Here is a 70335-nt window from a genome sequence, read left to right as displayed (position 1 = left end):
GGACTGTCAATAGTAAGCAAAATTCAGTCATCCAGGATAATTTAGACAGTTTGATAACACTTCCCAAGGCATTGGGCTGAACATCAAGCCTCAAGCAATTTTAGTAAGTTCATTTTGGCTATTGTGGTACACCATAATTGACATCTTAGAACTATGGTGTCAGTTAGCAGCAAATGGACAGCACAGATCCTTTGGTTCCCAGTTTTCCCTATTCTGCATATAACTCAAACTGCTGCAGGTATTAAATGCAAGAGGCAGTGCTGCGCAAATGCCTGCATCTTTGCTACACCCAGCCTCTTACTAGGACAACTAAAGTGGAAATAAAATTAATTCCCAAAATAGGCCAAATGCCCCCACTAACCAGGCTGTAGGGGCATTCAGATCTAATGTAACCCAGAAACAGTTACCTTTGCTTTTATTCTTCTCTGGTCCATTTCCTTTTGCAATTGCCTGCGCATTTTCCCCATCTGGCCTCTGGCATCTCTCTGAAGTGCATCTTCAAACTCAGAGTGAAGTAGATACCTGGATGAGGGTGGAGATGGAGAAAGGGACCGTGGTCTGCTAAGAAGTCTTTTTGGATGTGGGGTAGCTGTGAAATAAAGATGTGAATGCTGTTATAACTAGTATCAGAAACTAGCAACAACAACTATAACGATGAATAGACTTAAATCCAGAAGGGTGCCAAATGTTCCCAATAGTTAAACAGGGGAGCAAAGGAAGTAATTTTTAAAAACAAATACCCTTATTTTAAAGTCCTCCTTGTCCCAAGCCTCCAGTTCTTCCTGGCTTGTACCATAATTATGTATTTAGTAAATCAGAAGCGCCAGAAGATCTCACAATGGGGCGAAGAAAGAGGAAGCAAAAATGTATTTTAAGAAGGTTCAAAGTTAGGGCCTGCTATACATGTTTACAATGGCAGAGCCATGTTATAACATGCTTTGGTCTTGCACAGGGGCGGCTCTAGGAATTTGGCCGCCCCAAGCACGGCGGCACGCCGGGGGGGGCGAGCTGCTGGTCGCCGGTCCCGCGGCTCCGGGGGACCTCTTGCAGACGTGCCTGCGGAGGGTCCGCTGGTCCCACGGCTCCGGTGGACCTCCCGCAGGCATGACTGCGGAAGGTCCGCCGGAGCTGCCTGCCGCCCTCCTGGCAAAATGCCGCCCCAAGCGCGAGCTTGGCGCGCTGGGATCTGGAGCCGGCCCTGGTCTTGCAGCTGTAGACTGTACCAAGCCATATAACAGTGTTACAACCCTTGTCAGTGTACGTTGTTACATAACATGATTATCACTGTTATATATTAGGACTGGACATCTATAGTGTGTTATAACAAGGTAACAGGCCCATTTTTCAGTATTCCTCTCCCTCACAGTATGGTCAATGTAGCATTCGAAGCTTTGCTCATTTGTCACTCTGTGTGCTCCACTTTTCATTTCTAGTGAAGCTTTCATAGCTGTTTAGGTGTTATGTTTAGTTAACACTTTACTAACAGGATTTTATATCTTTGGGCATGTCACCCAATGATATAATTTTAGGGCTGAAGGTAGGCTTCTGAATCTCTATAAAACTATAGAAAAGTTGTGTTCTACTTTCAACTTTAGGTGAGAAGGAAAGCTTTACTTTTAACAAGGTTGTACTTCACCCAGCGCTTAAACAGTCACACTCTGGATTGTTACCTGGGTGAGGTTTCCTTCCCCGATAATCCATGACACTGTCACTGTGCTGAGACAGCTTATCTTCATCTGTCAACATCTCTTCCCTGGGATGCTCCCCCAAAGCTCTCTTTAACATCTGTTGATTAGAGATTATTCTAGTCAGTTTCATTAGTTCATCCCAATAAAGTCTAGAACTGTTTAACAAAATTAGAGATACCAGTTGTAGATTTCCGTTTAGTCCTATTATATATTGAACTCACCTTCTGCATTTCACTGGGAATTTAATAGAAACAAGTTGAAGAAATATCAAGCTAAGCAAAAGACATACTACTATTGATTAAACCGCGGTACAAGAATTCCAGAATGTCAACATAAACTAAATTACTAATGGTTGGATAATTACACAATGTAATCCTAGTATTTCTCCTAAACCAAGTAGTAGTATTTTATAAGGTGACTATTAAAGCAGATTTTGCACTATGTCACCAACATTTCTCTCATCCCAGATGAAATAACTCTTTTCTTTAAGATGATTTCTGCAGCATCATCTATTCTTTTACATAAAAGCACCTAAACTGTATTTAAAGTCCCTTTAGAAATTAATGCATCTGTTAATCCTATCAAGATTGACCTGATTTCCTAGATTTTAGTTAGGCTTCACACACTTGTTACAAATGCTGGATAAATTCCAAAATACTATCAAGAATAGATTCCCACTTACTAAATCTAGTTCATTTAACCTGTGAGAGAGTTTTTCTGACATTTCATGCAGCTCTTGCTCAGATAATTTATCCTTTGCCTTTCTGCAGGAAAAGGGCTCCTCTCCAAATGAATCTGTGATAAAATTTTCATATCTGCTAAAAAAGAAAGGTTTTGTTTAAAAAAAAAAAACCCGCACACATACCACTACGTTTTCATTTTTGTCCCAACAAAGATTTATGGTCAAAGGTTACCATTACTTAACAGATCCAGAACGCAGTTCACTTTCTTGTTTTAAATGGGATTAGGAAACTATATAGAAACAGATCTGGTGAGACAGAATTCACCTAAGCATTTATACCAGTATTTCCCCTAGTTGTACAGTGAGTGTTTATAAGAGACAGATGTCACAGCCTACTGTGGCTGCTCAAGCATTTTTAGGAGTATTTGGAACTTTTTCCCCTAACAAGATACCAAGAACAGATTCTTACAAAATATTTTATATTTATCTGGTTCTTAGAAATGGGTTTCTCTGTATGAAGAAAGATCTGAGTTAAAAGGCTATTGTTAAAAGGACTAAAGATATTCTAGATCTTCACCTAAGTCTGCACATCTCACTCTGCCACTAGCACCAACCAGCTTTGGTTGTTACCTAGGCTGGATTCTGAGCAGCAGCCAAAAAGTGAAAGCCCCTGTATAAGGAAGTGAGCACTGAAAACCTGTTTTACTCATTCAGTATAAAAAACCTGACTTACCTTTTCCCACTAGGCGGACTTCTTGTTTCAGGTTTTGTGATTCGTGCTACTGATATTACCTCGTCAGTGCCTGGTGAGATGTCTTGGTGTAAGCAGGTAGTTGATGTATGTGAGGCAGCCACATCAAGAGCCTGTTAGAGAAGGGAGGGGACAAGATCAAATTCATTATGAACTTTCAGTAAAGGCTCAAAGATTCCATAGACTACGCAGCAAATTTCTGGCCTGGAGAGGACCATCTACGAGAGTCTGTATGAATACACATCTCAACTCATAAGATTAGATATTAGTAGAGTTAAACTACCAGCCTCCTACTCAGGAAAAGGGTGTTGAGTGTCAGTGTTAAGTCAAAATGGCAGTTTAGTCTAATAAAACTGAAATAATGGGAGACTTCAAGTACCCACATAATCTGGTCAAGTGTCACCATGGGACAAGAGCTAGAGAAGTGATTTCTTGACATCTGAAATATTTATTTCTTGGAACAGCTAATTCCAAAGCACATAAAGAGGCTATTCACTTAATCCTGAATAACACAAAAGTTTGTTCAACAATTAACCATTGAAATCACAACAGGGCTCAGACTGAGTAGGTATATAGATTCAGAGACATACCATTATGCCATACTGCTACCTTATCATCAAGAACTTTTTAAACAGGGGCTGAAGTAAGGCCTGACCTACAACATCGTACTGGTTTAACCACCAGTGTCATTTATACCAATCTTGGTAAACAGGTGAAAGTGTCACTCATGTGTTTAAACCAGGTTTACAGCGGTTTAGCTTGTGGATAAATTTACAGGTGCAATCTAAACCAACATAACCAGTTTTAAACAGATAGAAATTTAGGACTTGTCTATACATAGTAGTTGCACCAAATTAAGTTAATCAGTTTAGTTAGATGTCCCCACGCAAGTTGGACTCATTTATCTCTTAGGATTGCAAATAATCTCAAATGTGAACATAAGACATCTAATGGAGAGATTTCTATTCAGCCTCAAACATTAGCTGAGAGCTGTAAACTTCCCTCTTCATCTCTGCAACTTCTAAAAGATCACTGGATCTCTGAGTTAAGTGTCAACATAATTACCTAGTTCTTTCCTAACAAACAGAAGAAAGGGATCTCACAGCTGCAGCGAGGTCTTTTTTTGATGCCCCAAGTGAATGGTATTTGGGAGAGGACCACCATTTATTGCCTCTCCTGCCACAATTAAGGAGGCTTGCAGAGCCCACAAGCATATTCCAGCTCAAAATATTCAGCAAGCCTCTGAGCTGCAATCATATTTTGAGCATATTTAAGAAATATCCTTCCCTGTGGCCCCCCCCCCCCTAAAACCTGTAAACCGAACCACATTCCAAAACTCCTTTCTGTAAACCACCCTTCCACTAACTAGGAGACAATGCAGGCAGAAGCCCAGCAGCAGAGTGGGGGCTATCCAGTTTATTGCACTGAGTGTTGCATGTATGATTACCTGCCCTGTGGGCGGGTGGCATATGTGTGCAGTCGGTGCAAGGAGCTCCTGGCCCTCAGAGACCATGTACGGACTTTGGAGGCCAGGGTGGCGGAACTGGAGGAGCTAAGAGAGGCACGTTGATGAGGCTTTCCGGGACACTGTAGAATTGTCCCACCTCCGCTCAGACAGCTCCTGTGCTGTTGAGGAGAAAGAATGGCCCAGGGAAGTAGAGCAGTCGATGGGAGCAGAGGGAAACCTTCCCGTAGTTGGGACCCTCCTTCCAGATGGTGCTGGGGTTGCCTCTCGCACTGAGGTTGCCTCTCCGGGGGAGGGAACTCCAGTTTCTAGGAAAAGGCAGGTGTTAGTAATGGGAGATTCGATTATTAGAAATGTAGATAGCTGGGTCTGTGATGACCGGGAGAACCGTATGGTGACTTGCCTGCCTGGTGCGAAGGTTGCGGATCTCTCGAGGCATCTAGATAGACTTATGTGTAGTGCTGGGGAGGAGCCGGTGGTCGTGGTACATGTAGGTACCAATGACTTAGGGAAGGGTAGGAGAGGTGTCCTGGAAGCCAAATTTAGGCTGCTAGGGAAGAGACTGAAATCCAGGACCTCTATGGTGGCATTCTCAGAAATGCTCCCACTTCCACGCACAGGGCCAGGTAGGCAGGCAGAGCTTCAGAGTCTCAATGCGTGGATGAGACGATGGTGTAGAAAGGAGGGGTTCACGTTCATTAGAAACTGGGGAAACTTCTGGGATGGGAGGAGCCTATACAGGAGAGATGGGCTCCACCTAAACCAAAGTGGAACCAGACTGCTGGCACTAAACATTAAAAAGGTTGTAGAGCAGTTTTTAAACTAGGAGATGGGGGAAAGCCGACTGCTGCAGAGGAGCCTGTGGATCAGACACAAACTTCTCTTAGGGGAGAGTCTGATGATAGAGAATCTCCAGGTTATAGTCAGGAGCAGAGGACTGAAAAGTATAATGTAAGGGCCGGATCAGATGATAAACAGTCACATAAAAAAGAATCTGGCACATCAGAAAAAGGCAGGCTAATAAACGGGGACAAGTTTTTAAAGTGCTTGTACACAAATGCCAGAAGTCTAAATAATAAGATGGGTGAACTAGAGTGCCTTGTGATAAAGGAGGATATAGATATAATAGGCATCACAGAAACCTGGTGGACTGAGAGCAATCAATGGGACACAATCATTCCGGGGTACAAAATATATCGGAAGGACAGAACAGGTCGTGCAGGGGGAGGAGTGGCACTCTATGTGAAAGAAAGTGTAGATTCAAATGAAGTAAAAATCTTAAGCGAATCCACATGTTCCATAGAGTCTCTATGGATAAAAATTTCATGCTCTAGTAAAAATATAACATTAGGGATCTATTATCGACCACCTGACCAGGACAGTAATAGTGATGATGAAATGCTAAGGGAAATTAGAGAGGCTATCAAAATTAAGAACACAATAATAGTGGGGGGATTTCAATTATCCCCATATTGACTGGGAACATTTCACTTCAGGACGAAATGCAGAGATAAAATTTCTCGATACTTTAAATGACTGCTTCATGGAGCAGCTGGTACGGGAACCCACAAGGGGAGAGAGAACTCTAGATTTAATCCTGAGTGGAGCACAGGAGCTGGTCCAAGAGGTAACTATAGCAGTGACCATAATACAATAGCATTCAACATCCCTGTGGTGAGAACACCACCTAAACTGCCCAACACTGTGGCATTTAATTTCAAAAGGGGGAACTATACAAAAATGAGGGGGTTAGTTAGACAAAGGTTAAAAGGTACAGTGACTAAAGTAAAATCCCTGCAAGTTGCATGGGCCCTTTTTAAAGACACCATAATAGAGGCCCAACTTCAATGTATACCCCAAATTAAGAAAAACATTAAAAGAACTATAAAAGAGCCACTGTGGCTTAACAATGATGTAAAAGAAGCAGTGAGGGATAAAAAGACTTCCTTTAAAAAGTGGAAGTCAAATCCTAGTGAGGCAAATAGAAAGGAGCACCAGCACTGCCAACTTAAGTGCAAGAGTGTAATAAGAAAAGCCAAAGAGGAGTTTGAAGAACAGCTAGCCCAAAACTCCAAAGGTAATAACAAAATGTTTTTTAAGTACATCAGAAGCAGGAAGCCTGCTAAACAACCAGTGGGGCCCCTTGATGATCAAAATACAAAAGGAGCGCTTAAAGATGATAAAGTCATTGCGGAGAAACTAAATGGATTCTTTGCTTCAGTCTTCACGGCTGAGGATGTTAGAGAGATTCCCAAACCTGAGCTGGCTTTTGTAGGTGACAAATCTGAGGAACTGTCACAGATTGAAGTGTCACTAGATGAGGTTTTGGAATTAATTGATAAACTCAACATTAACAAGTCACGGGGACCAGATGGCATTCACCCAAGAGTTCTGAAAGAACTCAAATGTGAAGTTGCGGAACTATTAACTAAGGTTTTTAACCTGTCCTTTAAATCGGCTTCGGTACCCAGTGACTGGAAGTTAGCTAATGTAACGCCAATATTTAAAAAGGGCTCTAGGGGTGATCCCGGCAATTACAGACCGGTAAGTCTAACGTCGGTACCGGGCAAATTAGTTGAAACAATAGTAAAGAATAAAATTGTCAGACACATAGAAAAGCAAACTCTTGAGCAATAGTCAACATGGTTTCTGTAAAGGGAAATCGTGTCTTACTAATCTATTAGAGTTCTTTGAAGGGGTCAACAAACATGTGGACAAGGGGGATCCGGTGGACATAGTGTACTTAGATTTCCAGAAAGCCTTTGACAAGGTCCCTCACCAAAGGCTCTTACGTAAATTAAGCTGTCATGGGATAAAAGGGAAGGTCCTTTCATGGACTGAGAACTGGTTAAAGGACAGGGAACAAAGGGTAGGAATTAATGGTAAATTCTCAGAATGGAGAGGGGTAACTAGTGGTGTTCCCCAAGGGTCAGTCCTCGGACCAATCCTATTCAATTTATTCATAAATGATCTGGAGAAAGGGGTAAACAGCGAGGTGGCAAAGTTTGCAGATGATACTAAACTACTCAAGATAGTTAAGACCAAAGCAGATTGTGAAGAACTTCAAAAAGATCTCACAAAACTAAGTGATTGGGCAACAAAATGGGAAATGAAATTTAATGTGGATAAATGTAAAGTAATGCACATTGGAAAAAATAACCCCAACTATACATACAACATGATGGGGGCTAATTTAGCTACAACGAGTCAGGAAAAAGATCTTGGCATCATCGTGGATAGTTCTCTGAAGATGTCCACGCAGTGTGCAGAGGCGGTCAAAAAAGCAAACAGGATGTTAGGAATCATTAAAAAGGGGATAGAGAATAAGACTGAGAATATATTATTGCCCTTATATAAATCCATGGTACGCCCACATCTCGAATACTGTGTACAGATGTGGTCTCCTCACCTCAAAAAAGATATTCTAGCACTAGAAAAGGTTCAGAAAAGGGCAACTAAAATGATTAGGGGTTTAGAGAGGGTCCCATACGAGGAAAGACTAAAGAGGCTAGAACTCTTCAGCTTGGAAAAGAGAAGACTAAGGGGGGACATGATAGAGGTATATAAAATCATGAGTGATGTTGAGAAAGTGGATAAGGAAAAGTTATTTACTTATTCCCATAATACAAGAACTAGGGGTCACCAAATGAAATTAATAGGCAGCAGGTTTAAAACAAATAAAAGGAAGTTCTTCTTCACGCAGTGCACAGTCAACTTGTGGAACTCCTTACCTGAGGAGGTTGTGAAGGCTAGGACTATAACGATGTTTAAAAGGGGACTGGATAAATTCATGGTGGCTAAGTCCATAAATGGCTATTAGCCAGGATGGGTAAGAATGGTGTCCCTAGCCTCTGTTCGTCAGAGGATGGAGATGGATGGCAGGAGAGAGATCACTTGATCATTGCCTGTTAGGTTCACTCCCTCTGGGGCACCTGGCATTGGCCACTGTCGGTAGACAGATACTGGGCTAGATGGACCTTTGGTCTGACCCGGTCCGGCCTTTCTTATGTTCTTATTAGAAAGTTTGAGATGTGAAAAATGACCATGATGGGTCTCATCTTTAATCAGTGATAGATAACATGTCCATATTACTACTACATCTAGCTCTTGTCTATATCCTCTAGGTGGCAAGTAGTTGCATCATTTACCACTAACCAGACTAGTCCAGGACATACATCATCTTACAGCAAACTGTCTGTAGACTGACAGCCTGGCACAAGATCTTTTCCACTTATAAAAGGGGAAAAAAATCTGATTGGCTGTCAATGTTAAGTGCACTGTTCAGCATGTATCTTTAAGTTCATTAACATCTGCTTTTGCTCAGCCACAGCAACGTGAAGGGAAGAGTTACAGACTGCTTTGGGAAGAGTCCAGAGACTAAGTTTATGTCTGTGACAGATAACTTGTGCTCACAGGGCTTGGGCTACGAGGCAGTTTAATTGTGGTGTAGATGTCCAACCTCTGGGACCCTCCTACCTCTATATCACAATTAAACAGCCCCTTAACCTGCACCCCATAAGTCCAAGTCAATGGGCATGGGCCAGCTACGGGTTTTTATTTCCACTGTAAAACATACCCTCAGTCATGCAAGTAACCTTTGTCGTAGCAGAGGGTAAAAGACTAGAACTGCAATGTTAAGTTGGCTGATTTGGTTATAGTAAGACTTAAAACGAAGGGTTCTTGGTTAAGTTACAAGTGAAATCCACTATATTTTGAAAGTCCTACTCGCTGCCCATCAGAGCTTATCTTCTCATGTTGCCAAGTAGCAGGTCAGCCCCACAGTGGCTTCAATCAGCCAAGAAGTGCTTTGTGGAGCAAGTATTCTTCTCCTGCTCTGGTAGTTTCCTATGAGGACCTGTTCCCCTGCAGGCCCTTTGAGTGGAATGAAATCTGCTAACCAGTTTGTGGGTTCTGAATTATCTAGTTGTTCCAAAGGGAAAATGCAAGGACAAAAAGGAGGGGGAAGTAATCTGGCCAGGTCACTGACTGAGCTTAAGACTGAGGCAAATCCTCTGTTGAAATCTAGGCAAGTCTCAGGTTTTCTGGAGGTACCTGATTCTGGGGTGTCACCAATATCGTAAGATACTAGGTAAGGAGGAGGTTAAAATATTCTTCCTAAACATCCTTAGATAAATCCAACTGATGTGTAATAACTGGGTGCTTTTGCTGAACTGGTCAGCAATGTAAATGCAAATGTTTACATCATCAGTTAGTGCTAACATCCCATTGAGATATGACTAATATAGTTTACAATCTGCTTGTAGACACACCAAGTCAATACTGTATCAGGTCACATTCACAAGGTTTTGAAAAGAAAAGCAGCAACAAGTTTAAGAGAAAAGCTTCATTTCTGCAAGGTGGTAGGAATACCAAAAATCCCCTGCACAATTTTGGGGAAATTCCCTGTATGCAGGTTTACAGCAACCCTGTCTAAAACATGTATGGATTTTACAAATAGTAGAAAGTCATAGTTACCTTGGCCACATCATTTGTGCCATTTAGCTCATCTTTTGACACCACTTTATCTCCGACTGGAAAAACTGGCAATAGAAACAGCAGTGTTTATTGATTATTTATTCTCTACACATCACCCAAGTGTGTTTAGTGATTTACAGAACAAATACAAAAGGCAGGGACCCTGGCTCAAAGAGCTTACAAACGATTTGTCAAAAGAAGTGTAAAACAATAGGGGAAAGAAGACAGTAATTAGATGTGTAGCTATTCAGTTATGGCATGCACACACTTTTTTTTTTTAATTTTAGGAGAATTTCTTGACACTTAAATTCAAAGCCTACATCTAAGAGGGTGATGCAATGGAAACTGGAGAAGTAGCCAGCGTCTCCAAGGCAACAGAGAAGTTAGAAAATAAGCACTTGTCTATACTAGGAGGGTTTAACCATGCTTTCTGGAATGGATTAACATAGTTTGTCTTAGTCTACATTCATAGCTAGTTTATTCTGCACCAGTTCAGCTGCACCCTTTGTCAATGAGTTTCTGTAAAACAGACAAAGCTTAGATGGATTAACTGGAGGAAAAAAAAACAAAAACACCACAGTTGAGCAATGGACACACTTTACTTCTCAGCACAATAAATCCCCTTTGACTATGACCTATTTTCACTCCCCTTGTAGACATTGTGACAATGGGAGGAGGGATAGCTCAGTGGTTTGAGCATTGGCCTGCTAAACGCAGGGTTGTGAGTTCAATCCTTCAGGGGGCCACTTAGGGATCTGGGGCAAAAATCAGTACTTGGTCCTGCTAGTGAAGGCAGGGGACTGGACTTTGATGACCTTTCAAGGTCCCTTCCAGTTCTAGGAGATTGGTATATCTCCTATTTAAAAAAAAAAAGTGATTTGCTCACATCTGTTAAGAAATTTGAATTTAGTAAGGTTTGAACAGCAAACCATAGATGAAGGTTTTCAAAACCATGTTTCCCTCAATGCCAATGCAATGAATTCAAAGTAACAAGCACAAATATTTAACACTGCATTAGAACAGAGTTTAATATGAAGCACAACTTGTTCTCACCAGGGGTGAGTCTTGACAGAGGAACACTATCAGAAGTAGCTGACTCCTGTCTAAGTGGTTCTGCAAACTGCAAAGAGAAGAAAATATGCATATTAAATTAACAATTCAGTATTCTTCCTGCTGAACAGGAATGTTTTGACAAGGCCATAGAGTAATAATCCATTCAGAGATACAGTTCAGATAGATATCTCATTAATTCCATTCTACAAATGCAATAGAGAAAAGCTGAAAATATTTACTAATAAAACCAAGTAAGAGGTTTTCACTTACAACAGAAGCTTCAAGTCCATGACTATTAGCGAAACCTAGGGACTGTCTGGCTGAGCTTTGGTATTCCCTTCCCATTGAATAATGAGGCCTGGGTTCAGGAGGCTGATATGGTGGTTGCAAAGGAATAGCTGGGCGTATGGGCTCCCCAAGCTTCTTAGCACTGGAACTCAAATTCTCTTTGAGAAATTCAGTGGAATTAACAGAATCCATTGATCCTTAAAGACAAATATGAAAAATATATAGGCACAGTTAATCCACTGAACAAAAATGCCAGCTGGACCACTTTCATTCAGCTTCATCTTTGAATAAGCATGTTACTCCTCAATCATTCTAGAGTTTAGTACACATAAGAGACATTGACAGTAGTTTTTATCTTTGCTGCAAAATTTGGATTTTGGATGTGAGGAACTAATTAGAACTGATTTGATAATTTAGCATTAAGTTAGTTAAACAGTCATATGAACATCTTAGTTTTCTGATTTATCAGGTGTCAGACCATTCAGATTTCCTCCAAAACTGAAATAAGGAAAAAAGGCGAAGAACTACTTATATAAGTAACTCTAGATAAAGAAATAAGAAGCCTTCTTTTGTCAGCTACTGTATTCCTAGTCTCAAATCCATGGCTGTGAGGATTACTGCCAACAGAACTAGGAAGGCTAAAGAATTTCTAAGGTATTTCTCAGGAAGTCAGAATTTTACTCACCTTCCCTCTCTTTTACAAGTGCTCTTCTGAAGCTGGAAAGCTGACTAGATGATGTCACAAGTTGACAAGATGCCACAGTAGCCTCAGCGTCTTCAGGTTCCTTGATCTCCTTAGACCTCTCTCTCTCTGCTGGCAACAATTCAGGGAGCTGGAACTCTGCAAGTGGTGTTTGAAAGCAGGTTAAACTTGTTTAAATAATTAAATGCATTTTTACTATCAGCTCTGTGTTTAGACAGTATTCATATTGGACTGAATTAGTAACTATCAGTTAATGCTCTTCACTGCTGTGGGGACAGCAGAATGTTGCAGGTGGAAGTTGAAACACTTCAAGAAATTGTATTTATCCATCACAGTATGCGACAAAAGTATTATTCACAGATTTGCTCAGCTACCATTGTAGGGGCAAGATAAGTCAGCCTAAGTACCCATTCAGTCCTTCGCTTTGCAAAGGAAATTGTCAACAACAATGCTATTGGTGTTCAGAATGAGCCCAATTTAAGTGGCTCCTATTACCAATTCCATGAGCCATCTGGTTCCCTTAAAGAATGTTTCTGAATTGCCCAGACTCCTACCAACTGTTTGCTGTAAGTAAGCTTAAAGAATAATTCATTGCTAGGGTTTACATATTGTGTCTTGAAGCAACATTGTTACAATAATTTTACATTTCATACTGTGATTGTCTGAGGTCATCCAGTTATGCTTTCATGTCCTTCTGAACTGGGTCTAATTCACACTGTTTTACTATGTAGTCCTTTTTTAGACAAAAAACAAAACCCTTCAACCAGAAGGGATAGATAATGGTCAACTCTAAATCAGGTTTGAAACCCTTAAACTCTAGGGAACTAGATGTTTCCATCGCGGCAGGATCACCTTATCTTGACATAAGTACACTGGGTACCATGCAGTTCTGTCTATGAAATAAGAATTATATTATAAGAGTGTCCATCTGCTATTGGCAGTTATTCAAAGTCCACTGGTGTTACTTGTAAGAGTAGAGTAAAGATTTGTCCTGTTCTCTTGACCTAAGTTTTCTCTGACCTACAGTTATGCAGCATACTTTATGCCAGTTGACTTTCCCTATCTGCCCCAGAGGTGGCTTCATCTCAGTTGTGCTAACCATATATAAGCTGAAGCATTTAGGGAACCTTCAAAACAAAAGGAGCTATAAGCTTTTTGCTTTACAAGCATGCTCCCAGACCTTTCATATATTTAAAAATACTAAGCACTTTTGACAGTGTATGTTTGATTGCTAGAAGAGTACATGTCCATATAGAACAGTCTTAAAGGTATATTTTAAACTCACCTTCCTTTCTTAGAGAAAATGAATGAGCAGTGTCCCCAAGCCTGATTAATTCACTAGTAGATTCTGATCCTTCTACCTCCCAAGATGGGACAAAAATATCTGACTGGGAAGACCTAAGAGGAACACAACACAGAAGATCTATTAGCAATAACAGTCTTTGCTTGCCTAGGCCACAAGATGGAGCTGCAGAAGAATCCTAACTCTATATCTTCAGTTAGCTGGCCTTTACGTTTTAAAAGAGTATGATCAGTTTCCACAGAGTAAGCTAATTTAAAAATACATTTATTTTCATGATATAATACAATTGATTAACTAAGCTTCAGTGATTTAAATAAAAAAGCATGCACTGAGACCACAATGGAAGTTTGGAACATAACTCATTACTGTGCAGATTCACCACTAAATGTGGATTAAAAATTTTTAAAACTGCAAATTGTCTTAGGCTTTGCAATGCAAACACATACTTGATCCAAATTTTAGATCTCTTGCTGCCCAAAGAAGACCAAGCATTCCATTTGATGCTTGTACTCAATATGTTTTTTTTATTTGCATAGTATGAACATGCTAGACACTTTATAGATATGTAAAAACACAGTCATTGTGCCAATGTAACTTTAAAACATTCAGAACCAGTCTTACTCCGCAACTGATGGGAGTTTCAGAGGTGGCACAGGTTCCTCAAGGTCACCTTCCAGCTGCTCTTGAAGCGCACTTTGAATTTCATTGTTAGCTAGCTGGTCAGGTTCATCTGTTTATAATCAAAATTGGTTTGTTAATTTCAAGGAAAACCACACACACAGAGGATGGGTACTACTGCCAATATCACAAGAAATAATTTGACATCAATGGCAATTTTAGACTTAACATGCTGTTTAAAACTGTCACACTGAACAGGTTTGTACATTTTGGTTTAACAGTACAGTTTATATTAAATATAACAACTTCCACATGCACCTTATTCAATAGACGCTTCAGTGGTAAGTTAGGAGGAAATTTTAATACCACTTTCACACTTGTAATTCATAAAGTTGTTAGGAGATGGTTTCTGCCAGAAAAGAGAACCATGTTAAAAGGAGCACTATGGGTTTTTTTGTTGTTTGTTTGTTTTAAAGGCTTCACCTTTTATTACCATATATTACTGAAACTAAAAGATTTTAAATCCAACTTTCTGTTCACCATGACTACTGAACGAAATGGAGCAGTAAGTACACAACTTGGGAAATGAAAATAGATTAAGTTCGACTTCTGTTTGTGATCAGTTTCAATCCCCTTTTTTCCTGCAATGTTTGGATTACAAACATTGCAAGCAAAGTTTTAAATCTGAGCAAAAACCTATTTAAATGCAAACACTCCTGTTCATCTTAGGTGTTGTAAAAAACAAGATTTTACAAAGTCTGTTTTCCATATATGATACTAAATGGCTATGGGCTTCCTCAAAAATATAGTTGCTAATCAGGGGGAACGCAAAGGCATAAACTTCATCTAACACTAGGAGCCTATTCCATCCTTAAACATACAAAGAATGGTGTACATATGAAGGCAGAATTTACGCCTCAGTATGGTAGCTTAATAGTAGCACTGAAGGTATGCAGGCAAGATAAGAAATAGTCCATCATAATAATAAGCAGCAGCACATAATATCTTGAACTGAGATAGTCTCTTTACTCACCCCCATTCTGAGAAGAAGTTTCACTGATTTGTTCTGTAAGATATTCGAGCAGGCCATCAAATATTTCTAACAGATTTCGGATAGATTCTCTCTCTCCTTTCACAATGTTCTCTCCTTAACAGAGGTTACTATGAATTAGTAATTAGAGCTTAGAGAAAAAAAAATCACCTTTAAAAATTTGTCAAAAGCTTGGAAAGGCTGTTCAGAAAAATGCATATACAAATATCAACTCAGAAGAAATTTAGCTGGAGCTAGATGTTTGGGTCACTGTTGGATTTTTATTTCTGTAACATATTTTAAGGTAGGTGGCAAACATCCTGAAATTGTACATTTTCTGTTCCAACAATTGAAAGCCTAATCTCACTGACACATTTTTCATCAGCTCTCATGGAGCATACCAGACATCAAGATTACACACTGCATACTTGTCTAGTGCAGTGGTTTTCAAACTTTTGTACTGGTGACCCCTTTCACATAGCAAGCCCCTGAGTGTAACCCCCCCCCATACATTAAAAACACTTTTTATACATTTAATGCCATTATAAATGCTGGAGGCAAAGTGGGGTTTGGGGTGGAGGCTGACAGCTCACAACCACCCATGTAAGAGCCTTGTGACCCCATGAGGGGTCCCGACCCCCAATTTGAGAAACCTTGGTCTAGTGAAAGTCACATTAGCAGTTCATCCTGTTTCTACAGGGTAAAATTCTGCTAGAGCAAGCTGTTGAGATCTTTGCCTATACTTTGTAGCTGGTTCAGCAGGTAGTATTATAGTCAATATGAAACTAATTAAGGATTCCTGCCTTCAGTTTGTTGGGGAACTTGGTAGGATTCTCATACATGCCTGCTACTGCACAAACGAACTATTAGCTGGGAAGGCAGGATGTAGGAGTCTTTCAAATATGTCAGCAATACTCTGTAGACATACCTACCAGTCAGCAAGAGATGCTGTTAGGAGGAAAAAGGTTCCATCCTCCCTTTTTAGTGAGTCAGTTATTTATATGATATTACTGGTCTTCACTAGCCAGAGTGGAAGCCCCTGAAAACCGAAGTCTTCAACATATACATACATGCCCAAGCTAGCACAAAACTGATAATCACCGTGTAGGCTCAGATTTCAGAGGACTTAGATACACTCCAGTTATTTACAAAAAGTCACAAGCAATACTGCAATCTTCAGAACAAGCCAAATATACATTAACACCCAGCTGGATGACTGGAACCAGAATTTGAACTATTCCCTCAGTATTTCACTGCAAATGTTTGTTAGCACTGTTACAGTTAAGAGATTGACCTGTTTTTTATTTCAAGATACATTGTTCAATAAAAAATACATAAATTAGGACTCATTTCAAATAAGATTAAATGACAGGCTTAAAAATGGAAGGTCTCAAAAAAAAACCCTGGTATTTCAGTTTAGACAATTAAAATATCTAAATGACTATTTCTGTTATAAAAATTCACAATGTAACATGAATGTCATAGCAAATTTATTAACTACTTTGACAATATCCAATTAAAATAAATTTTAAATTAAATAAAATTGAGACCACATTGGCTATTTCTCACTTGAATTACTACAAATATTCATATTTTGAACAGATTTAAACACACACATCTACCCGTTAACTATCTGTTCAAGTCCAAGTGTTTACCACCACAATGTGTTTTCCCTCTGTTGCCAAGTATGGCAATTATATCCCCAAGGACACATTCAAGGCTTCTTCTACTGTTTCCAAGGTGAGAAGGGCAAAGACTCTTCCCATACAGCCTGACACCACCAACCACAACATCGTTCCAGCTGAGTGGAAGAGTGTGACTTGATGAAGAAAACAAGATAAAAACTGCTATATATTCCACTAGGAATAATTAGATGTCTGCAGTGTCTTAATCCAACTGGTAGCTTCAAGGTAAAAAACTAATAACTTCAACACTGATTTACTACTTTCCATACTCCAATACAGTACACATGAAATGTAATTAGGTGCTTTAGTCTAAATTTTTAATTATTTGCTTGTTCTCTAAATTGATGGCCCAGTTTTCAGACCAAGACTATTTTCTGGGCATAACTTAATGCACATGCACAATTTTGCATGCAGATATGGAAACATACTCTGAAAGATCAGATCCTTGCTTATAAATAGTAAGTTGAATGTAAAGCCTTGGGTATTTTTCAATCACGCATGTATACCCCTCACTTCTGTTGACCAGGACTGTAAGTACTCACCAGTGATGTGAGACAAGCTGACCTGCAAGTAGTCCAATGCCAGAGAATCTATTACTGCTTGCACATTATGTGCATCATCCTCTTGGCTTCTGGGAGAGGCTATGAAATCTACAAAGAAGAAACATTACATCATACTATGGCAGAGGCGGGCAAACTACAACCTGCAGGCCACATCCGGCCCACAGGACTTTCCTGCCCACTGCCTGACCTCCTGCCCTGGGGAGGCTAGCCCCTGGCCCCGCCCCTGCTGTTCCCCCTCCCCTGCAGTCTCAGCTCACTCGGCTGCCGGCACAATGCTCTAACACTAATACTAAGCTGCTCAAGTTTTCAACCAGATTAGCAAGGGTTAGAGGCAGTGTGCCTTGTCCATACTAGACTTTAAAACACAGATCGCACGTGCTAACATCATACCTTTAAATCCTACTGCAGACAAGGCCTCACTTGAGTAGTTTAGCAACATTTAAAGAGTACACCAATCTTGTATGCACTAGGTTTTTCAAACCTTTTTGTTTGAATGTTAAACTACACAGTATGTTTACCAGCTGTACACAAGATGTAGTCTACTGGCCTCAGTTTACTTTGTGATTTTACTTTTGAAAATGTGTTATTGGAACTTGAGAAATTAATAATTCTTCTCCTAATACAATTGTGTTTATTTATGTTTATATTTATAGAAAGATAAAGAAAGCCAACATAAGTAATGATACAGGATCTCTATTCCTACCTGGTACTTTTTCTCCCAAGATCGACTCATAAAGACCAACAAATACATTAGCACAACATTCTGTGAGCTTCGTCACATGCAGATTTATATGACATTTCATAAGAAGATCATTGGCGACATCAACCCATTCTATTAAAAAAATATTAAAACATGTAAATGACTTAGCTAGAAAACGTAAGTACAAAACCCTGTCTGTGTACATTATGATGAAGGGAGACTCCCAGCTAAAGGCTCATGTAACAAGTTTGGCAACTAGAAAGTGTCTTTATATGCCTATTAAACAATAAAGAATTTATGATTTATGTACTGATGGGAGCAAAAGACAGGAGTGAAAAACAGCCCTTAGTCCCCCAAATTGCTTTTCATTATGGAAAACTGTGTATTCTGATATTTGGGCAGAACAATAAAAAGAGGACAATTAAGTGTAATATGACTCTTGATCTGAGAATTCAAAAAATTCTATTGTTACAGATTAACTAAACAATACTAGAATTTGTTTTGTTCTATTAGAGATCTGCAGTTTATGGCAATGATCCTGCAAGCCATCCACATACAGAATTCCCATTAATTTTAAGGATAGATGTGTCCAGAGTGCTTAATGAATCAGGCCAATTTTTGGTATCATCCCTTCAGAAGCCATAGAGCAAAAGCTGTCAATAATGCTCATTTCCCCCAATCCCAACATAATTCATACATTGCAAACATCACATCAAAGAGTGTAGGACAATCTTCATGTCTACTGGCCTAGTACATCAAGTAATTTTATGTAGATAATTTTTTTCATGTTGTGCCAACATATAAAATGAATAATTGTTTATATAAATATTAAAGGATATTTTTAGCATACAGGTGGAGGTGGGATATTAGAACATGGATAGAACTTGGGCTGCAGCAGTTATTGTACAGTCTGATTTCCATCCAAGTTTCAGGAAGGAGCAGACTAACAGGTCCCAACCACCAGACCCTGCTGTGAAATGCAGCAAGTGTGCTGCCTTCCAGTCACACCATGAAAGAGGAGAAAGGGAGAGTGGAGGGGAAGTGCACAAATGAGCAGGGAAGAAGCAAGACTAGCTTCAACTTAAGGGCAGTCACTTGGGACAGCAAGATATTCAGCATGAGAAGCGGGGCAGAAGTTTGCTGGTATGCCTATCAATGGTCCAGAGAAACAGGTTAACTCCCTCTCCTTGCCAGCAGTGCTAACACACACATTTATTTTTTCTGCCCCAACACACAAAAGGTTTTCTGCATCACCTAATAGTTTTTAACATCTTTAATTAAGAGGACATAGTGGATGAAACAAAAAAGTTCAGCAAATGGAAGTAAGCAGAGCAAATTGTTGCAAGAGTCTGCTAGTGTCCTGAAGTGATTTTCTCCTCCACAGGCTGAAGTGTGTCCATGTTTGCTCCCCAAAATACTTGCCCTCATGTTTCATTTTCACATGCATTCAACATCAGGAAATTAAAGGATACTTCTTGGTTGTTTAATAGTCTTTAGACTATGGGCCAATAACTTGTTTCATTTTCAATATTAACATGTTAACTGAGGTCATCTGGGGATTGCTCACCAAAGAGAAAGCCTCAGAGGCTGTAATTAAGTCATAAAACAAGAAAAGGCGTCACTTAGTTTCGGGACATAGGGCAAGTAAGATGTAGGTACTGCCCTCAGACAGGAGAAAAGACACCCCCCAGCTAGACCAGCATGGGGCCAGGACAAGAGGCTGCTGGTGGATATTTACTAATCTACTTAATTTTTTAAGTAAACATAACATTGAAGACTAGTTGAGAGGCCTCCCTGTTAATAAATCATTCCTTCCCCTCCCTTGCCCCACACAGATTTCCAGACTAAATGGTAGCTCCTCACCCCAGCTCTAAGACCTACCACAGATGAGGCAGTGGCTCCTACACACACCACCCACATTCAGGGACAAGGAAGGATGGGTGATAATATAGGGCCCCAGTCTGGGACTCCCGAATCTGGGGTTCAATTCCCCCCTCAGCCTCACTCTGTAACCCTGGGCAAGTCACTTAATCTGACGGGAGACGGTACCTCACAGGGCGGGAAGCAACAGTGAGGAGCCAGTTACTATGGTGAAAAGGGACAGGGCACAGCCCAGGCGACTCCCACATCCCTGCCAGCCCACACACCATCCCCTCCCGCCCCGCTCATGGGGTTCCCTTTTACGCCCCCCACCTCTCTCCTCAGGGCTGCCCATGGTGTGTTGTTCAGTGGGGCACGACGCCGAAGCTCCCAACTGGCGAATACAGCTCCCCTCCCCCTTCCAGGAGATTTAAATACAGCGACAGCGCTCCTTCCGCACCGATTGGCCAAACCGGAGCCGGAAGGGGCGGGATTTCCTGCTGGGATTTCTCCGTTTTTCATGCTTTTAGCGCGTTTTTTTTTCTCATTTTCTACCCGACCTCGATGGTGCTTTCACCATTTCGGTTTTTTTTTTAAACATTGATTACGTTTATAGCTATTTATACTTAGCCGCCGCGTCGGCTCCGGTCGCTATAGAAACTGCGATAGGGGAGGATCCTACTGCACTGCTAAGTAACGCGCGCGCTGTGGCGCTTTATGTTGGGTCACGTGACGCTGGTCAACCGCCCCTCCCCCCGAGGGTTGCAAATTGGGACTGTTAATTGCATGATCGGATTCTGCGCGAGGAAACCCGTAGAGCAAGCGAGCGTGGGAACCCTACCCCAAGAGAGTGATGGCGGGGTGTCTCACGTGTGGCCCTTCTCCCTGGGGAGAGCTACAAGGGGACTCTGAGCAGCTACAGGAGAGGAGAGGCCTGCAGAAGCCAGGCTGGTCAGGCAATGTGATAACTATAGGATCGCCCCCCCCCACCCCAACACACACACACACACTGGAGAGTAATAGGGGAAGTCCTGGCATGCACAAGCAAACCTGATGAGAAGAGCAATAATGGTGTCCCAGGGAACCTTTCTTCCTCCCTTTCTCCCTCCTGCCCCGGGAGAGTGATGTGGGTGTCCCAGCACCCACGGAAAACACACGCTCCAGAAAGAGTAACAGTATCCTCGGCAAGGTTACCACCTCTGAGATACAAAAGAATGGGAAATCCAGGATGATCCTGAGCCCATAAAACTAGACAGCTGTCAGGGTGTACTGAGCACCTGTACAGATTTCCCAGGACAGATAGCTCAAAAAAAAAAGGGGGGGGGATGTGCCTGTGAAAACATGGACAAGTGGCAACCTGACTCCTACTGCCCACAGGGAACACCCTGGGGAGAGCAATGTGGGTATCCCAGCACTCACAAGAAGACTCCCAGAGAAAGTAACAGGGTCATATCAGAGGGATGGGCACCAACACCTCCCTCAAGAGAACAGTGATGCAGGGTATGCTAGTGCTCACAGGGAGAGCAACACAGGTGTTCCAGGACCTAAGGGGACATCCCCTGGAGAGGAACATGGGTCTTCTCCACCCCATGGGTCTGAGTAGAACTGTTAGTCCCATCCTCAGAAATGTTAACAAACAGGTGGAACAAAAATTCTTATTCCTTCCAATTGCTCTACTCCAAAAAAAAAAAAAAAACCACTAAACCCCTGTAATAAACATCACTGCTCCATCTCAACGTTTTTGTTCCTTCTTCTTTCCTATGTCCATTGTTTAGCTTCGCTCTAAACTCTTTGAAACAGCAGCAGCTATGTCTTATGTGTAAAGCACCAATCATAATTTTACAGGTCAATAATGCATAATGATAGTGTGATATGAAAAGTCCTATATGTTGACTCAGAATAACATAACAAAATCATAAGAAAAACAGTTCTACAGACTCTGCTAAAGACATCACTCTGAAGTAGAGTATTATGCAAGATTAATGGGTTCAGACTTTCAAGGCCAAATTCAGGTGTGGAGAAGGCTTGTCCTGACAGGTATGAGGTATTGGAGAAGGAGGGGGGGAAATGGGAGAGTGCTGGTAATTGATTTAGTCAGGTTTGTCCTAGGGAATGCTGGGAGGAGTTTGCCAATAAAGGATTTAGTTTAAGAGGCTTTTCTTGAGAGTAGAGGATTGGGATTAAAGGGGGTAGAGGCTTCAGGAGTGCTTGGGAAGAGAAGGAAGTCCAGGAACATTTTTGATCTTGGAAGGAAGATTTGTTCTAGAATGTAGGAATGTTGGGGACTATTATCACTGCAGGAAAAAGCTTGAGAGGTTTTGCCTGCTGGCACTTACTTCTCTTGACTGCTGTCCCTGAGGTTTCCAGATTTGTCCATGCAGAGAGATCCAGTGGCCTGAACGCATTTGTTTATCAATTAACCAGTGGCTAAAGGTTTTCAAAATCCTATATTGCATCAAACCATGCCACACCAGAATTTGGAGTGCCCCATTAATTAAAATCCCAAATACATATAATGTGTGGTGCCCAAAACAGGCTAAAGACAAAGGCATTTGGGATTTTAATTACTGCTGTGAGAGCAATGAATGGCAGGGAGATGCAAACCAGAAAGCCAATTATATTGAAACTGGTACAAAATCTGGGTTTCAGTATAAGCAGGTAGGAGATTGAGAGACCTCCATAAAACCATGACTTAATTGGTAAATGAACACATCAGACCGCTTAGCATAAAGCAGGAAGGAACAAAGGAAAAATCAAATATCAAATATCTTTGCTTCTTCGAATATTGCATCTAATATGGCTTCTTTGTAAACTCCTTGGTGAAGGAACCATCTTTTTGTTCTTTGTACAGTGTCTAGCACAATGCGGTCCTGATTCATAGATGGGGCTCCTAGATGCTATGGTAATCCAGACAAAAAAGCTAAAAGAATATGAGGAGGAACCATTAGGAAAGGGATAGGTAATAAGACAAAGTACTTCTTCACACAATGCACAGTCAACCTGTGGAACTCATTGCCAGGTACGTTGTGGGGGGTTCAACACCATGCTCTATGTGTTCCTAGCTTCTTTTGACATGAGCTGGGAGTGGAGTGGGAGTGGACAGGGAATGGATCACTCAATGACTGCCTGTTCTGTTCACTCCCTCTGAAGCACCTGGCATTGGCCACTGTTGGCAGACAGGATACTGGGCTAGATGGATCATTGGTCTGACCCAGTATGGTTGTTCTTATTTTCTTATTTTATAGTGCTGATCATGCTGTTATCCTAGCAATGTCACATACATTAATTTATCCTAAAAACATGCCTAGGAAGTAGGAAAGTATTATTAGCTAAATTTTAGAGATAAGGAAACTGAGGCACAGAAAGACTAAGAGATTAATGAAATATGGAAAAGGAAGTCTACCATAGAACCGGGAAGCAAACCCACATCTCATGTATTCCAACCCAACACATTCATCATAAAACCATCCTTTTCCTAAGCCAGCTTTCCTCCATTTTAAAAAGTCCTTTTAAATTATATGATTGGAACATACAGTATATGTAAATTGAACAAGTATATAGACTGGGTACCATGATCAGCAGTGAAATAATTAACATTACAATTTAAACTATATCATAACAGGCTTGAGTGTTAACACCCATTTGAAATTAAGGGCTTTTGAGCTCAATGGAGCAATTCACACTTCTCAGTGTTATTGTTTCAATCAGTCTGCAAGTAAGGGTTACAGTCTCAAAGTTATCTTCACAAGCAAAGTTAAATTTGTTTTCAAATAGTAATAATGGTTGAAAATGTCTAGCGTGTACAGGACCTTAGAAAAGGGGGTGGGGGGAATTTGAAACATGCAGGGCTGCAGTGGCCAGAGAAAGAGGCCGCTTTCCCCAGCTCCAGGGCTGCAGCTTCCCAGCGTCCACTCTGTGGCTGCTGTGGCAGAGAAGAGACCCCCCTCCTTCCCAGCCCCAGCTTGGGGGCTGCTGTAATGGGGGAGAGAGGACACGTCCACCACATTAGAAAGGTAAGACTACTGATATTAAAATATGAGTTGTCTGCTTTTATTTGTAGAATAAAAAAACATTATTTTTTTTTATATAGCACTTTTATCCAAAGTGCTTTACGACAGTTAGCTAATGGTACAAACATTTGGAAAGATCATTAATTGGTCCGCTGAGACCTGCAGCAATTTTCAAGTGGTCCATGAAGAAAAAAGTTTGAGAACCGCTGGGTTAGATCACAGGAAAAATGTTCCAACTACAAGTAGTTAAGCACTGGAATAGGCTTCCAAGGGAGGTTGTGAAACCATCATTGTTAAAGGCTTTTAAGAACAGGCTAGACAAACACCTGCCAGGGATGATCTAGGTTTATCTGATGATCTGCCTCAGTGCAAGGGTCTGGACCTGATGATCTCTCAAGATCCCTTTCAGACCCACATTTCTATTCTTCTAAATAAAACAAAACTCCTGACTCCCTACTATGGTGAACCGCCTGCCCAGTCACAACATTAGGGGTATGAATTTAATAGGATTTCGTGCGGGTGAATAATACACTGGAACAGCCATGTCAGAAGCTGGGGCTGTTTAGCTGGAAGCGATTTAGGTCCAATGTCCTTTTGAGGCGAGTGGGTTTGTTCCCCTCAATAGTCTCGGCGAAGGTGTTCAGTACAGTTGGTCAGTGCCCCCCTCGCGTTCCCCGTCCATCACCTCAGCGGAAGGGGGCTAACTACAAAGGCCTTTATTACATCAAAAGAGCGTGTGGGGGTTGGGTGGCACCACAGAGGCTGCGCAGGCGCGGGCGGCTCGTGCTGCTCTCAGAGGCGTGGGCGCGAAGGGCTGAAGTCAGCGGAGGGAGGGAAAGACGCCGCTCGAGGGCTCTGGGTACGCGCCTGGGGAACGGAACGGTGCGGGAAGGCCGGGCAGTGACGGGAGCGCGAGCCACGCCCGAAGTGGAAGGGGAACTTCCGCCTGCGAGCACACACCAGCCGGCCGGCCAGGAAAAAGAGAAGTCGAGGACAGAACTCTTGTGGTCACGCCCCCACGGGGGGGAGGGGAATCCGGGGGACTCGAGCTGTGACGCATGACAAAGGGGCGGGTTCTGTGCGCGCGTCACGAACCGGTTCCCAGCATTCCCTACGGCACCGGCTATATAACCGGCGTCCGGGCGGCTGGGCGGTCCCCATTCATTAGAATCGCCCGTGCCTGCTGACTTTGCTGTACCGTCTGCCGCCGGCTCTAGTGCTCGGGCTCGTCTCGCGTCCACCGTCATCACCATGCCTGGGTACGACATGGACAGAGGGTGAGCCTGGGGCCCTAGCCGGCGCTTGCCGCCGTTTTCGTCCGTACTCCTGCATCGACGGTTTAGCCGCGTAAAATGGCGGCGGGGGTGGGAGCCTTCTCCTTCAGCGATCCGCGGGCGGCGGGAGGGGCCGCTGGCTGTAGGGGGCCCGATCCCAGCAGGGGAGGTGGGGTGGAGGTTAGTGACCCTTGTGGGGTTGGTGACTTAGTACCCGGCTAGGTACAATCTCTGCCCTGGAATCTGCCCTCGACGGTTGGGGTTATTCGGCACTGGGGTGGGGGATCCGGGAGCTCGATTCCCCTGCGGGTTGGCGCGCCCCCCCCCACTCCCCACCGCCGATTGTCCCGCTCTCCCGGCTGGGCGGCTCGGGGAGCGCCGGGTTGGTGGAATCACGATTGGCGGGTCAACGGGTTGTACAGGCGCCTCTGCGGCGCGGGAGACCTTCGCGGGGCGGCTCCCCCCCCCCCCCCCGGACTGATGGCGTCCGGGGCTGAAGCCGGCCGGCTCTTGCTTTGTGTTGTGTAAGCGGATGTTAATGGCCGGCCCCGCCATGCGGTGACTGAGGGGAAATCAAAATGCCGGCGGCTGCTGCTGCTGCCTTTGTTCCTCCCCCTCCCCGCCCAGACTCTAAAATGGCAGCGGCTGGAAAATGTGGCGTAGACAGAAATGAGAAACAAAGGAAACGGCAGCGGCCGCTCCGCCATGTTTCCCTCCGGGGGCGGAGGGCGCTCACCCGCCTAGCCGGGATGGATGGGGACGGAGCCTGGCGTGGCAAATAAAGATCGGTAGTGCCCGCTGTTCCGGGGGCGAGATGGGGGGTACGCGCCTGGCGGCTTAACGTGATTTGGGGGCAGCGGTGATTATTTTACCGTCCCTTTTTGTCAAAAGGGCCCCGGATGAGTATGAGCATCTCAGCGGGGGTTTTATTTCGTTACCGAAATCGACGCCTTTGTTTAATACCAAAATAAAAAAATACCACAGCAACCCACTTACGGGAATGTTGTCTCTAGATTTCATAACGCCCCACCCACGCGCGCACACCGGCTTTTTTTCAGTCTCTGACGCACGCTGGGAGTGTCCCTTCTATTACGAAGGCATTTGGTCTGTCCTTTTTTTTTTTTTTTTAATTCGTTTCTAACGATTCGTTTGAGCACTTTTAGGAAAATTATGAGCTCCTTTCAGTTTGGGATGTTGGGTATCTGATAACTAGAGCACACCTGCTGCTGGGGCCTTTGTGGTATTTCAAAGATCCCATGAGGTTAAATCCTTGAAAACATTGCCTCCTCAAATAGTTACGGACACAGACTAGGAATTTGATTATATTGACAATCCTGGCGTTGATCTGATGTTATGGAAATGAGTTAATTGCCACATTGGAACAAGTTAGAATTTTTGAAAATCTTCAAGGATAATTACTATTATTTTTTCAGGTTTGGTGGTCCTCGTTTTGGAGGAAGCAGAGGTGGACCTCTGTCTGGAAAGAAATTTGGAAACCCTGGAGAAAAACTTACAAAAAAGAAATGGAACCTAGATGAACTGCCCAAATTTGAGAAGAACTTTTATCAAGAGCATCCTGATGTAGTTAGACGCACTGTGGTATGTACCAGGGCTGTTCTTTGCCTTATTAAACTTGTTCATCTTTGCAGTAATTGTCACTTAGTGTGCTTTTTACTTGGTAATTTATTGATTGTGGGACATGGCTCAATGAGTGAATTGCAGGTTTGCTGTAGATATTTAAAAAAAAATGTAAATAAAGCTAATGTAATTATTTGTCTTTGCAGCAAGAGGTTGAACAGTACAGAGCAAGCAAAGAAGTTACAGTGAAGGGCCATACCTGTCCAAAACCACTTATAAATTTCTATGAAGCTAACTTTCCTGGTAAGTACAAATATCAGTATAGCAAGGGGTCACTCAGACTTCATGAACACCAACAATAGCTAATTCATTCTTTCTCTTTTGCAGCAAATGTTATGGAAGTAATTCAGGCACAGAATTTCACTGAACCAACTGCTATTCAGGCACAAGGATGGCCTGTTGCTTTGAGCGGACTGGATATGGTTGGAGTAGCACAGACTGGATCAGGAAAAACCCTGTCTGTAAGTTGTGACTTTAAACCTGGGAATGTAGTTACATAACCTCAACTTCGTAAAGTATTGCTAATACACTTATCTGTAAATCCAGTTCCCTATCTGAAACACTGGGAAATGCATATATTAACAGAAGATTTTCTTTGTTTTCAAACAGTACTTGTTGCCTGCCATAGTGCATATAAATCATCAGCCCTTCCTAGAGCGAGGAGATGGACCTATTGTGAGTATGAGTGTGGTTTTTTTCCCCCTTTTTCATTTCAAGAGGAATATTACATTAAAAGCACAGATGGTTTGGGGGAGGGGGGAAATGTTGTGGAATGAGTAGAAAAATTAGGCATTTGCTGGTCATCCATTTCATATTTTAGCTAGTCCACCAGGTTTTGGTGCATTGCATAGACCCTGTCCTCCATTAAGATTCTCAAAGAATTCAATCTCTAGAACTTCCAGTATTTCTATTGGAATTATGCTTCTCAAAATGGGAATATTGGCTTGAGGGCACCTATATCTCAATGTCTGGCATTGGGGATATTTTGCTGAAGGCAAAGTCCACAGGGGTAACTGGCAGCAAAACCCAAAAGGACCTAGTATTAAGCTTTTTAAAGTGCTGCAGGAACAGTCATAGCACTAGGCTTCTAAAAGATTTCGAGTAACAAGTAAAACTACTTTGGTTACCTTTGCCTCCATAGGCAACATAGAACTTTGAATCTTGTAACTTTTCTCTCAAAGTTAAACTAGATTTGACAAAAATTGAAAAACTGCACATGCTTGCTTACCCTGAGAGTGCTAACTTGATATTGACCATGTTTACAGTGTCTGGTGCTGGCACCAACTCGAGAACTGGCTCAACAAGTGCAGCAAGTGGCTGCTGAATATAGCAGAGCATGTCGTTTGAAGTCTACTTGTATTTATGGAGGCGCTCCAAAGGGACCACAAATTCGTGATTTAGAAAGAGGTACGAATAAAGTTGTTACCATATAGACATGGGCAATGTGGAAAACGTTCTCAGATGTACTAACCTCAGTGTGCTTGGTTTAAGGTGTGGAAATCTGCATTGCAACACCTGGAAGACTCATAGACTTTTTAGAAGCTGGAAAGACCAATCTCAGGAGATGTACTTACCTTGTACTTGATGAAGCTGACAGAATGCTTGACATGGGGTTTGAACCTCAGATCAGAAAAATAGTAGATCAGATAAGGGTAAGTAGAAGTCATTTTCCAATCTTTAGTTAACAAAAATTTATGTAGTTTAAAATTAGACAAAAATGAAGTATCGGGGGGTAGCTGTGTTAGTCTGTATCCACAAAAACAACAAGGAGTCCAGTGGCACCTTAAAGACTAACAGATTTATTTGGGCATAAGCTTCCGTGGGTAAAAAAACCTTACTACTTCAAACACAAATGAAGGTGCCTACATATATCAATAATTCTTGCAACCATCATATTTCTCCTATCTTTTGAATTACATCCAGTTCAATTACATTAACATTCATTGGACTGGATCTATCCTGATAACTGTAGCTGGGTGCAGCATTTTGCTATGTGGTTCAACTAATACTGTTCTGCTTGTGTGGTTCAGGTTTAATAAACAGTTTTATCTTCAGCCTGACAGGCAAACTCTAATGTGGAGTGCAACCTGGCCCAAAGAAGTTAGACAACTTGCTGAAGATTTCTTGAAAGAATATGTACACATCAACATTGGGGCATTGGAACTAAGTGCGAACCACAACATTCTTCAAATTGTGGATGTCTGTCATGATGTAGAGAAGGATGACAAGTACGTAGTCACTTGAGAACTTGTTTGTGCTCCCAAAGTATGGGGGTGTGTGTGTGAAAACATTAGTTATGTAAGATCTCTTCGTGGGGGTCTACTAAATGAATAGAACTAACAAATGTTCAGTGGGGTTTTCCTTTGATTCTATTTAGCTTTATTGTGTGACTTGTTTAATGCAAAGCATCTTAAGGTTAAGAACTGGGTCTTAATTATTTGAAGTCAAATTGTGACTCAATAGCACTACTAAAGAAACTCTGCTAGTTTCAGGTATCATCTTGAGTTGCTGTTTTGATTAACTAATTTTTCTTGCAAAAGACTTATTCGGTTGATGGAAGAAATTATGAGTGAGAAAGAGAACAAAACCATTGTGTTCGTGGAAACCAAAAGACGATGTGATGATCTTACCAGAAAAATGAGAAGAGATGGGTATGTTCCTTCTCCAATTTTTTTTCCTTTTTAGATTTCACTATGTAGCTTAGCTACTCTAGCTTCCATCAGTCCACAATTCACTGAGTCTCAGCCAGTGTACGTAACACACTCTTCATACTGATGAACTAAAAAAAAATCTAGTAAATGTCAAGTGCATCTAGCAAGATAATCTTTCATAATTGGTGCAGTATAGATTCATTAAACATCTTTAATGTCCATTTTAGGGATTTGCAGTTGGTCTACTTAAAAGCATAAGTATATAATATAACTGGTGGAAGCTTACTAAAATGTTTGTCAGTGTCCTGATTTATATATGTACAACATCTTGAGTTCAGTCATTCAATTTAAATATGCTTTCAGGTGGCCAGCAATGGGTATCCACGGTGACAAAAGCCAGCAGGAGCGAGACTGGGTTCTAAATGGTAAGTGTGACTCAAATTGTTCTTGGCACTTTTTAAGATTAATCTATATTCTAGTTTATATTTTTAAACTGACCAGACTGTGTTCTGTTACAGAATTCAAACATGGAAAAGCTCCTATCCTGATTGCTACAGATGTTGCATCCAGAGGTCTAGGTTAGTACAACTCCTCTAATGCCAGTTGCCAAACATTTTTAAAGAAAGTTCATTGCTTTCTTTAACCTCTGCATTTTTCTAAGTTTTTTTCACATAAAGGTGCAGTCTTTGTGGCAAGGCCTAGGCATGACAATCGGAGGACTCGAGGGGGATGGAGGACTAGTGGAAATGATCGGCTGGCTGCTTCCAGTCGAATAGAGAGGTGACAGCTGAGAGCATTGTGTGCCAGTAATCTTCAAAAGGCAAAGACCATCTTTTAAACTACTACCCCATAAACTGTTCTCTCATGAAACAGCAGTTTTTATTCACAGTTCACTTTGCCCTGGTATTTCTTTTCTGTCCCATGCTTTGCATGATTGCCATGGTACAGTGCTGTTAGCTTTGTGCATACTGTTCGCTGTGATCTGTGGGTCTTTGAATTTCAGTGACTTTGCTGAAATGTCGAAGAAAATTATGAACTTCATTGTTCAATGAAATTCATTTCAACCTTGAAATGGAGAGAGCAGCTTTAAAATGTACTAAGCCTTGTACAAATTGGTGAGTACTGGCACATGAGATCTGAGAAAAAGTCCACCTCTCACTTTACTAAGTGGGGTGGGAAAGCAATGGCTTCTCCTTTTGAAAGTCAAAGTTCCTCCTTCACCTATACACCAGTCGTCATGTCGAGACCTGCCAGAGAGAGACACATTCTCAAGTGAACCCTGGCTTCTTGGAAGCGCTTGCCTAGACGAGACACAGTGCATAAAAACAACTTGGTGACTTTGGGGGACAGGTATGTTTTTCTTGCAGCTGCGGTTGAAAGGTCTTGGCAAGACAAGCAGTGTGGCCCATTTTTTTTGAGCTTCTGATGAGTGTGTATGTGAAGGACCTTGTGTGTTTTTACTCTAAGGTCCTCAAATGAGCACATGAAGAGGCTGCTGTGAGCTTTAGTGGCCCTACTGCAAGAAGCATTCAGAAGTCACTTGATGATTTGTAGGGAACTCTTGAGTTGGGAATGACAAGCAAATGCATTCTCCTTTATGGTAAGGTTTTTAGATCACTGGGTGGGTGATAAGATGGGTACAGATGGAGGGTGCATACTTTTCTCTTCCACAATACTCAAGCAAAAAGGATAATTCTAACGTTCTTTGCAGCCATTAGCATCTTAAAAATATAGTTGTCTAACGTTTATTTTTGATTTGGCTGTTGTGGTGTGCAAAACTTTGTACATTGCTTTTTGCCACACTGCAACACTTTACAGATGTGGAAGATGTGAAATTTGTCATCAATTATGACTACCCTAACTCCTCAGAGGACTATATCCACCGAATTGGACGAACTGCCCGCAGTACCAAAACAGGCACAGCCTACACATTCTTTACTCCTAACAATATAAAGCAAGTAAGCGACCTCATCTCTGTGCTTCGGGAGGCTAATCAAGCTATCAACCCCAAATTGCTTCAGTTGATTGAAGACAGAGGTTCAGGTAAATATTCCATTTACTACACTCTTTTCTTGTCAATTTTTTTTGTTTGTAGCATGGTATGTAGCTTTAGACGAATGTTTTCAATTTCACACTGCCTCCAGAGACCCTGAACTTGGGGCAGAATAGTACCCTTTACTTCAGGAATGCATTAACGTATATGTCCTGATCTTGCCAGTTAAAAGAAATGGGTTTCAAAATCTCTTTATACACAAATTGTACTGAATCAGGAGCAGTATTGTGTCAATTGTATGGGAAAAGTAAAACTTTAATTGTGGCCTGTAGTCATATTGTACTAAAGTAATCCCCAGCAGACCAGTCACTGAAAGCACCGTCAAAGATCAATGATGGAATATAGCCTTTTTAGAGTTTATCTGCCACTATTAGCATTGGTGGAGAAAAATATACTTGTCTGTACTACATAATAGGCCATTTATTCCCATCCTTCATTCTCTTCCCTGTTTCTTTCTGTACCTCTAAACATCCTTTGTGCAACCTCCCATTTTTCCCTCTGGACTTCATTATTGCTTTTCTATTCAAACCACTTAATTTGATCATTTTAAGTGCTTATATTGTATAGTGTTAGAGCTAACACCCTGGGATCAGTGTCAGTCTGCAGACTGGGAAGCCATTGGTGATTGCACTTAGTTCATGTTTTTGAAAAAGTCAAAGTGGCAATGATGAGCTTAAACGCTTCAAGGCATCCAGATTTCTATACACAACTTTCATTTGAAGTACAGATCTATTAAGTGGGAAAGGTACTTGACTTCCCTATATTACATGGATATTGATGCTTGATTGGCAAATGACTCTTGAAGTCAGTATCTCATCTAGATTTTTTTTTTTCCTTCACAGGTCGTTCTCGAGGTGATCGACGTGACAGATACTCTGCGGGCAAAAGGGGTGGATTTGGTGGTTTTAGAGAGAGAGAGAATTTTGAGAGAACTTACGGTGCAGTAGGGAAGAGAGACTTTGGAGCAAAAGCCCAAAACGGTGGCTACAGTGCTCAAACCTACAGTAATGGAACTCCATTTGGAAATGGCTTTGCAGCTGCTGGCATGCAGGCTAGCTTCAGAGCTGCTGGTAATCCTGCAGGAGCTTACCAGAATGGTTATGATCAACAGTATGCAGCTAACATTGCGACTATGCACAATGGTATGAACCAACAGCAGTATGCATATCCTGCCACTGGTGCTGCTCCTATGATAGGTTACCCAATGCCAGCAGGCTATACTCAATAACTTTAGAAGTATATTTAAATGTCTGTTTTTTTCATAATTGCTCTTTATATTGTGTGTTATCAAGACAGGATAGTTATTTAAGAAACTTACGGAAAATGCAGAAACGACTACAGTGCAGCAGTAATTATGGTGCACTTTTTCGCTATTTAAGTTGAATATTTCTCTACATTCCTGAAACAATTTTTAGTTTTTTGTACTAGAAAATGCAGGCAGTGTTTTCACCAAGTAAATGTACAGTGATTTGAAATACAGTAACAGAGGGCAGTGCATGGCCTTCCAATAAAGATATTTGAAGACTGAATTTTCTGTGAAATGGAAATTGTTTGTCTCAAGTGCGCAACTTTACATCAGTGGGACATGATAAATGTTTTTCTATTAAATCCCAGAAAGAAGCTTACTACATGATTTTTATTTTATCCTCTCAATAACCATCTTAAATGACTCGATCTATTGCTAGAGAACCAGTTCACTGCATTCTAGTGCTGTGACTTCCTTTTACTGGTTATAAACACTCAAACTCTTTGGAGAACATTAGCTGAATTTTATTGGCAGAATTGGCTTCAGATTTAGTATTGAAGATAGATATTTTATGCATTTGTCTCTAGAGTAGATTTAACCTGTGAAAATACTTGGAAACAATAGTACAGCTAACTAGTTTTTAATGAAAACTCTTAATTAGGTGAAGGGCAAAAGTAGTATGCAGCCGTCCTATAGAAGTTTTTATCAGCCCTTCAAAGCAAGGGTGCTGTAAACCATGCAAAGTGCAACCTGGGAGTCCAAGATCTAGTATTGAAACCTTTGCAGCCATAAAAGTTAGAGCACTAATAACTCTCAATATACAAGTAGACCGGAATTGTTTTGCATGGAAGCCTGTTTCCCAGGATTTATAGACCTAGATAACCAAAAGGGTAAAGTGGGACTTAACACTCAACATGTACTGTGCATAGATGTTACCAATACTCTCCCCATTAACTCAAAAGGCTTGCTCATTAATTTAGTTTTACAACAGTTATTCCTTAAAACTGCATCAGGCTGAGGTTCCTAGGACTAAATAACTTTCTGGGCACAGGGAAGAACCTTCATCTGTGTGAGGCACAGCTCTTTCAGCATACTGTAGGTGAGCCCTGAAATACAAATTCTGTTCTAAAATCATCCAGCCTCCGAACAGTGTTCAAGATGTAGTCACTCTTATTTCATATAGATAGATAGATATTATAAAAAAAAAAAGTGGAATGCAGTAGCTTTCTCTTACGAGGAGGCCTTGTTGGCTTGTCTGCTGTAACTTTAACTAGCAAATCACATGGTCCAATAGCATAGTTCATTGTGTTCTATCCTGCTGAATGCTAACATTTTTATTACCATTCTGTCTATAAGCCCCAGGTGCTGTACAAACAAAATGACAATCCTGCTCTCAAGATCTCACCATGTTAAAAAATCAGTTCTCATTTCCTTGTATTCTGCTGCTGTGCCCCCTTCTTCCCCCCCTTGCCCCATGGAGCCAATACTGATCTGGAGGATAGACAGTGGCCTCAGCCCCACAAGCAGCTGACTTGTCAAGGTTATTTCCCTACCCCAGAATTGGAAAACGTGGCTTTTTGAAGTAGCTTTGCCAAATGTGCTGATGAGACTTCAAGGTCAATCTTAGTCCAAGAAAGTCCTAGAGCTGCTGGTCACCATTCTTATTACAATATTAAGTCAACGGTGCATTCAAACATACCACTGTTAAGTTGCAGTACTAGGACCTGCAAGTAAGATTGCATTTTTGTTGTTTGGTGCTATTGTTGCATCATTCATTGAAGGATGCTTAATTGCTGGGAAGGGACTACTGCAAAAAAATAGTCCATTTTAAAAGATGGAGTTGTATGCTCCCTTAGCAATTCAATGTATACAGAAGTTGGTCAAATAAAATATATTGCTTCACTTTCATACTAATAATATTCTGGGACATAACTACTCTGCATAAACACTGTAGGCATTTTCTAATCACTGATCAAAGCAAAGCTATTTACCTAGGTTTACACATGTGTGTTCTTTCAACCCAAACAGTCAAACAAGCAGTTTTTGTTTTGGGAAGTCAACTTTTATGAACATTTACAGAGTGTGTAAGTATTCAGCACTAATGTTCACAGTCCTAAATGCCAGATTACCCAATTTAGTTGGGATGTTCCCTGCCCTCAAGAGGTGGAAGTCTTGGAAAGCAAGCCCCTAGGAGCTCAAAGAATAGCCATAGTAGCTGAGACCAGTTGTCAATCTAGCCCCCTATTCTGTTTCTAACCTTGCTACTGCCAGTTGCTGCAGAGAATGAACAGAAGAGCAGTTTAAAGTGACCCATCCCCTAGTGCACAGTCCCAGCCTTTGGCAGTTGGTGCTTTAGGGACACCTGGAGCATGTGGTTGCATACCTAACGCTTGGCTAATAGCCATTTATGGTCCTGTCCTCCATGAATTTCTCATTCTTTTCTGAACCCAGTTATACTTGTGGGTCTCATTGCCATGGGCTGTTGTGAGGACCAAAAGTTGCCTGTGTGTTGTGTGAAGAAGTACTTCCTTTTCGTTTTTAAATCTTGACTTTCATTAGGTGACCTCTAATAGTGTTACGTGCCAGGGCTAAATAGCACTTATTCACTTTTTCTATATCCTTTGTGATTTTATTGTCCTGGATCATATCCTGCCTTAGCTGTCTCTTTTCTAAACTGAACAGTCCCAGTCTTTTTAATCTCTCCATTATGGAAGCAGTTCCATCCCCAAATCATTTTTATTTTCCTTTGCACTTTTTCCAATTCTAATATCTCTTCTGAGATGGGGGTGACCAGAATTGTGTACAGAATTAATGGTGTGCAGGCATACCATGGATTGGAATAGTAGCATTATACCTTTTGTTATCCCTTTCCTAATGATTCCTGACATTGTTACCATTTTTTGACTGCTGCTGTCTATTGAGCAGATGTCAGAACTATCCATGACAACTCCAACATTTTTTTCTTGAGTTGTGGCAGTTAATTTAGACCCCATCATTTCATATGTATAGTTGGGATTATTTTTTCCAATGTGCATTACTTTACACTCATAAAAATTTGAATTTCACCTGCCATTTTGTTGTCCATTTTAGTGCACTTACAAAATTACTCAAAATAGTTATGGTCTGCAAATTTTGCCATCTCACTGTTCACCCCCTTTTCCAGATCATTTATGAATATGTTGAATAGCACAGCACAGGTCCCAGTACACTGCTGATCCCATGGACTGGTCCCATTCCCTGATCTGCCTTGTTGGCTCTTACCATCGTGCACATGCAGAGCCCTCCCCCCCAAGACATGGAACCTCCCTCCTGGGTTGTTGTGGGATAGGGGTTCCCACATGGAACCCCCTTATATGGAGACCCTGTGCAAGTGCACACTGGTTAATCAGGGCCTGCCACTCTTATCCCAGAATGCACTGACCAACATCCTAAAGCCAAGGCTGAGATGTTCATGGATTATTCCTATTTACTGTCTTGCCATTGGTGGTTCATTCCCTTCCAGTTCCCCAACCTCTATGCCTGCCTATTATACTTCTCCTCCTACTACCCTTTATTTCCCTTTTCACAGTCTTGTCACTCCAAAACCCCCTTCTCCCCTGTGTCTAACCTGATTTACTCCCTTAAATACCAAACATAGTACTACCAGGACACACCTGCCATCATTCTGATAGCTTTGTGCTAATATGTTTTATCCCTTTCATTTACCTTTTTATTTGGCATGGCTTTAATTTAATTTAATTCTTTTTAATTTTTAGATTATAAACTCTTTGGGGCAGGGCGGGGATTGTCTGCCTGAATCCTTACAATGCCCATCTCAATAAGGCCCTAGTTGTGGTAGCATTTAAGGACTCTCTTCAAAATGTAAATAAGTTCTAAAGGTTCACTCTCCTATGCGGAGGGGATCTTCCTAAGACCTCCAGCAAAATAAATGGCAAGGAAATCAACTGATCTGTAGTAGAAAGATGGACGGAGGCAGTCCTGCTTGGAACTTTACATATAAATTCCACAAGTGTTTGGAATGTGGGAGTTTACCACTGAGCCTCCAGCTTAAGTGTCTATTTAAAGATAACAGGAACTCATGAATTTACATAACTAAAAATACATAAGATAAAAATTAATTTCAATTTAAAGTGATGTGCTTAATTAAACAGGAAATTATCATGATTCCTTATTCTTTATATAAAATTTAAAAGCAGGCATAGGTGGAGCTAAACAAAGGTGAACCAATGACCTCTCCCCTCCTTAGCTTGAAGCAAAATGCAAGTTCTATGTTCATTTGCTTTGTCTTGTTTGCTACAAGGAAATACATAGAGACAGACAGGCAATTACAAGTCATAACTGGGCATGGGAGGTTCATTAGGAAATGCAGAGGGAGGAGCACTTTAGTGAAGTGGTTTTGTACTATTTTAGCAGAGATTTTTTTGAGGTCATCCTGGTACTAGGGGGAAACCGACACCTGCCAGCAACCATAAGGTAACAATACACAACAGATTTTGGGATTAATATATCTAGGCTTGTGAAAACTGGCTCTTCCTGTAGTGTCACAGAGAAGCCGACAGCCACCATAAACTGCAAGAGAACTCAGCTCCTTTGATTAGTCACTACCCCACCTCTAGCTGTGATGTGGGTTACTAAGCCAGTATCTGCCAGCCTGTTACATCATAATCGGTACTAATTGATCTACTGTGGCACAGCTTTAAAAGATAATAAATGTGTTATATTTTTAATTATTGTCCCATGTATTTGTGTGTTTGATCTGATTTAGATTTGTAAACTTCAGGGGAGGGAAAGTGTGTCCCAGAGTAAGGGCCTTGCATCTGTAAAATTCCCTGCATCTGTAAAATGAGAGACAACAGTAACATAATCATAGACATGTTGTAATGGTAAAGATTTCCTTGCACAAAGCCCGTAGACAATTCCATAGACAGCACAAGCTATGCCACACAAGTTGTGGCATCTAGGGCAGGTGTATTTTTACCATGGGTTTATTTTATTTAGCTCCTGCTCAATGGGCTTGGAACTCTGTTAACTTTAACTGTTATAATTAATCAAAATATGCTTGTTGGTAGCAGGGTTCTAACACAGGTTCCTCAATGGGATTAATAAATAAATGGAATTTTTTTTCTCCCACTAAGAACTGTAGTATAGAATATAACTTCTGATTCTCTGACAAGACTATCCTTGCCCTTTTCTAGAACCAAGCTAGTGACAACTCTCATTTGTAAATACCATTGTAATTAGCAGGATTCTGATCCTACTGGGGATAGGATGTTAAACTGGATTTCTTTTGCTTAGCCATGTAACTTATCAGGCTGATCTAGTGACCTAGTAACAATTGTCAATCTTTTATTTTCACTCTGTTGCTCTTCTAGCCTGTAAAGCTGGCAACTGTGGACGATGGGATTATTCTGAATCATTGAGATTTAAACATACATGAATTTTTCATAACATGCACAGCACATTGAATGCTTATTCCTCATTAAGCTCCACCTACTGGAACTAGTTTAAATCCATGATTAGGAAACGCTGCTGCATGTATGGAAATTTCCACTGCCATGCTGTTGAGTCAGACTGCCAGTTGGGAGCTCATTAGCAGAACTAGCAGACAAATCTCGCCTCCTACAGCTGAACATTAGGTCCCTCCCATCTATGCTGTTTTAACCATCCTTTATTGCCTAGGGAACCTTTCTGTTAGAGGCTTTTTTATATAACAATGCTGCTCTGACGCGAACTGCAGCAAGCATCTCCTATCTTAGTGACCACACAGGGCTTTGTGCATCCAGGGGCCTCACATGATTTGTGTGTCTAGATTCAGAGCACCATCACAGATTCTCCTTCCATAGTCCCATTTGCACTTAAACTCAGTGGACCACAGCTTTCATCACCCAAACCCTGTTTGGAAAGGTTGTGATTTGACTCCCATCTCCTGGCTCATTTGTCCATGCATGAATGTGTGCGCATGATGGAGGGGAAGGCAGAGAAGGGTTGTCAGAAAATGTTGTGGTCTCAAGACAGTAGGAAGTAGCCTCAGGTTTCATTCCTATAATCAGATCTATGCAGCCGAGTGCTAATACCTGTACACAGTCCCAAGGGGGAAGGCCATGTCTGCCCACCGCGTTCTCCCACCCCAAACTGCAAGCCTCAGGCCGGGGCTGCGCTTAGGGGGAGGCGGGTGATAAGGTGATCAGCTCCTTGCTAGAGGCACCAGCCTCTTTCCGTTGGAGGGGACGGTCCCCCCGCTCCTCCGAGGCCCCGCGCCCTGGCCAGGCCGGAAGCGGGAGCCCCGGACCCTCCACCCGCCCTGCGCGGCTCTTACACGGGGCGCTCCAGCTTCCGGCCTGGAGGGGACGGGGCCTCACGGTTCCGGCCTCCCCCGGGTTCCGGCGCTCTACCAGGAACCAACTGTCCGTGCCGCGGGCGGAGCGGGGCGCGGCGGAAGCTGATACAACCCCAGGGCGTGGAGAGCCGGGACTCCAAGTTCAGCAGTAGGGGGCGGGCGCAGGGGAACTACTGCGCACGCGCGGGGCGCGTGACCTTGCCCAGGCCAGGACGCACGTCGCAGAGCGTTCTTCTTCCGCTCGCGGCGGTGGCTCCGTTCGCCGGCCGCCTCGCCCGTGCCCGTTCCCGATCCAGTGCGCGTGCGCGTCCTGTGGGACGTCGGGGCCTCTTGTCTTTCCCTTCCCCCCCCGCCCCGGGCGCTGTCGGTACCACCGTGGTGCTGAGCGGTTGGTCGGGGGTCAGGCTTTGGGGCAGGGCTCGGGCTGGGGTCCTGGACCCCAACCATCCCCTGAAGGGGCGGCATCCGGGGCCTGACGTGGGTGCCTCCAAGATCCAATTGAGGCACAAGTTGGGGGTCCCTGGGGTGCAGGGGGGGCCACCCAGGCCTGCTGTGGGGGTCCCTGGGGTGCAGATGCGGTCCCTCCGGTTTGCTCTGGGGGTCCCTGGGGTGCAGATGCGGTCCCTCCGGTTTGCTCTGGGGCCCCTGTTTGCCCAATTGCGGCCCTATATGGGGGGCCCCTGCAACAGTGCAGAGGGGCAGCATTGGCAGGGCAGTGAGGTGCTGCTGGATGTGTGCCAAAGGAGGCACTTTCTAAGGGGGGACCAGCAGCAGGCACTCACTTGGGATTCTTACTTGAGGGGCTGCCACCCAGGCTTTGGGCCCCTGGGGATGGAGCTGAGGAAGAACTTGGCAGCCCAGTGGTGGGCCTCGGTGGTGGTTTCCAGGGAGCAAGTGTTTGCAGTGGATTCTTTGCTACATCGTGCTCCAGGAGCGGGCATGCTGCCAGCAGGGGAGGCTCTCAGCCTGATACAGGTTGGAGCCCTGAGTGAAATCTTCCAGAATAAAGAATTAAACAAAGAGCAGATAACTGCAGCTCTGGAAAAGGTGCTAGGGATGTCTGGGGTGCTGCGAGAGGACCTTCTTCATGGTACGTTCTTAGTCTCATTATCCCCAATGAACAATATGTTTAGAAATTGCAGGCATGATCTCTCATTATCTGCTGGTTGGGAGGAAAAGGCACGTGGGTTACCTCTTTGTATTTATCCCACTGGTTAAGATTAATCTGTTAACATGATTTACCGGTTGAATCTTCATGTTGTGATGCTGCCTCAGTGTGTTACAAGCTTGCGTCCTCATCAGGTACTGAAGCAGTGTAATCATGGCTTTCGATGCCTAAATGTGTATGTGACTTTTAACTGTTCTGTCAACACTGGAGACGGGCCTGTGAGAACTGAATTTTCCACCAGTTATGTCTGAAACAGCAGTCCAAATGGCAGAGCTGGTGCATGCAAAATACTATAATTAATGTACGGTAATTATCAAGTTGTGGTCTTATCGCTTTTACCTTTGTTCTCCCTTCTTGCTAAATGTCTGTGCTTTAACTTCTGTAGCTAAGTTAGAATTTAATTTTAATTATAATTAAAACTTAAAATACTTTCTAGAACTGCAGAAATGAATGATTTGTCTCATGACAGGTGCTCTAGAGCAATATATTAATTGTCTAGAATTGGTAAACAAGAAGCTGCCATGTGGACTTGCTCAGGTTGGAGTATGTTTTCATCCTGTTCCCGACATTGAGCCTCAGAATGACAATATCGCAAGGTACAGTAATGAAAACTGACAAATCTCTGTTTATATTTAAACTAAACAAATGCAAGCTCATTTTGGATATCTTTTTGAATGCTATCTCTTGCTTTTCCCTTATTATTTTTAAAGGAGTTAACTTGCTGCCCTTGCTATTGTTTAAAGAATAGGCGAAAGGACAATGTCTTCCCTTGTATGGTTTAGCTCTGCCAGAACTGCAGGACAGTGGCTTGATTACTGGTTACGCCAGCGGCTTCAGTGGTGGAGAAAGGTATTTGATATTCACTTTGCCTTTGTTACTGCTCTTTAAGCTAGAAAACATTGGACTGCCTCTTATAGCATTTATGTTTTAAAGGCGGGGAAAGGCATTTTTAGGGGTGATATAGAATGATATTGCCAGAGATCCACCTCTGAACTGCAACCACTTATGGGGTAAAATAGAGAAATTGTGTAAGAGTACATAACACTGTCAAACTGTTTATAATGGGAATTGGAAAACACCATTTTAGTTTGGGTTTCTGTTCTGAATGATTTTGGGGCTTGTGTGCTGTAACTGATGTAGCATTTTGGAATTCTAAAAGCTGTTGTTCTTAAATGGTTATAGGCCAGTGGGTTTGCACCTACATTTTAAGAGAGTTATCATTTTCAATTCAGTTAATATGTACAATAAGTGGACATTTTAAATCTCTAATTTTCAGTTTGCGATAGGCCCATCCAACTTCAGTAGCAGCGACTTTCAAGATAAAGAGGGAAGAAAAGGAAATCATTTGTACTACAGCTTTCCTTGGGGAAAGGAACCAATAGAAACGTTGCAGAGTCTAGGAGATAAGGAACTGTTACAAATGTATCCAGGGAATAAATCAAAATTACATGTAAGATTCAGTTAATTTTATTATATTTAAAATATTGCTCACTAGGAAAGCCTTATGAGATACAAAGTTTGCTTTGGTGTGATCCAGTTTATTAACATGGAAATAAAATTTTGTTTTTGAAACAAAGGCAGTGTGAGTGGTTGGTAGCCTGTATCCATGCTATCTAGGACTATGATCTTATCAGGTTTCAAAAGCAGATAGATAGGCCAGAGAATGAGCATAGAAACCAAACTATTGCCTGACTTCCAGAGCTGATCCTTGAAGTTAGACTTGAGGTACATTGACAGAACATAGGGAACAGTATTTCAGATTGTGGTACTGATTTGTTAAGTAGAGTATTACATGGTGCTGCAGGGTCTGCACTAGTTGCTTTTCCATGTGCGGTTTAAGGCAGGGGTTCTCAACCTTTTTCTTTCTGAGCTTCTCCCCCCCCCCCCAATGCTATAAAAACTCCACGGCTCAGCTGTGCCACAACAATTGTTTTTCTGCATATAAAAGCTAAGGCCGGCGTTAGAGGGTAGCAAGCAGGGCAGTTGTCCAGGGTCCCACACCACAGAGGGCACTGTGAAATTAAGTTGCTCAGGCTTTGGCTTCAACCACGGGTAGTGGGACTCGGTGCCCCGGGCTCCAGTCCTGTGTGGCAGAACTTTTGGTGTTCTGCCCTGGGCCCTAGCGAATCTAACGCTAGCCATGCTTGGTGGACCCCTGAAAATTGCTTTCGGACCCCGGTTGAGAAGCACTGGTTTAAGGCTTTGGCATTGACATATGAAACCCTTAGAGACCTCCTCTCAACTGTAGCAGAATAGCAGGGGAAAGATCAGCAAAGGTGCTCAAGCTGGAGCCCCTTGGTGTAAAAGAGAGGAGGCTCCTGGCAAGGTATTTTCTTTGAGGAGTCTTTTACTTCTGAACCCAATTGCCTGGGTCTGAAATCCCTGCCTTGTTGTAAGGCAGAGGTTCTCAAACTGTGGTCCGCAAGCTCCATTCAGGTGGCCCGCAGATAGTTCCCTCTAAGGTGCGCGCCTGGGTGGCCGCACACAAGAGAATAAGGGGCTACCCACCTAGTTAGTGGAGTTGCGCAGGCATGGCTCCACTAATTAGGTGCCTGTACCCTGGAGAAGATGAGGTGGTGGCCTTGGGGGCAATAGGGGATAGGTGGGAGGGGGCAGTGGGGTGAGAAGAGGCAGTTGGGGGAATTTGGGACATTCAGGGCTTTGGTGGCCAGATAAAGAGTCCACTTTCCCCAGCTCCAGGGCTGTTGCTGCTGGGGAGAGACCCCCTTCCTTCCCAGCCCCAGCTCAGGGGCTGTCACGGTGGGGGAGAGAGGGCACATCTATCACATTAGAAAGGTAAGACTGCTGATATTAAAAGATGAGTTGTGTGCTTTTATTTGTAGAACAAAAAAAGTTTAATTGTGGATTTTTATTTTATTTTATTTTTTTTTAAATATAACACTTTTATCCAAAGCGCTTTACAATAGTTAACTAACAGTATAAACAACATTTGGAAAGATCATTAAGTGGTCCACCGAGACCCTCAACAATTTTCAAGTGGTCCATGGAAAAAAAAAGTTTGAGAACCGCTGTTGTAAGGCTTATCTTCTTGGAGGGCTTTTGGTGAGATGTTGCTTCAGAGGCAGTATTTAAGGAAGGTGGGGTGCTTCTCTCTCGCTACAGGCTTCAGTTAGATACTGCTGTATGTTGTGAGGTTGCTCCTGCTTGTTGTTCTTTAATATATGTTTGTTTTAAATGTACGTTGAGGGAACCCATCTTGGGATTGGTGCCTTGTGTTCATTCATTTAAATATTTATTTCTGAGGACTGCTACTTAGTGCATTTCTGTTGTGGTGTTTCTCCTGCAGGGCCGGGATGGAAGGAAGAATGTTATTCCTCATGTGCTGTCTGTGAGTGGCAATCTGGACCAAGGAGTGCTAGCATATCTCTGTGATTCTCTGCAGCTCACAGAGAGCTCACTAACAAGAAAGAAAACTCTTCAAAGAAAGGTGACTTCTTAGTGTGTGTCAGGAAGAAGAGACTGTAAAAATAGTCTTACTAGTTAGCTACAAACTAAAACAGTCTGAGTGTTGTATCAAATGTGGCTTGCTTTAGTCTAGTCTGGATTTCTGTTTTGAGAGAACGCAAGACTGTACATATTGAATATATTTGCTAACTAAGCATTTATTTTTCATTATTTCGAAAACAAATATTCCTCAGGGTGGATAAAAATCAATGATTTAAAAAAAACCTTGATCTTTTTCGATTTAAATCTGCTTTTTTCCTCAAAAAGCATTTTATCAAAAAAATCCATCTAAAGATAGTTTTAATTAAGATACATATAGCTCAAAGATATCTCATCATGGAACAGGGATTATAAATTCTAATTCTATAGAATGAGACCATATATTCATGTAATGTTTAAGAAAAGTTTTTTGTAAATGAATTCCAATAGTTAATTGATTAGGGACCCAATCTTATTGGCTTGCAGGGGCTTCTGTATAGATGATTTAGGTTAATCTTTCTATCTACCCATTTCTTTCTACCATCAGAAATACTTAGTTTTGCAATTCTCAAACTGTGGATTTGTGTCTCCAGAGACAACATGCTTGTTAACAGTGAAAATGTTTTAAAATAAATAATATATAGAGGTGAGAAATAACAGACCTCAACCCTATTGTCCCTCTGCAAATTTGTGTACATAGTCAATCCCTTACCTCTCTCTAAAAGCACAAAGTTTCAAAAAGTTCAACGAATAGAAGATTGTTGGGGGCGGAATAGATCTGGACAAGAAGAAGTCTGGAGATAAATTTGAGAAGGGAGGGACAAGCAGTAGAAACAAATGTGAAACTGTTTGAACAGCATATTCCAGAAGTCTTGAGGTCTTTCTGAGTGTAGCCTTCATTGATTTGAGATTTACTATACCATTCTCTTACCAGAAGGGAAAACCTATAATGGCAGCAGGCGGTAAAAGAGACCCAGTTTGAGAATATTTTAATGAAGTTTCTCTTCCTGTGAAGAAATATGTATTCAGGTTATAACAACCAAGAAGAATGCACTTTTATGTAGAAATCCATGATTAAATCGAGTCTTCCTGACTAGTGACTTAAATCAATTTGATTTAAATAAAATCCATCCCAATACTCCTATATATTTCACTAATACTCTTTTAGTTCTGTTTCATGTATTTACTGGGCATTTACATTAACATGTTTCTTGCAACATTGTTAGGTACTTAAGCTTCACCCTTGTTTAACACCGATAAAAGTTGCTTTGGATGTGGGAAGAGGCCCAACAATGGAGCTAAGACAGGTGTGTTGTAACTAAGCATTTAATTGTGGGAGTTGGAGTTACATGTAGTCTTGTGCTGTAATTCTCATATTGACTTTTTTTAAAACCTTCTATTCGTGTGAGAAAGATTCTGCTTCTCCTTCATGGGCATGAAGAGCCCTCACTGCAGTGAAACAGCGTTTTCACTGTGCAGGATGTAGGAAGCCTCTGCAGAGGTCCATATTCCCTGCATGCTAGGAAGTGCCCTGTGGAATGTGGATTTGGGGGCAGTGGGCATGTCTGTTAGATCCACTGTGATTAATCCCACATGGAGTGGGGGAACAGAAACATCCAGGCTTTAATGTCTGCTCTTCCCCAAGCTGTATTTAATAGAAAAGTAATATTGACTAATCTTTTTGGAGTTTGTTTATTCTGCATATAAACTAAATTTGTATAATCCTTCATAGTAGTCTTAAGGGTAACAATGGTAGGGAGGAAATCAGATGAAGACTTGACTTTTTTCAAGTTAGTGATGTCTATGTAAGAAATATACATGGGGAAAAGACCTTTTTATTTAGATATGCATATAGGGAACTATGTATAAACATGAAGATCTCTTAGCAGTCATGTTCTCTTTTGAGTGCATGTTTCTGTTTATAAATTAACATTATAAATGAGTTTTAATATCAAACAGATACTACAGTCTGTATCGTTCCTTCTCCCAACATTTTAAACCTCTTAAGACTTTTTTTTTTTTTTTTTTCCCCTCTAGGTGTGTCAGGGGCTGTTCAATGAATTGATAGAGAAAGGAATTTCTGTGTGGCCTGGGTATCTTGAAACCATGCAGACACCTCTGGAGCAACTCTATGCAAAGTAAGTAAGAAAGAAAATATCAAGTGGAAAGATGGCTTTCCTTAAAGTAGCAAAAATGAATGTGATTTCAGTATAATGTCATCAGGTACAGTAACCAAATGACTGAAGGTACTAAAATACAGATCGAGACTTGTTAGAGATATCAACATTTTAAAAAAAACCTTGAATTGGTTTACTTTAAAAAATGAGAGATTTCAGTAAACTTTTTATTTTTTCATACTTCAACTATTTGGTTGGTTTGTTTGTTTGTTTGTTTGGGGTTTTTTTGTTCTTCAGTTGCTAATAAAAAAACATTCAGGAAATCCCATCTGAAAACTGTGGTTTCCTAGAGTGAATCATAAATCTACTGAACCAGCTTACATCCAATTTTGTATCTGGACTGACTTCTGCATTTCATTCTTAAGTCAGTTGATTTGAAACCGTTGTTATATAGAACCCTGCCCTGCAACCGATACCAGCTTGAGTAATTCTCATTCACACAAGCAGTCCTACTGAGTAAGAATTGCTCATGCCAATTAAGTTTGCTAGAACTGGCCCACATCAACCTACAAAACATAAATAGATTAAGGAGTAAAAAAAAAAAAATCTTGATTGTGCTTTTCTCTCAACATTAATAGAGGTTTCCAGCAAGAAACAAATACATACTGTTTTAACATAGGAAAATTAATAAGTCATGTTCATGTACAATACTCCTCAAAGCATGGCTGATCAGCTAGTAAATAGTGGAGAAATAACATTTTTCTCCTGTGAAAAATGTCCCTATTGTAGGTTACTAAATAAAACTCCCCTTTTATTGCAAAGGAATCTAATAACTTACTGAAGTTAACTAGAGAAGATCAAGGAGCTGAAAGTAAGAAAATAGGCATCTTCATATTGGACACAGAACTACATACAAAACTTGAACATATACATATCGCTCTGGGATATAACCCCAATATGAGTCTGCCACACGCCAAGGCAACAATACTGTAACAGCAGTAATGAGTACTCATTCTTTGGCAGGTATGATGAGATGAGTGTCCTCTTCACAATCTTGATCAGTGATGCTACTCTGGAGAATGGAGTGGTTCAGCTGAGAAGCAGAGACACCACCATGAAAGAAATGATGCACATCTCTCGATTGAAGGACTTTTTAACTAAGTACATTACAGCAGCTAAAAATGTATAAATTAGAACCTCGCTAATAAAAGGAATTTTTTGTATCTGTGTTTAAATTGATTTCCAAAGTGTCACACTGACTCAGTGGCACAGATGAAGTACAAGCCAGGAATTCTGAGTCACAGTACCCTACTCTATTGCTAGATACCATTCATTCTTATTTATATGAGTGGGGAAGTACCCGTGATATCCTCCAAAACTGATGTTGATAAAGGTTTCTGATGCACTCATTCTCTATCAAATCCAAATCCTCTATGAAGATCTTCCAGCCTGCACTGCTAAAAGAGGCAAACCCAGCTCTGTCCATCATGGGTAAAGCAGGGCTAATAATGCTCATCTGGAAAGCTTACCAATTGGAGAACTTTCACAGCCAGGAAAACTTACCCTCATTTCAAATGGCAGGCTCAGGACACCTCTTCCAGACTGCACTGCAGAAAGAGGCAAAACCATATCTATCCACCACAGGTAAGGCAGGGATAATCCTGCTCAGCTGCAGAGCCTGCTAGTTTGATAAAAGTTTTTTCTGACTGTAGAAGTTCTCTAATTGGTAAACTCTTCAGATGTGCATTATTAGCCCTGCTTTACCCTTGGTGGACAGAGCTGGGTTTGCCTCTTTCTGCAGTGCAGACTCAAAGATGTGTCCTAGAGGATTTGGTCGTCTGGAAGAATGGATATTTTCAGTAAGTTGGATAAGTTTTCCTTGGTTGAGAGTCTGGCTAATGCACATGCTGCTGATACATGGTGACAAATGCCGGTCTCTGCTGTAATGGGAAGATAAATGGGAGCTGAGACTTTCAAAAGCTTAAATGTGGAAAAGGTCAATTGAAAAGCAAAGCCATTGGATGCATTGTTTTTAGAGAAAGCAGTGTTTGTTAGGAGGTGAGTGTGTTTCTCTACATGGCCTCTGTTTTCCAGTTCAGTCTTTAGACTGCTGTCATTTCTGGCTTGAATATAACATTATTAGGCGTTTCTTCTGCCTTTCAAGGATACCAGAACAATTTGAAGAACTAAGCTGTAAACATTTTATTTCAAGTAATCTATTAATGTAGATAGGAAAAAGTTGTTTGCTACAGGGTAAGTGAGGAAGCAATATGGAGCGGGTAATTGGTCTTATACCCCTAAGTATTGTAGCTGGGACCCAGATGTATAGGTCTGAGTTGAAATGGCTGTGGCAGGGAAATAGTCAACTCTGCCAGTGTTTGGGGGGGGGGGGTCATGTCAAGTCCCACTCCCCAAAATGGAAAAGACTGGGACAATGCCAGGCAGGAGTCCTGCTCAAGTAAACAACTTGTACTCCGGAGTCCTGGGAAGCTGCTCCCTGGCAGGTAGCAGTAGTTGGCAAGGCAAACAGTGGCTCCTTTAGGGAGACAGCTTGCCAAGCAAGCAGTTACTGGGACAGATTTTTAACTATAACATAGTTAAGATAACTATGGCTAAACAAGGCCTTCTTATTCTCTGCTTATTTAAAATCCTGTTTTATTTTCTGAAATTCCTGACAAGCACAGGAGCAAAGCTCTCTGTGTGAGAGCCTTATAGCTGGACCATGTTAGCTAACTGTTGGCTTACTCCTTCCTGCTGAAACATCAAAAGAGTAATGCCAGTGGAGAGTCGAGTTGCACCACCATGTTAATAGTACCTTTTTTAACAACTAGTCCCATTAGTTCCAGTGGCATTACTTGTGGAGTAAGATACTGTGCATGAATAAAGGAATCAGAAATCTGGGCATCAATTAACTTCTTTTTCTAACATGTTTTGTTTTTCTGTTTTGATCAAACTGGAGTCTCTAAAAGTCAGGAAGAGGAACCCATTCTTTAATATTAGCAGGGGAGGAGATTAACATCAGCTTCTGACTACAAAATAAGTAGGATGGGGAAACTAGCATCTAAATGTTTGCTTATGTGCTTCCTATACAAGCACAGTGGTGCTAGCAAAATGTACTGGAGTAGAGGTTCTCTTTAAAAAAATTTATATAATTCTCTCATGTAAATCAGAGAGGAAACTTACCTTGTTGCGTTCCATCTCTTACGATGACTTCAGAGTAGACAACTGTAGTATCTGCCGTCTTGTTCACTAAAAGTCAGAATAGACACTAACTTTTTAAAAGTCCACAGTAATCAAGCTATATTTAAACATACCTCTTGTAGCTCAATAACTAATGACACAAATAGGACAGTTTCAGAATTAAGCTGTTGCATTTGGGATCCCAGAAGGTTCTTGGTAGTTCTTTTCAGGTCAAGGATTCTAACGAGTGAGAAGTTTCTCTGTAGCAGGCAGTCTTAACTACTTATTCCACAGACCACTTAATAAAATAAAGTTGGCTGTTGGTTGTTTGTTTTTTGTGGGGGCCACTTCACCCTCCCAACACTGTGATTTTCATATTTAATCTTAACAATTCCTGATTTTTTTTTGAGGGTTTGTTCAAATTAGCTATTGTATTCTTGTAAAGATTTTTACCCTTAAGTTATTTGTATGTTCTCTGAACCTTAGTTTCACCTTAACGAAGATTTTTGTGTGGGAATTCATAGGCACTCATAACATCCACAAGGTGGGAAAGTATTATTCCTATTTTAAAGATGATAAATTGTCAAAGAAATCAAGTAGTCACTGGTCATACACTGAGTCAGTGTTAGCCACAGGATTAGTTCATGGGAGTTCCTGTTAACCATTCCCTTGCTCAAACCAATAGAAACACCCATTCTCTCTTTAAATAAACAACCTACTTTGTAGCTCCAACCCAGTAGTCTAGATGCTGGTAGCTAACACTTGAAGGCAAAATGGGGGCGTATTTTAGTGTCTGCCTGCAATGAATTCTGGTTGCACTCTTCTCGTCTTCAAATGCCCTTTGAATGCTAACCACAAGGGATCTATCTCCATGGGGAGTTGTGCTTAATCTCTGGAAAGAGGGAGCATGCAGTGAAAGTGGTTTATAAAGAGTGAGACTGGGCAGTTGTCAGGATCTACTGCAAGTGGACATTTGACTATGCTATCAATGCACAGTGAACTCTAAAATGCATGAGGTAGTTTTGTCATTAATCCACAGCTGTGTTTGGGATACACACATTTGTGTTTAAATCAGTTTTTATTCCATTTCCAGAACATTAGTTGTATGAACTTGAAAATGTGAAATGCTTCATTTTGCCCGTGGTCACAATCTAAGCCTTTTACCTTTCCTATCTTCCTCCTCTTTTCTAATCAGTATGTTGGCGTACTCCACTTCTTCAGATTTAGCATACTCTGGATGGAAACAAGTGAAAAAGAGTTCAAGGTTCAGTTGCAGGAGATTACAGCTTGGTGAATTTAAGCTTGTGAAAGCACTGAGACTCAGCCTGTGGTATAAGACCCACATGTGCCTCTCACAGAGTCTGCATTTGTTCTCCCTCTACATACGCTTGGACAGTGCAAGTTGAGGACACTCTACCTGATGTGAGAAATTGCAGGGAGTGCACAGCTAATGGAGCAGAGCAGCCAGAATACCTCCCCATTCCTCCTAGCAGACAGGTGGAGGTAGAAAGAGGAAAAACACCCATTTTCCCATCTTCATTCCAGTAGCTAGAAATGGGTTGTGAAGATAGGGAGATATCCTCCCTTTTTTCCAGCCTCCAAATGGGGTGGGGGAGATAAAGTCTTCAGTCACGAGACATATGACACAACTTCAAGATAATCCTGGCATGGTGTCCGTCCTGCAACATTTTTATTATGGGGTATGTTAGTCTACACTGACAACACAATGTTTGGTCATGGGTATTTTTAGTAGGTCACGGGCAATAAACTAAAATTCACAGAAGCCCCTGACCTGGTCTTTTACTAAAAATAGCCAGGGGTAGGGAAACTTACAGTATGAGCCCTGCCACTATGGGCTGACAGCCATCTGCGGCTCCAGCCCTGGGGGCTGACCACCAGACCGGGGGCCTGGCTGCTAGCTGTTGCCACTCCGGTCCTGCCACTGCTCCTATGGCTGAGGCTGACTGCCGCTGGTCCAGCCTTGCTGCAGCAGAGGAGGATGACAGCTGCTCTAGCCCTGAAGTCACAGAGGTCTGTTAAAGTCATGGAATCTGTGATGTCTGTGACAAAATCTTATCCTTAGTTATAACACAACATGGAGACACTATGTCAGCTGTTGCCCAGTTATTTTGTGGCTCCATTTTGGGGGAAAGTGGCTCTGAATCTCTACAGAGTTGAGCAACACTTGAGAGTGAAGAACTGAAATATACGCTGAAGAATACAAAGCAAAATGCAGAAGCTGTGCAATTGTTTTTCACTTTTGCTGGCAACCCAGAATCCTTTCCGTGCCCTTTAGCAAGGGGCTATTGTGTAAATCTAGGCTCTGTGCTTTACTTATTAGTATTTCATTTTCTCTTTGCTTTGTGGTTGTCACTCCCTTACCAATACCTCCACAGCCACCGAAACATGAACTTTCCTTTTAGTTCTGTCCTGATTGGACCTGAGGGATAGTTCAGATAAGGTTCTAAGGATTTTTCTAATGAATGTCATTTCCCAGGCTGCAATTTGGCTCTTGGGCTGGCAAGAGATGCACATAGAGGGCCTGATCCTGAGAGAAGCTGAGCAACTTCCAGTTAACGTCAATGGGAGTTCTGTTGGGTCAGTAACTTGGGTGTAATGATCACCCATCTTCCCCATTTGAGACCAAAAGGCATCATCCATAAACTTTATCTAGGACTAGTTAATCATGTCCTGCATGTGAGTCCCACGACTAAAGAAAGAGCAGTTTGGAATTTACCAATCTCAGTGTATGTCGCATAGGTTTCAGACCCTGTTGCCTTGTCTGTTGAAACAAAACCAGTCGAGGAGCCTGTTGACTTCAGTTTTCCTGCAAGATGTAAAGAAAACAAACAAAAAATTATTCAAGTGATAAAAATATCAACTGCTCCAAAAATGTATGTCCTGTGATTTTTTTGGGGGAGGAGGGGGGGGTTGTTAGATATTTTAAACAATGTTATAGTCCTGATGAACATCATTCTACTATTCATGCCTCACTGCATCTTTACTTCACATGGTGGTAGGGGAAGAGGAAATTGCTCCCAAAGGCAGCAGGTATTGGTGATATATCATGGAGTCCTCGCAAAAAGAGACGCTTTCCTACTTTAATTTTGGACGCCAAGGCCCTGATTCTGCAAACAGTTGTGGACGTGAGTAACTTATGGCATGTGAGCAGTCCCATTGACCTCAGCAAAAATACTCATGTGCAAGAAGATAAGCACATGTCTAACTTTTTGCCTTTGGGACCTAAAATGTAGCCTGAAAACACGTTGCTTTGGTATGAAGAGAGATACTGGCTTTGAGGATAGACTTGGTGTCAATCAAAAGATGGAGAATGGTGCCTCTTTGGTCTTATTACCTTGCATTTATATCCACCCTTTATTTATATATGTATGGTCTCACTGAAATGTGGCCTCTTCTAGCATGGAGAGCAAAAAGGAGTCAGCCCACTAGAATGAGGAGAGCGTTTTACCCAAGGGCAAACTTCTCTTAAGAAAAGTGCCACCAGATCTGCATTCACTCAGAAGAGATTGGATATTGTTTTTCTAAAGGCTCCTCCTAAAGATCCCAGTACAGTATCGACCTCAAAAAGGTGAAGAAATAAGTTAACCCTAACTGGATTTAACTCAGCACTTCCTGGGAATTTTGATGTTACCATCCTGAAGCTTATATTATTGGGCCATCCCCTCCAGTTTAATGGGAGCTGGCCAGGAGACACCATCTGGACCAGGCATCACTGGGAGTACTGAGACCAGCTGCTAAGAAATGGGGAGGCCTTAGTGTGTGATGTGCAGACAGGAAACTAAGCCTTCCATTTCCAAGGACACAGAGTGTAATAAGGGCCTAAAGCACTATTTTACAGTGAAAATATGGAGAAGCAAAAAAAACTCACTTGCTTTACACCAAGGCAGGATCAGAAACGGAACCAGTAGGGCAGTTGCTATCACCACCAGCAGAAACAGTAGCACAAGAAAAATGGAGAGGGGATAGGAAAGGCCATCCTCTTCTGTCAACAGGAGAAAGAGTGTTTGTAGAGAGCATGAGCAGGCATGGCAAGATGTTACAAGTACTTATCTTTCTATTAAAATGAAAGCCCAGCCTTTCCTATTAGTTCGGAGAAGTGGAGTAGCAGTTGTTAATAACACTGACTGTGGCAAGGTGAGGGGTCCTCACCTGAACCTAGAGAGGAAAAGAACTGGCACCACGCTGAAAACCTACAGATGCAGAGGGGGGAGTATCTGGGCACAATCCTGCCACAGGAGGTAGGGATTTAGCTTTAGGCTAAGATGTCCTGCAGGTGTACAGGATGAACTCAGAGAAAAGCCAGGGAAGGCTATAAAAGCAGGTCTTGGAAGGATTAGATTTTTATCAGTCAATGTTGGTAACGTGAGTTTTATCAAACACAAACTGATGAAAAAATATTTCCATCGATGATAATTGAAATTTACAGACAGGCAAAGTAAGAAAAATGCTGCTTGAGTTTAATTTGAGGATATTTGCTTTGTATATTTTGATGTGGGGTGGTGATTTGTATTTTAACATTTGTAAAGCTTTAGCTTTTTATATCTCAGTGTCTATTGTAATTAAATAATTGTCTGACTCAGCTGTTGTCTAGCCCCCTCCCATAACTCCACACAACTGAACATTTAAATAAATAAAAATCCTTAAAAATAAACATGGATATTATCTGTTGAAATTATATATACACACACATGCATATAGATCTAATTCTGCCAAGCCTATATAAAAGTAACTCCTTGGTAGTGTCCCTTCATGCCCTGTTCTTAGAGTGCTGGTTTACAGGCTGAGTTGGGCTCTGTTTAAATGAAAAGCTCTGGCTTTGTTTCTTTTGTTAAATCCATGCACCTAAAGAGTAAAATCTTGGGGGGGAAATTGTGGAGAGGGCTTATCCACAGCAAGCCAGGGTGTGAATGTACAGCTCTCTAACCTTCTGTGCCCTAAGATGCCATGTGGCACCTGCTACCCCAGTTTACATGGACAGGCAGAGATCATTAAAAGCTCATCAGATGCTATTAGTAATAGGTAGGACAAACACATACCTGCTAGTGTAAAGTTGAGACTGTTGCTATATTTTGTGTTATTGGGGATATTATTTTCAGCTTTGCATTTATAGTCACCCAAGTCACCTGAAGAATTGATAGTTACATTTAACACAGCTGCAGCCTTCCCTTGCATAGATATTTTGGATGACATAGTCTTCCTTCCTTTAAAAAATACATAGTTGATGGGAGAAGAGCCGTTTTCTGAGTGACAAGACAGTGTCACATTCTGGCCTATCCTCACTTGGGAAGTAGTCGTGGTCAGCACTGGTTTGGACACTGGAGCTGTAAAGTAACCAGTGGAATACAAAAATAAGTACAAGGCAAACATGAGATTTAAAACTGAGACCTATAAACAGGAGAACAGCTCCTCAGCTGACCTAGATCAGTGTAGCTCCATTGATTCCAATAGAATCATGCTGATTCACATCAGCTGTGGATCTGGTCCCAGTTCTAGACAGGGGCACACTCTGTTCTAGAACACTGTTCTCTACCAGAATGCCTTGCAGGATTGCTGGCTGCTGCTGCTGCTACAGGATGAATGGATTGAAAAGTATATGGCCCTATCCCTTTGAAAGAAATTGCATTCTGTTTTAGAACTCTTCCTGCTCAAATGTGAAGGTATTGATAGCAAGGAAGGGGGAAGTCACATGGCAGCACAATCCTGAGATGGTCATGGATTGTACTCTGCAAGCTATTTTGTGCATATGCAGGAACAATTATACAGTAAAACTATAGGGTCAGATCTAGGTGGTCTCTTACACATGTGCAGGGTGCAGCTTGTGTGGCCCGCTTCTGACTGCAGTTCCAGCAGCCAGAGCCCTCTCTGGACTTGGCATTTGCATGTTAATGCATAATATAATTTTTAAATTGTTCTTAATGGGTTGGGGAGGGTTATGGCACAATGCTTATGCCCAGTCCTGCATGGTGCTACGTGTCAGACAGCCGTGGGGTTGTGCCTCCAGCTGCTCACAGGATCAGGCCAGCTGGGATGGATTATTATGAACACTCATTTCCTGATGTTGAAAAATGTAACAGATACACACAAACTCTCCTACCTAGTAACGTAAAGTTGAGACTCTCGCTGTATTTTGCACTGTTGGAGATTCCATTTACAACTTTGCATTTATATTCCCCCATATCACTGGCAGAACTGATAGTTAGGTTAAACAGGGCTGGGTTCCTGTCTGTCTTCGGTATAGTCGGCCACAGATTCTGACTTCCTCTAAAAAATGTATAGTTGATAGGAAGAGAGCCATTGGTGGATCGACAGGATAGGGTCACATTCTGGCCAATTCCTACCTCCAAGCTCTTTTGGAGAGATCCAAACTCAGGGTTAGACAGTTGCTCTGGGGAAAAAAAAACATTTCTGAGTAAAATAACAATCCACAAATAACTTCCACCCCCCTGGCAGAGAAATGCGGAGAACTAGATGCCCAGGACATCAGGGCTGGGGCAACACCTGTCTTCCATGGAACCTCAGTTATTGGACTCCATGGTTATAAGACCCAAGATTCAATATACAAATATTTTCCTGCCACTTGCTCCAAATTTATCTGTCATTTCAGCGGGGAGTACAGTCCTTGGCCGGGGGAGATGGATAGGTAATGTGTCCATAACTGGGCTGTATGTGTTTGTGTCCGTGAAGAGTTAGTGGAAAACTGAATGTGGATTCCCTCTTTAGACAGCGGAAAGGGGGACTCACAGTATTACCAGCCAGAGTTAGACTAAAGGTGGAGGTGTCCTGTTTCTTATGATGGCTCAAGTCATCCTCAACCCCAGTCAGCACAAAGCATCTTGTGCATCAGAACAAGGCATCAGAACAAGGAGTAATGGTCTCAAGTTGCAGAGGGGGAGGTTTAGGTTGGATATTAGGAAAAACTTTTTCACTAGTAGGGTGGTGAAGAACTGGAATGGGTTACCTAGGGAGGTGGTGGAATCTCCTTCCTTAGAGGTTTTTAAGGTCAGGCTTGACAAAGCCCTGGCTGGGATGATTTAGTTGGGTTTGGTCCTGCTTTGAGCAGGGGGTTGGAATAGATGACCTCCTGAGGTCCCTTCCAACCCTGAGATTCTATGATTCTATGATCTTGCATGATGTGGCCCTGCAGTCGGAAACATCATGCTAACCGGATCACCTGTCTCTGAATGGAGTTGTGATCCCCGTGTCTTGGGAGGCCCTGGCAGCTGAAGACTTGAGCATTATCTGAGCTGACCCTGCTGAATGAGATACAGAGATTTATCCAGGGTGTAAGGAAGGGGGCCCCAGCCTGCCAGCCACAGAAACATGATTTACCAATGCCCAATCACATGCCTGTGATTTGGAGCCATTAGTTTATGAAAAGTGATGGCTGAGATTTATTGGTCCTCGTGCTAAACCAAGACAGCCTCTCGGGCAAAAACATGTTGATGTTTGAAACATGAATTGATCATATGGATTATTACCTGTCTTCTGAATATTTTTCATCGGAAATATTTCTTTGGGACAATGGTTTTTAAAACTAGCGTGCCAAAGAGCTGATGAAGTTAGAACCCAAAGAGGGTAGAGGGGAAAAACCTGTTGATGCTTTTTTTACAAGCTAATCACAAAGTAGGCAACTACGTATGTGATCTGAGTGAATTCAGCAAAACTTCCTCCTGATAAATGTTCTGAGCCAACCAGGATGTGGTAATTACATATCTAATCTAACTGGCCAACATTATGCCAGATCTTTCAGAAGGTAAAAAATATAAACTAATTCTTTTCAGACAGCCATAGGCAAGAATTTTCTTCTTGCAGGTAACTATGGCATTAGACAAATGAAATAATGGTAAAGTAAAGTACTCCTGGGCAGCATTTTTATAATTACAGATGAAAAAATGTAAACACTTTAGACCAGGTTTTCAAAAGAGCTCGGTTCCCCAAAATTCCCATTGACTTGAAAAATGAAGGTTATTCAGCACCACGGATAAGCAGACTACATAAAGTTGAGGCATCCACATTTAAATATATATTCTTTGTGTATCCCCAGCTGTAAAATGGACACCCAGTGAAACTAACACTAAGAACCACATCCCATAGCCAAGCCCATGTTAAGCAACCTCTTTCCAGCACACTCATGGTTTCCAGGGGAATTTAGTTTGACTTTCAAAGACTAAACTAGTGGAGAATGTTGCTCATCCCTTGGGTGGTCACTCACCAGACACTTCACTCTAATCATCATCATCATGTTCCTATTATGTCTCTGACATTTAGGGCAGTGACGAAGCTCCTCCATTCCTGTCTATTTCTGGCAAGTCTTTCAATGGTTCCCCAGCTGTGTCCAGGTTTTTCAGCTCGGCTTCCACAGCTCTTCGCCATGTTGTTTTCGGGCAGCCTCGTTTTCGCTTGCCTTCAGGTGTCCATCTTGTTGCTACTCTGGTGATGGAATCAGTTTCCAGCCGAAGCACATAACCGATCCATCTCCAACGCCTTCTGGCAACAATGGTGCTCAGATCCTCTTGGCTGCACTGTGTCAATAGATCTTCATTTGAGATTGTTCTGGGCCAAAAGATACAGAGGATTTTTCTGAGGCAGGTTGTATGGAATGAAGACAGCTTGGACATGTCATACTTTCTCATTCCGCAGCATTCTGCACCATAAAGTAGTGTTGAAAGTACGCAGCTCTGATAAATCTTGAGTTTGGTTTTGGTATTGTATTTTGATGATTTCTAGACTGTATTTGAGCTCCTGAAGGTGTTCCTGGCTTTACTGATTTTGTTCCGGATGTCCTGGCTTGTTCCATCGTCCTGGCTGAGGGTGCTGTCCAAGTATGTGAATGTTTCTACATTGGTGAGAATATAATCCTATATCTGTACTGGTGATGGTGAGGCAATATTAAATGTCATGATATCTGTCTTATTGTGGTTGATTTTCAGTCCAATTTGCTGGCTGAATACGTTGAGTTGTTTTTCCTTGTATATGGGGTTGGATATGTGATAGGAGAGTGACATCATCTGCGAAGTCCAGGTCTTCAAGGGATGAGAAGAGTGTACATTTAATGCCTCTTGGTATGTCTTCTGTTATACGCTGCATTACCCAGTCGATGGCAATGTTGAAGAGGATTGCAGACATGACACACCCCTGACCTATGGTGTGCAGAGATGAGGCAAAGTTTATCCCTGACGTACTCCTGTTTTGACTTAAAAACTGAGCTCACTGTGATCAACACTGCATGTAAAGTTGAAATAGAAGCTTTTGATGACATTGATTATATGGAAAGGAATTCCATATGCCCGCAGAATGCGCCATAGGCTGGTCCTGTGAATGCTATCAAAAGCCTTCTCAAAGTCTATGAAATTTATGTAGAGTTGTCATTGCCATTCTAAGCATTGTTCTATGATGTTTCATAGAGTGAAGATCAGGTCTGTGCATCCATGCCCTTTCTGAAAACCAGCTTGCTCTTTTCTGAGAATGCTATCAGCTGCCTCTGATATACACTGGACTATGATCTTACACAATACTTTGCTTGGCACAAGTAAAAGTGTGATACCACGCCAGTTATTAAAATCACTGAGAGTCCCTTTCTTTGGTATCTTCACTATAACCCCATTGGTCCACTCATCTGGCACTTTTTCCCTTTCCCAGACTGATGTAAATAGAGGGGCCAGGATAGATGCTGTTAATTTAGCATTTACCTTGAACAATTCTGCATTCAAGTTATCCTTGACAGGAGCAGGGCCATCCCTACCTATGGTGGTGCCCTATGCAGCCTGAGCACCAGAACCCCGCTGTGGAGGGAGCAGCCGCTCCGCTGTGGGGCCAGCCCCTCCTTGGGCAGGGACTGCGCTCGAGGGTGGCAGTGGGAAGCAGAGCGACGCGGACCCAGCCTGCTCCACGCTCCCAGCCCTGTCGCTTGGGGGAGGGGGCTTGGAGGAAGGGGTCAGACCCGCCCCCGCACTCAGCAGTGGTGGTGGCGTCGGGAAGTGGAGCAACACGGTGGGAGCTGGCGGAGCAGAGCGGGCTGGGGCCGGATCGCTCTGCTTCCTACCACTGCTGGTGAGTATGGGGGTGGGCCAGCCCTTCTGCAGGCTGTGTTGATATCAAAACCTTCTTTTGCCTCCTGTTCAGCAATTCTTTGATGAAGAGATCAACAAGAAGTGGGACAAAGTAACAGCAATTTATAAACAGAGCAGTGAAGCCTGTCTAGGCTACAGGCAGAAGAGAAGGAAGGAGTGGATTACACCCAGCACGTGGAATGCCATAGAAACCAGATGAGTCCTGAAGAAAAAGGTTTTAGACACAAAATCCCAGAAGTTAAAAGACAAATACCACGAGCAGTATAGCCAGGCACACCGGGAGGTCAAATGCCTTGTGAGAGTGGACAAATGGAATTATACTGATAATCTGGCAAGACAAGCCGAGGAGACATCTGCTAGTGGTGAACAAGGAACCGTCTACAAAATGACGCAGCTTATCAGTGGTAAACGGCAGATACCAACAAACACTCTCATCAGGAACAAACAAGGCCACCTGCTAACAACTGAAAAAGAACAAGAAATGCGCTGTACAGAGCATTTCACTCTAATAGAGCTAATTTAATGCACAGGGCTGTTCTGAGGTTTATGCTCCAAGCCTGGAAGGGCTCTACGCACTAGGTCCTCAATGGAATTTCATACACAGAGGTTTATAAGATCAAATCCTCAGTGAATGTTTGTAAAGTGGGTAGAGACCCTTCACAAAGGTTACTATGGAGTAAAGCCTCCTTCTCATGCTCACCTTGAAGTCTCTTAGAGTTTTGGAATGGGAGGAAGATCGGCTCCCAAGAGTACAAACTATTTTTCTCCCTTATGGGGAATTCTGCACCTGCCTTCCTAGGTACAAGGTAGAAATTCAGAGGGAGTAAAAATAGCAGTGTGCACCAAATATTATCAAAACATTTTACACCCATTAACTGATCCTCACAACACCCTTTGAGTAGCTTCTCAGCGTGACAAGAAGCTCAGAGCAGAGTATCTAGAGATGGAAAAGACCTGCTAAATCCATCTTCTGGACAGTGCGGGATTGCTCCCTATTTTACAATTACTAGTTTGGACTGTTCCAAGCAACGAGGCTTCCTCCTGTCCCTTCCAGCTTAATAATCTTCACCCTCAGGAAATCTTTTCCTGCAATTCAGATTTTGTGTCAGGAAAAGAAGAGAATGGGCTCATGCCCTTCAATGAGTCTTAACCTTTGGGGGTCCACCCTGGGAGTATGGGGAAGAACAGTTGCCTATGGTGTGCGGAGATGAGGCAAAGTTTGTTCCTGCATGGAACAGTCCCCAAAAGGGGATCGTCATAGAGCTCTTCTTCTCCACCCAAAGTTCCTGTCCGGGACATGGACATTTCTGTGGGAGGAGGAAGTCCCAGACTGTATTTAGCTGCTCATGTCCTAGGAAAGGCTGAACCATCTGTTTTCATTTCAGCCATCAGTACATGGCTGCTAACTATCAGAGTAAAACACACACTTGAACACAGAAGGTATAAAATATAAAATATAAAAAAGATATAAAATATAAGATATAAAAAATCTAAGCCAAAAAAGCTCTGCTGAATCATTATAGCAATGAAAGTAGTGTATCTAAAGCTGTGGGGAAAAGGGCATGATCCATTATTTAATTAGTTGTAAAACAGTATGGGAAAATGTATATGGACAGTATTGTAATGATACATATGCAGAGTTATGGTTGTGGGAGCAGTTTTAACTTTAGCCTACCCTGACTTTGGAATTCTTAAGTGTCTGACAACTTTGTGTTAATGTAGTTTTCTTTCATGCAATCATCATAAACATAACTGTAGAAAAAAGTCTACAAACTCTTTCTATAGGATAATGCTGATCTCCAGTCCATGTAAATCACAGTATTTCAAATCCTAGTTCGTATACAACGCTGCTTTCCTTTCTAGAGCCAGCTACAGTACATACAATAGGGAAACAGTGTTATTTTGTTCAGTGATTCTAGCGGGGTTTTAAAAACTTTAAACATTTCTGAATGTACACACAGTCTATCTAGCAAGGGAAAAAATTCACGTAACTATCTCATTCCATGAGTGACTAAAGAGAACAAGGAGAAAAATTTGTACAACATGGATTTATTCTGTTTAACAATGACATGAATTTTTTTCTAAAGGGTTCGTGTAAATAACAAAATGAAAAATGAAAACTTACCGCTATCTGTCTCATTGGATTTTTGACTCTCCTGAGTGGATTGAACTAAAAGAGAGAAGAAGAACTTGAGCAAAATTAGTCAATGGTCCATCTTTGGAATAAGATGCAGTTGATAAATAGCAGATCCATGGCTTACAGCAGGGTAGGAGGAAGAATGGAATGATCATGAGTTTAAGCATTTTCTTATAAAAACGAAGCGCGTACTGAACAGAGGAAATAGTAGTTATGCTGGTAAAAGTCTCTTTGATGGGGACGTGACAAGAGATTTGAGGAAGTTCAAATTACGGATGTTGCTGATAAGATTTGCATAAACGTTTCTGTGCTCCTAGAATCAGTCCAGATTCTGCCTAGCAGAGGCAATATTTTCCAGTGGTTAGAGCAGAGGCCTTAGGTGTCAGGACTCCTGGGTTCTGAACACAACCTAAGTGCTTAAACACAATTGTTACTAGAAGGCTTCTAGTATGGTTTTCTGACCAGTGTGATCAGTGATTTTTTTGTCTAAGGGCTGGGTGTGTTAGAACAGTGTTAAAACACAGCCTGGGAGTGGTGCATATCTATAGTAGAGTTTGGCTAGTATGGTTCTCAGACAGAAACATCCCCATCCACATTAGCTACAACCATATTTAACCACAATTGGAGCTAACATTGGGTAGATCCCCGGGTGGACAGGACCTTGATGGCAGCTTTTGTGCCAATGTAAGACAATGGTGTATGTAGGCCATATGTTCGAGCGAATAGTGTTGTCCTAAAATGAAGAGAGAGAACTCTAATCAATCCTGTAATTCTATTTAAAGGAAACAACATATGCCGTGTTTCTGTATTTCTGTGCCATTCCTCAGCAGTGTCTGAGATACGACTTAAAACATACCATAAATGCCAAAGGCACAGAAGGGAAAAGTTAACATTTTGGCACTGTCTTGGTTACACAGGCCAGGTTATCTGAGAAGTCCATATTTGGTTGCACCGTAACGCTAATGATGAATGTTTCAGGCACCCGTAAGTGGCGTTCTAGGTACCTTACAGTTGAAAACAGGTCCAAATAGATACAAATGTATGAGGGTAACCCTGACTCAGTGGTGTTTTGGAAATAAACCTTGGGGCTTTTTTTTTTAAATACAATTTATAAAGGGGGTGAACTCTGATATCATTCTAAGCTCTACAAACATCTTACAAACCCAGAGCCAAAAGAGGCAAGATATGAATATACGAACTGTATCTGTCCTACTTCTTCAAATCCTAGTTCCTATACAGTGCTGCCTTCCCTTCTAGATTAAAGGGAGATGGTGGTAGAGATGGACCCTGAACCATGCTATAGGCTCTGGAGTTCAACGCGTTTGGAGGTGAGTGGGACCATCTCTGGAAGGGAGCCAGAAGTTCAGTAAGGGGAACTCAATGTCTTCTCAAAGCCGCATTCCCACTTCATGGAAAAGCAGAATTTACAAATGTTAATTGAGGGTAGGTTGTTGGAAGACCTGGCTTCCAGGCCTGTCCCTAGCCGTTTTGGTGCCCTACACAGCCCCCCTGCAGGGGTGTGTGTGGCCCTAGGCCTCTGTGGGGGCCCAGGCCTCTGTGGTTGGCGGGACAGGAGCAGGCTTGGCGGGCACGGGGGGAAACCGCCCCTCAGCGCAAGCCAGTGTAGGGGAGCGGGTTGGGGCCGGGTTGCTCCACTTCCTGCAGCCCGGCGATTGCAGGGCGGCCTGACACCGCATTCACTGGGCGGCAGTAAATGGAGTGACCCAGACCCAGCCCGCTCTGCTCCCCTGGCTCCCAAGCCTTGGGACTTGGGGGAAGGGGAGGAACCGTCCCCATTCACCAGCGGCGCAGCTGGGAGCCAGCTGCATGGCGCGGGCTGGGGCCGGATTGCTTCACTTACCGTCACCCATGAGTGCAGAGTGTGCCCGACCCCTGCTGCAGCCGCCAGGGAAGGGGTGGAGTAGGGGCAGGGCTGGGGCGGAGCAGGGGTGGGAAGAGGTGGGGTGGGGATGGAGCAGGGGTGGGGGCTTTGGGGAAGGGGTGGAGTGGGGGTGGGGTGGAGCAGGGGTGGGGGCTTTGGGGAAGGGGTGGAGTGGGGGTGGGGCGGAGCAGGGGTGGGGGCTTTGGGGAAGGGGTGGAGTGGGGGTGGGGCGGAGCAGGGGTGGGGGCTTTGGGGAAGGGGTGGAGTGGGGGTGGGGCGGAGCAGGGGTGGGGGCTTTGGGGAAGGGGTGGAGTGGGGGTGGGGCTGGGCGGAGCAGGAGGGGAAAGAGGTGGGGCTGGGGCTTTGGGGAAGAGGCAGAACAGGGGCGGGGGCAGCTTTCCTGGGTGGCGCAGCCAGTCGGGGGATCGGGCTGGCCACTGGAGCAGCATGCAGCTGCGTAGGGCACCAGGAAATTTGGGGCACGCAGCTGCGTACTTTGCCTGTGGGGAAGGACAGCCTTGCTGGCTTCAAAGGGTCTCGTTCTTCTGCCGCTTACAGCAGTGTAACGCCAGTGGCTAGAGTGGAGTTTTGATTTGCAGTGGTGTAGTGTGTAGTGCAGGTTTGTAACTCTAGGAGGAAGGAAACAAGAGGTTGATACTGGGTGCTGGGTTACTGTGTGGCAATTGTGGTGAAAGGGGAATGTGAGGGGCCAACAGCTGTAGCCAGAAGGATGTGCGTCAGTGGGGATGTGGGGGAAGATGACCTGGGGCTGCAGGGAAGCCATTGTGGCAGACCTGGCCCTGAAGAGTTTTTAACATTATCTGTTGCAATGAGTGACCAACTGCCCTGAAAGCTGCAGTAGCAGGAAGGGTTTACAGTGGTGCATCAAGGGTAAAGGCAGAGCCCAAACGGTGTGTTAGAAATAAGTTTAGTTCCTATCAGACAGTCCTTGTTACAGGGGGATCTTTCATTAAAGATTAAATACAAATATTGTTGGAAAGACATGGGGACGTCCTTGTGAGGTGTTGGCCACTGCCCTCTGCTGGATGGATCAAGAGCTGCTTAATTGTGTGTCAAGCTTTGTGACAGGTTTTCAGAGGAGCCTAAGCCCTTGTCTAGATAAGATGGTTTGACTTGAATCACTTTTTAAACTGGTGCAAGCCCCTGTGTGGACCATCTTATGTCAGTTAAGAGTGGTTTATTTCAGTGTATTTTAAATGGATCCCTAATCAATTTAAACTAAGCTGTAATTAATCTGGTTTAAAACACAAATAGTGTCCCTAGAGAAGGTTGCACTGGTGAAAGAAATAAGTTTAAAATCACATCTTTAGTTATACAGTAATAGTGAGACTTTCTTATGTAGCAAGGCCTAAGGGAGTTAGGGACCCCAATCCTGACCATAACACCCTTAGACTCCTGTGTAAAAAAAATAGTTTCTCCTTTAGCTCAAGTGATAGGGGGCTGTGGCTGTGGAACAAGAGATTCTGAGGTTCTGTCCTCACTGTGCCCCCAAAGTTCTGGATGGCTCTGGTGACCAGGTTGGTGACAGCTGGGAAGTGTTACGCAGACCTATATTTCTCACACTATAAAGTGGTTGTACTTAGGGCAGGGAGTTTTCCATTGGTGTCCTTAGTGCTGGTCTCAATGGATGATATGTTTAAAAATCAAAGCAGAATTTTGCTTGAACAGCTACAGTGCAGAGAGATGGCATTTGAGGAAGATTCACTCTATAGCCAACATACTAGAAGTTTCTGTCTTTCTAATGCAGCAGAAAGAAAATCATAGAAGTGTAGAGTCTAAGGAAAGAAATAAGAATATAAGAAAAGATATCATCCAGATGCTTAATTTAAAAAAAAAGAAACAGATGTTTTTGTTCTGGCTATTTCCATTTTGGGGGCATATCTAATTTGTAAACAGAGACCTAGTACATAGCATTCCTTAAATCTCTTGTGGGGATTTCTCAAGCACATTACCATAGCATTCAGGCCCCAAAAACCTTTCAGCTGTGATTATTTTATTGCAGAGACAAGCAAGTTAGGATTTTACAAATATATTTTAAAACAGGAGAATGGTTAGAAGCTTTGAGGCAAGTGTGTGTGTGTCCATCTACTGATGATCAAAATTAAATGAATGTTTTCTCTGTGCTTCACAGTCCCTCGATTTGAACTGAGTAGTTATAATTTTAAACATTGATCTAGTTTCTAGGTCCTGTTTATAATTTTGAAACTATAATATGCTCTGCCATTGTTTTACTTAGTGCAGCTAGGTCAAAAATGCATAACATAATTTTTTCAACATATTTTGCCCCTTTTCCTGTTTGAGAATTGTCCACAGACAGATCATGTTTTGTATAACAAGTTCAAGAAAAATTATTTACTTGAATAATTCCTAGTTATAAGCGGGTCGTTGCTAGTCAAATTGTTAACTATTTTGAATAGAACTGTAGGCCACTTGGTATGTTAGTGTTCCCTGCTTAGGGATTGTTTTGGTTTTTCGTGCAAATACTCACAATTATTAATTCTAATTTCCCATTCCATGAATATTTTGCAACAGTTGCTTAAAATTTGGTGTTTTGATTAATATTTCTGGTAGTAGGGTCGTTCACCTGAATCACTGCTGAAAAAGAACACAAAAGGGACCCAAACACATTCAAAGGGAATTTGTTTAAACATTCAAATGAATGTTAGAAACTTTTTTTGGAGTATTTGCCTTGTGCTTGTAAATTATATTCATATACCTATAGTGCAAAAGCCCTGGTAGGTGAGGTTAAATAGAGGCATTAAGTAACAGTGCTAGGTTCCCTCTGGCTCCTTTGTTTCCGCAGGAGACCAGTGCAGTGAGCCCTGCCGGATGTTTTGTTTTCAGGCTGTCTGCACACTCAGGCAGATACCTAACATCTTGGGCAGAACCCAAATGAAACTGGAAAAATAGACACACACCCCCCTTTTCGATTCTGCATTTGTCTCAAAACCATAGAGCTGAGTTTGGATCCAGGGATTTAAATCCAAACCCTCATGATATTCAAGAGGAATGAGTAAGGGTGGTGGTGTCCGTGTCCACCAGTGCAAGTGCATCTTTTAATCATTGAGATTAATGGAAAAGTCCCCACTTGTTTTCAGACTCTGGCAGATGCTGCTACATTGGCTACACTCGGTTTATGCTTTCAAGGTTTTCTTCCCAATCACAAGGGCTAGAAACATTTATTTTTGAAACGAAAGCTGAGATTCTGGCATAACCACATGACTCTGGAGATGTTGCCCTAGGCAAAGTACGATAGTGCCTTATGCCTTAACCCAGCCTCTCCTGTGTGTCTGTATAGAGTCCAGCCCCCATCCTGCTTGGGGCTTTTTGAGTGCTTCTGCAATACACATAATCATTACAAACACAAATGACTACCACACCCACTTCATACAGGCACTGATCAGCTGTTAGGTGGTAATAATGACTTTCACCTGCCTCAGCTAGATCTGAACTGATAACTTTGATGTGAAAGGCTCAGTCTCTTATTAGCACCCTTCTGACCCATCCAGTGCCCTTTAAATTCTATTTTATGTTGCAGTTTGAAGGAGGAGCTGTAAGATGTCAGCGATAATAGGAGAAACTCTAAATAAAGCTTTCAAATATATATTGGTTTAGCAGAGATTAGTATTGTGGTGACTGGAATTTGTTTCCATTTTACTAGTGATAATTTTCCACTAGGTGGTGCCATTGTGAAATGTAATATTATTGTTAGAAAGGCAAATTTTTAGCACTGTAGGTTCACTATAAGTCGGTGGTCCCCAAACTTTTTCGATGGTTCCCCCCTCCCACTTACCTGGGAGCCACAGTTGGGAGCTGGGGCCAGGAGCAGGGCAAGAGCTGCAGGCAGAAGCTGGGGCCAGGAGCAGGACCAGAGACGTGGCCAGGGCGGGAGCTGCAGTTGCGGCCACAGCCAGGTGTGGGGTCGCAGCTGTGGGTTGAGGATAGGGCCGGAGCTGCATCTGGGGCTAGGGGCAGAGCCGGAGCAGAGTTGGGGGCTCAGTGGGGCTCCCTTCCCGCCCCGTGGGAGCTGGCCCAGGCCTCACAGTGCTCCACCTGAACGTTCTTCTGTGCCTCACAGTTTGGGGAACCCCGCTATAAGTTGCAGAAAGCTCTTTAGACTCCTGGCAGAAATGTCCATCCCCTAACAAAGAGGGTAAGTTCTTGATAAACATTCAAATCAATGCATAAAATTGAACTCTGCCAAAGTGTAAAGAGACAGTTTTTACAGTAAATAAAATATTCAAATGTGTCACTCTCCAGAAAAGATAATATGGATTTAAAAAAAAATATATAGCTAGAACTAACCCAGTTAATTCTCTGATTGGCCTGTGACTTGTCTAAACCTGTGCAAGTATCCTGCACTTCAGACAACTCTATAAATTAGAATAAAGGTCTGAGTGTAGTAAGGGTCACCGCTGGCAACGGACAGATTAGGATCAGAAATTGGTGGGTTAGAAATCGAGTCATTTTAAAAATAATTTAAAAGCTAAGACAAATATACACTGGGCCTGTTAAAGTTAGTGGCAAAACTCTCATTGGCTTCAGCAGGTGTGGAATCAGAGCCACTGTCTCTTATATACTGGGCAAAGTTGGGCAGGGGGGTTTGTTTTGCAAAAACAAAATAGAAGCTTGTTTGGCTCCACATCATATTTCAGTCAATTCCCTCACCAAAGTGCAGATGAATGGTTCTGGATGTGGCCCGTCTCAGCTGTGTTGCTCTGTCTGATAGAGCTGTGGCAGGCTGCAAGTGCTCTTTGGATTTGCTCCTTCCCATAGCCGTGTGCTGGTACTGGAGGCAATGCACTGAAATGTCAAGGCCTGAGGCAGAGCCCCACAGAACTGAAGGAAGGGAGTGGGGCCCACTGGAATCATCATGTGCTCAGCGTAGAAAGTAAATGTTGATCCTGATAACCAGCAAGGCACTGTATTGCTTAGTGGCTGCCTCGTGCTGCACTCTAAATGCTAGCCTGGGGGCTGGCAAAAATAAATGGCTGAAATGTGGTGTGAACTCTGAACTTCCTTGTCTTGTCATAGGAGACAGGGCAGCTGAAAAGACTGAACATTTGTGGGCCAAAATTCCAAAGTTCTTGTTCACCATTTACTTAGCCCTTAGTCAGGCAAAATGTCTTTGTTGCCTTATTCAGGCAAAGCTCCGTTTCAAAGAGATTATGTTGCCGGTGGCTTATTTAACTAGGCAAATACCAGCAGAAAGAGCAAACCAGAAGCATTAACAATCAGCAGTTTCCAAATGAGAAGGACTGATCCAGTGGCCATTATAGTCATTAGATCAATGGTCATTGATTTCACTGGGCTTTGGGCTTTCATCACTTTGCCATCTGGCTCAGAAAGTGAGCTGGGTTTGAAATGCTTGAAGTCAGGGTGTTTGTGGATGCAGTATCTTTTCCACACCCTACTTGCCCACAAGTACAGTGGATACTGGGTATGGAAGAAACTTTTTCTTTTGATGCTCTCTTAGGCCTCCATTCTAATTCTGGTACAGGTAGGAAAGGCCTCCTGATCAGCTTTGTCTGACACGGTATCAGACATTCCAGATAAAGGTATACAGAATGGAGACCATAGGGAATGTGGGAAAATACACAGGTATATTACTCCTCAGCCCAGGTCCAGAGGTACCCAGAAACCAGGGGCGGCTCCAGGCCCCAGCACACCAAGCGCGTGCTTGGGGCAGCATGCCGCGGGGGGCACTCTGCCGGTCGCCGGGAGGGCGACAGGCAGGGAGCCTTCAGCGGCATGCCTGCGGAGGGTCCGCTGGTCCTGTGGCTTCGGTGCAGCCGCGGGACCAGCGGACCCTCTGCAGGCACACCTGCGGGAGGTCCACCAGAGCTGTGGGACTGGCAACCGGCAGAGCGCCCCCCACGGCATGCCGCCGTGCTTGGGGCGGTGAAATGGCTAGAGCCGCCCCTGCCTGAAACTACTAAATTGGGGTTCAGATCAATTTAATTAAAACTGGAGATGGGCCCAAGACGCCCTGGTCTCCTGATCTCTGGTTTCAAACTCACCTGTGTGGTTTTGGTTCTGAGCCAGACCAAGAACCAGAAGGGGTCTTTTTTCCAGAGCCATTTGGATGCTTTGCAAAATGGTGGAACTCTCAGGAGATTGTTAGATCCTCTGAGAGGTCCTCCATTTTGGGCTGAAGTCTCCTGAGAACAACTCATGAAGTTTTGGTGACACTGAACCTGAGCTCTAACCCTGGTTCATCCTCAAGCCAGATGTCCAACCTCAGTCTGAACCTAGAGTCATTTTGACCCACTCTAATTATATTATATTAGCCTACAAATACTTTCTTCAAACTCCTTCCCCCTCTGGCGTTAAGGGGATGTACCACCTTTGTCTTCTTGTGGGAAAGGCCGGTTGGTTTGTGCAGACTTTTGTACATCTGTGCTGCATTACTTTAAGGGGCTGGGAAAATCTCCTTCCTTCCTATTTTTGCTATCAATAGCAAAAGTTTATCAGTCTTTGTTCTCCATCTGGCATGCAGCCTCCTCCTCCTTTCCTCTACCTGGCTCTGGAGACCCTTTGCTGGAGACTGGCCAAGTTTACAATGCTTTGTTGTAAATGTATTTCAAGGGAACCAGGTTAAGGAGAATAAATACCATTGCTAACAAGCTAGCTTACTTCCTGGTTATTAATTGCTATGGCTCCTATGGCTACTATGCCATTTCCTCTGCAAAATAGCTAGTTGGGGGCTTGCTAATGTTATTGATGTATCGTTAAACAGATGAATATTTCCTTCCTGTTCCCTGTTGCAAAATACCACACTTATGTATGTTATGCAAGGACTATAGCACTGAAGGCTATTGACTTGGGGAAAACAGTTCCCATTGACCCCAAGAGAAACAAAGGGGTTTTCATGTAAACAATGAAGCTTATGAGAACCATGCCTCTCCATTTTCATACTTCCTTGATTATAGCACTGATACTGTGGTCAAACTAATCAACCCTCATAGTGCCATTGGAGGTAAACAAGTATGTATCATGCTCATCATAAAGACGGGAGAAACTGAGCCATGGAGAGATTAAGGCCTCCATTTTTAAAAGTAACTAGTGATTTGGGGTGTTTCAGTTTTGGGGAACCTAACTCGGGAGGGGCCTGATTTTCAAAAAGAGTTGAGCATTTGCTTGGTGAAATTCAGGCTCTCATAATGTGTCTCAGTTTAGGCACCCAAAATCACTAGTTGCTTTTGAAAATTAAAGCCTAATT

The 70335-nt window shown here is 42.5% G+C and overlaps 4 protein-coding genes across 7 annotated transcripts in view; 2 read left to right on the top strand and 2 right to left on the bottom strand.

Annotated features, from left to right (window-relative positions):
* The window catches only part of CEP95 (centrosomal protein 95), a 29650-nt gene extending 9211 nt beyond the window's left edge, over positions 1-20439 (bottom strand). Inside the window, exons 1-14 of one of the 3 annotated variants that reach the window (XM_044981266.1) lie at positions 20198-20439; positions 18008-18136; positions 17284-17391; positions 15060-15173; positions 14030-14138; positions 13391-13503; positions 12088-12243; positions 11385-11599; positions 11115-11181; positions 10062-10126; positions 3104-3234; positions 2371-2506; positions 1671-1785; positions 408-589 (exon numbers count right to left, since the gene is read on the bottom strand). In XM_044981266.1, the coding sequence (XP_044837201.1) occupies positions 408-589; positions 1671-1785; positions 2371-2506; positions 3104-3234; positions 10062-10126; positions 11115-11181; positions 11385-11599; positions 12088-12243; positions 13391-13503; positions 14030-14138; positions 15060-15173; positions 17284-17391; positions 18008-18136; positions 20198-20219 (1662 nt within the window). In that variant the 5' untranslated portion in view covers positions 20220-20439. Of the gene's footprint in view, positions 1-407; positions 590-1670; positions 1786-2370; positions 2507-3103; positions 3235-10061; positions 10127-11114; positions 11182-11384; positions 11600-12087; positions 12244-13390; positions 13504-14029; positions 14139-15059; positions 15174-17283; positions 17392-18007; positions 18137-19885; positions 19994-20197 lie in introns of those variants that run through there. The other 2 variants (XM_044981267.1, XM_044981268.1) reach the window with 2 other exon arrangements.
* A 4547-nt stretch (positions 20440-24986) lies between these two features.
* DDX5 (DEAD-box helicase 5) lies at positions 24987-33019 on the top strand. 2 transcript variants are annotated; one of them, XM_044982590.1, is made up of 13 exons: positions 24987-25133; positions 26582-26747; positions 26933-27029; positions 27114-27247; positions 27396-27461; positions 28052-28193; positions 28278-28438; positions 28842-29014; positions 29327-29437; positions 29801-29862; positions 29956-30015; positions 31256-31480; positions 32333-33019. In XM_044982590.1, the coding sequence occupies exons 1-13, from the start codon at positions 25126-25128 to the stop codon at positions 32716-32718; spliced, it is 1791 nt and encodes a 596-aa protein (XP_044838525.1). In that variant the 5' UTR covers positions 24987-25125; the 3' UTR covers positions 32719-33019. The 2 variants fall into 2 exon arrangements, with proteins under 2 accessions (XP_044838525.1, XP_044838524.1); XM_044982589.1 differs by having other exon boundaries at positions 24995-25151.
* A 6773-nt stretch (positions 33020-39792) lies between these two features.
* On the top strand, positions 39793-47025 carry POLG2 (DNA polymerase gamma 2, accessory subunit; the record flags this gene model as incomplete). Its single annotated transcript, XM_044984444.1, is given in 9 exon segments — positions 39793-39966; positions 39968-40163; positions 40711-40837; positions 40985-41090; positions 41518-41691; positions 43549-43689; positions 44912-44992; positions 45723-45823; positions 46826-47025. Coding segments are annotated over 9 exon segments (1266 nt in total), but the record flags the coding sequence as incomplete, so codon positions are not given.
* A 1755-nt stretch (positions 47026-48780) lies between these two features.
* Positions 48781-63081, bottom strand: MILR1 (mast cell immunoglobulin like receptor 1). Its single transcript, XM_044984443.1, has 8 exons — positions 63072-63081; positions 61199-61243; positions 55098-55388; positions 54040-54324; positions 52872-52985; positions 51720-51809; positions 50147-50215; positions 48781-49051 (listed from the first exon to the last, which is right to left on the bottom strand). Exons 1-8 carry the CDS (start codon positions 63079-63081, stop codon positions 48969-48971), a joined length of 987 nt encoding a protein of 328 aa, XP_044840378.1. The 3' UTR covers positions 48781-48968.
* Between the last annotated feature and the right edge of the window lie 7254 nt (positions 63082-70335).

Source organism: Mauremys mutica, chromosome 12, assembly GCF_020497125.1.
Source record: "Mauremys mutica isolate MM-2020 ecotype Southern chromosome 12, ASM2049712v1, whole genome shotgun sequence".
NCBI lineage: Eukaryota > Metazoa > Chordata > Testudines > Geoemydidae > Mauremys > Mauremys mutica.
Note: the sequence above shows the minus strand (reverse complement) of the source record. Positions and strands in the feature narration are given on the sequence as shown.

What these genes read in the sequence shown, in the direction of transcription:
- DDX5 (XM_044982589.1), top strand. Translation starts at nt 25,126, where the DNA reads ATGCCTGGGTACGACATGGACAGAGG. An exon ending in GATCAGGAAAAACCCTGTCT is followed by an intron (nt 27,248 to 27,395) that starts GTAAGTTGTGAC and finishes GTTTTCAAACAG; the next exon opens with TACTTGTTGCCTGCCATAGT. An exon ending in AAATAGTAGATCAGATAAGG is followed by an intron (nt 28,439 to 28,841) that starts GTAAGTAGAAGT and finishes TTTTATCTTCAG; the next exon opens with CCTGACAGGCAAACTCTAAT.
- MILR1 (XM_044984443.1), bottom strand. An exon ending in TCTCAACTTTACACTAGCAG is followed by an intron (nt 52,986 to 54,039) that starts GTATGTGTTTGT and finishes TCCTGTTGACAG; the next exon opens with AAGAGGATGGCCTTTCCTAT. An exon ending in CCTGCCTTGGTGTAAAGCAA is followed by an intron (nt 51,810 to 52,871) that starts GTGAGTTTTTTT and finishes TACATCTTGCAG; the next exon opens with GAAAACTGAAGTCAACAGGC.